This window comes from Phocoena phocoena, chromosome 8, assembly GCF_963924675.1.
Source record: "Phocoena phocoena chromosome 8, mPhoPho1.1, whole genome shotgun sequence".
NCBI classification, from domain to species: Eukaryota; Metazoa; Chordata; class Mammalia; order Artiodactyla; family Phocoenidae; genus Phocoena; species Phocoena phocoena.
The window spans coordinates 47,328,979-47,401,067 of record NC_089226.1 but is presented as its reverse complement, the minus strand read 5'-3'; the positions used below and the strand labels follow the sequence as shown (position 1 = coordinate 47,401,067).

Here is a 72,089-nt window from a genome sequence, read left to right as displayed (position 1 = left end):
CTACAGGGCTTTGTATTTTCAAAGCTCTTTCACTCTGATTATCTTGTTTGATCTTCACATCAACCCTATGATGTAGGAAGGGCAGCTATTAGTATCTGCATTTTACAGATGAAGACAGGAGGGACTTGAGAGGATCAGGTCCTAAGCTTAGGCCAAATGGCACACTAGTGACACAGCCAAGGTTGGAACCCAAGGATCTGTAAACCAGAGAGATTTCTGATATTCATGAACATTTTAATTATTTATGACATTTATGAGCAATGGTCTTATGCAGACGTCTTAATTTATATTCATGTGCATATATTTTCATAGAGTTCCTTTTAAAAAGTAAAGAAAAACCTTCATGGTGATCATCTCCCTCAGATATGTATGTGTAATAGTCATAATTTGTTACTTCTGTGCCTTTCATCTGCACATATCAACATGCATTCCAACGTCAATTATTCTTTAAAAACATTTCTTGGTTTACTCTATACGTAAGAACAAATTTTCTTACTTTAATGTTTAAAGAAATAACATGTTACTTCAAAAAATAAAGACCTCCAGGGACTTCACTGGTGGCACAGTGGTTAAGAATCCACCTACCAAGGCAGGAGACAGAAGTTTGATCCCTGGTCCAGGAGGATCCTACATGCTGTGAGCAACTAAGCCCACGCGCCACAACTACTAAGCCTGCACTCTAGAGCTCGCGAGCCACAACTACTGAGCCTGTGTGCCACAACTACTGAAGCCTGTGCGCCTAGAGCCTGTGCTCCACGATAAGAGAAGCCACCCAATGAGAAGCCCACGCACCACAACGAAGAGTAGCCCCCACTCGCCGCAACTAGAGAAAGCCCGTGTGCAGCAACAAAGGCCTAACGCAGCCAAAACTAAATCAATTTATTTTAAAAATAAAATAATAAAGATCTCCATTTATATGAAATAGCTAGAATAGTCAAACACAAAAAGACAGAAAGTAGGCTAGTGTTTACCAGGGACTGGGGAAGGGGGTAATAGGAAGTTATTGGATACAGAGTTTCATTGCAGGATGTTGAAAAAGTTCTGGAAATGAATGATGGTGATGGTTATAGAACAGTGTGAATGCACTTAATGCCATAGAACTGTACAGTTACAAATGGTTAAAATGGTAGATTTGTTACCGAACACAAGTTTGTGTGCCCAACACACAGTGAGGCCAAACAAACCGAAAAGTTGGAGTTTGGAGCAGAGAAGGGATTATTGCAGGGCTCGTGCCCAAAACCCCCCCGAACTCCCTGAAGCATTTCAGCAAAGCATTTTTAAAGGCCAGGTGAGAGAGAGTCATCCCAAAGGGTACGTGATCCACTCCTGCACAATTCTCTGGTTGATGGTGATCAATCCTTAGTCACCAGCAGGTCTGGGGGCTGCGTGCTCATGATCGTCAAGTAGTCAATTTCTTCCACATGGTGGTGGTTTTTGGCAAATGAAAAACTCAGGAAATATGCATGAGATACTATTATCTGGGTAGTCAGAGAGGAACTGTAGCAGAGGATATGGGGGAGGGGTCTGTCCTGGGAAGGCCCCATAGGGTCCTGCTCCGTTACAGATTTTATGTTATGTACATTTTACCACAACTTTAAAAAAGTAGAACACCATCTTATTTTATTAATATGATTCCCTCTAATAGAAGAAATCTAGTTATAATGCAACTCATGACCATTTTTGTTTCTTTACATTTTTTTTTTTTTTTCCAATTCACCTTACCTAAGAGCCCCTTTCCACTTGCTGCGGAAGAGACGATAGCAATCTGTAGGGAGCCCTACTAACCTTTTAATAAAGCTCTAAAATGAGGTTAAGGTTTCTGTGATAAGGTGGGATCCTAGTCTAAGATTTTTATAGCTACTACTAATCAAGTACTTCCTACCTGCCAGGTATTGACTAAATGCTTTTACCTATGTAATCATCTGAGCAGCTCCAAGTGACAACAGATGAGAAACTAAGTTATATAAAGGTTAAGGTACTTGCCCAGGGCTGAAGAGCCAAACATGAGGTAGTAGAATCTCCCTTCAAACAGCAGTGGTTTGGGTTACGCGATTGGACTAAAGCAGGGTAACAGCAGTGGTTTGGGTTACGTGATTGGATTAAAGCAGGGTAACTTCCTCAAGTGCTCCTTAGGAGACTACTTCCTCTGTGTTGTGATTACTGTCACCTTCCTTTTACAGAATCACCATGTCCTGTGTGGCTAGGCCTGTGCTGTCCAAAATGGTAGCCACTAGCCACATATGGCTACTAAGCACTAGAAATGTGGCTAGTCTGGAGTGAGATGTACCCCAAGTACATCTCAGAAAAACACAAAAAAAGTAAAATATCCCATCAATAATTGTTGTGTTGATTCGATGTTGAAAAGATAATATTTTGGACATATTGAATTAAATAAAACATGTTATCAAAATTAATTTCATCTGTTTTCTTTTATTTTACTGTAGCTACTAGAAAATTTTAAGTTAAATACGTTGGACTTCTCTGGTGGCACAGTAGTTAAGAATCCGTCTGCCAATGTAGGGAACATGGGTTCAGTCCCTGGTCTGGGAAGGTCCCACATGCCGCAAAGCAACTAACGCCGTGTGCCACAACTACTGAGCCCGCGCACTTAGAGCCCGTGCTCCACAGCAAAGAGAAGCCACTACAATGAGAAGCCCGCGCACAGCAACGAAGAGTAGCCCCCGCTTGCCGCAACTAGAGAAAGCCCGCGCGCAGCAACAGAGACCCAACGCAGCCAATAAATAAATAAATAATTAAATTTTATTTATTTATTTATTTATTAAATAAATAAATGATATGTTGCTCTCATTCTCCTTCTACTGGACAAGGCTGCTCAAGGCTGCCTGGGTCACTTCTGCTACCTTAGTTCTTCACTGGGAGAAGGGGAGTAACCTTCATTTCCCGATGGCTCAGTAGAAAGTTCTCCCTTCACCTCCTTCCCATCATTGTGCCATGCCCAGAGAGGGCCTCTTGAGTTATTATGTACAAAATAGGAGAGACATATTGAAAGAGCTTACCTTTGTGTCTAATACTCTGCTTTCGAATTCAAAGCACAATAATTACAAAATGTTGTCATTACTACTGACTGGGGGTTTTATCCCCTATTCCTTTTCAAGTACAGAGGGATCTTGAGTAATCATACATTTCAAGAACGGAATGTCTGGTTAAAATGAAACATAATCCTGGTCTATCCTTTGTTTACTCAGTTGTTCATTCATTCATTCATATATTCACTTCATATTACAAATATTTACTGAGTGAATGTCTGGTTAAAATGAAACATAATCCTGGTCTATCCTTTGTTTACTCAGTTGTTCATTCATTCATTCATATATTCATTTCATATTACAACTATTTACTGAGTGAATGTCTGGTTAAAATGAAACATAATCCTGGTCTATCCTTTGTTTATTCAGTTGTTCATTCATTCATTCATATATTCATTTCATATTACAACTATTTACTGAGTGAATGTCTGGTTAAAATGAAACATAATCCTGGTCTATCCTTTGTTTATTCGGTTGTTCATTCATTCATTCATATATTCATTTCATATTACAACTATTTACTGAGTGAACATTATGTACATGGTATATTGCTATGAGGAATTCAAAGATGAACCAGATTAGTGTCTGCTGCTGATTCTCTTTCAAAAATATATTCGTTTATTTCTTTGCTTATTACACTGGACATCACAGGCAGCCTGATATAATAAAAAAGCCCTGGACCAGGGGTCATAAGGCCCAGAATCTAGTCTTGGTTTTATGAGTTATGTGAAATGAGCAGGTCTCTTCAAATCCAAATCTCAGGTTTTTTCATTTATAAAATAGGGAAGTATAAATATACCAACTCTGCCTATTGTGAAAATAAGATCATGAAAGTGGTAATCTACAAATGACCATTTCTTACTTATAAAAAAAGACACTGCATTAGAAGCCAGGAGACTTGGCTTCCTTTCTGGGTCCTACTAACAACACACTGTGTGGTTTTAACCTCTCAAGCCTCAGTGTCCTTAAATTAAGAGGTTAGACTGCATAGATTCCAAGATGTCTTCCTGCTCAAAATCCCATGCTTTAAGAGTTTATGATTTAAAGTAATCATTCTCTGAAGATCAGCATTTAAGTTTACCAGAGTCATCATTTTCATATCAATTCTCTAGCCATAGATCTTATAGGATTTAAAAGTATGAAGCACTAGACACTTCCCTGGAAATTGTGCCTATTTGTTTACAGAAAAATCTCTGAATCAGCTTTTTTTTTTTTTTTGGTAACAGTGTTTTGTCCTCAACGCAGCCAAAAGTAAATAAATAAATAAATAAACTTAAAAAAATAAAAACAACTGTTTCAATCACCAATTGGTGTGTAGCAAACCACTCCAAAACATAGTGGTTAAAACAATGATTTACTACTTCTCATTACTCTGTAGGCTGGGCGGTACTGCTGCTGTTCCCTCACTACTACCTGGCATTTCTGAAATGGCTGCATTCAGCTGAGAGCTCAGCTGAGGCTGGAACATCCAAGATGGCCTCTCATCCTCTGGGGCCACTCTCCACATGGCCTTTCCTCATCCAGTCTTCTAAGTCCAAGCTTCTGAAATGGCAGCTGAAGCCCAAACATTACAAGAGACAAGCCCCCATGTGCAACTATTTGTGTCATGCTTGGTAATATCCTCTGGCCAAAGCAAGTTTTGTGGCCAAGTTCAGAGTCAATACAGGGGATCTGAATATGTGGAGGCATGTTTCATCAAGGACCACCAAGGTAATAGTCTACCACTACAACTTCCATTTGACCGAGTTCTAGATCTTATCCCCATCTCTCACACTTCTGCATAAATCATTCCATTCTTTACTTCTGTGCCTTGTTCCTACTTCTATTTCTGCATATGTCACACTCCACTTTAATCATGTTTATATTTCCCACCAAAATGGGAGGTACTTGTACAGAGAAGAGACAGTGTCTTATTCCTCTCTGAATGTCGATCATCTATCAAAGTGTCTCCACATAGGAGATACTTAATTAATAATATTGAACCACCAAACTGAATTGTTTGGAACTTCACCAAATGTCAAGAGTAGAGTGCCCCTTGGGCTTCCCTGGTGGCGCAGTGGTTGAGAGTCCGCCTGCCGATGCAGGGGACACGGGTTCGTGCCCCGGTTGGGGAAGATCCCACATGCCACGGAGCGGCTAGGCCCGTGAGTCATGGCCGCTGAGCCTGAGCGTCCAGAGCCTGTGCTCTGCAACGGGAGAGGCCACAACAGTGAGAGGCCTGCGTACCGCAAAACAAACAAACAAACAAAAAGAGTAGAGGGGCTTCCCTGGTGGCACAGTGGTTGAGAGTCCACCTGCCGATGCAGGGGACACGAGTTCGTGCCCCGGTCCGGGAGGATCCCACATGCCGCGCAGTGGCTGGGCCCGTGAGCCATGGCCGCTGAGCCTGCGCATCTGGAGCCTGTGCTCCGCAACACGGGAGAGGCCACAGCAGCGAGAGGCCTGCGTACCACCAAAAAAAAAAGAGTAGAGCACCCCATTTCAGATTGCACAAGGGTGAGTATTCCTAACCTAGGTTCTTTATTTTCACTACACTCTATCTGAAATTTACCATTTCTTTCAACTGGAAATGTATGCAACAAACCACAGTAGTACTATTGGTAGGCGTGGGAGATTTTCCACCAACAGAAACCTCAAATTTCTTAATATCACATCACAGCTGACTTGTCACAAATATTGTACATATTACAACTTTTTAAATAATTTGAACAATGCTTAATATAATTGGTTTTCTTTGTAGTCCCAAGTACTTTACTTTATTCCATTTAGAAATATTATTCTAGGGAGTACATGGGCTTCACCACATTGCCAGGGCTTTCAGAAAAGGTGAAGAACCCCTGATTAGAATGAGCATATGACTGGGAAGAATTTAATACCTTTGGAAAGACAACCCCCCTCCTCCATCCCACTAGAGCCACGTCAGCACTACCTTGTTAGAAAAGCAAATTTTCAGGCTTACCACAGACCTTCTAAATCAGAAACCTGGGGTTGGGGCCCAGCAATCTGTGTTTCTACAAGCCTTCCAGGTGATTCTCCAAATTCTTGCAAGTTTGAGAACCACTGAACTAGGGAAAACAGTAGTGAGTTGAAACTGAGCAATACAAGGGTAGCTGAAGACCATTTAATCAATCAATAAGTATAGACAGATTCCTCCTATTTCCTCAGCACTGGGAAAAGTACTGTAGGAAAATGTTCTATATCTTAATTTGAGTGATTATAATGCAGATGTACACATATATAAAAAGACTTTAGGCTCTACACTTAAGACTAGGGCACTTTACATGTGTTACATGTCAAGTTTAAAAATAAGTATACATAAGAGTGTAATACATAATTCTTGTCTTCAAGGAACTTTCTGTTCACTTTAGAAATCTACTCATGCAAGCATTTGTTGAGTACCAGAGGTGAGCTGGATAGTAAGTGAATGGTCAGGCATGAAATCTGTCCTCATGAAGTCCTCATTCTACTAGGGGAGTCAGAAAATAAACAGCGATTATGAAACAGTGATAATGTCCATTATAATAAGTACCACTAAATAATTACCATATTTCATTGATTCTAACATGTCCTTTTTTTATAGCTTAACATTTCTGAAATCAAAAGGTGTCTTACATTCTCTAGTTGCCAGTTTAATTAGAAGGGCTTTCCTAATGGCACATAAAATAATGGTGCATCTTTAGTTGATGGCATCTTAGATTTTGTGTAATTTGATAAATTCTAAACTATTAAGTATCACAGGTGTTCAAGGATATGTAGATCTATAAGCATTCCAGGATTCAAAAAGGGTTTCAAGAAAGAAATCAGATTTGTGGTTCCCAGAGGTAGGAGGTGGAGTGAGGGGAATTGGATGAAGGAGGTCAAAAGGTACAAACTTCTGGTTATAAGATAAACAAGTACTAGGGATGTAATGTACAACATGATTAGTATAATTAACACTGCTGAATGTTACATGTAAATGTTGTTAAGAGAGTAAATCCTAAGAGTTTTCACAAGGAAATAACATTTTCTTTCTCTTCTTTTGTATGTATATGAGATGTTGGATGTTCACTAAACTAATTGTGGTAATTGTTTCACAATGTATGTAAAGCAAATCATTATGCTGTACACCTTAAACTTATAATACAGTGTGGTATGTCAATTATATCTTAATAAAACTGGAAGAAGACAACAAGAACTAGAAAAAGGGCTTCAAGGGCAAGGAGACTTGAGCCTGGTTGAAGGAAGAGTAGGATTTTAGAGAGAGGAGGAACAGCAGGGGCAGCTGGAGGTGAAGCACCCAAGGGGGAAGGAGAAGCTGTGATGAGAGACAGCTCTGGGTGAGACAGAAAGGGGGAGCGTTAGGAAGCAGAGGGAGCTCAGTGGCTAAGAAACTGAAGTCAGATTCTAAAAGGCCTAGAAAATTGAACAGATGCGGTTAAAAATAAGGAGCAATCGGGCTTCCCTGGTGGCACAGTGGTTGAGAGTCCACCTGCTGATGCAGGGGACACGGGTTCGTGCCCTGGTCTGGGAAGATCCCACATGCCGCGGAGCGGCTGGGCCCGTGAGCCATGGCCGCTGAGCCTGCGCGTCTGGAGCCTGTGCTCCGCAACAGGAGAGGCCACAGCAGTGAGAGGCCCGCGTACCACAAAAAAAATTAAAAATAAGGAGCAACCGAAGATGTCTGAGCAGAACAAAACGTTAAGTCCAACACTGGTATACGGAACAGACTCAGCAATAGAAGCCATATGTATATGCCCATTTTCAGTGTTGGGTCAACGTTGAGTTTAAAAGAAGGAGACACACTGGCTCAGGGCTCAGGGAGGTTACGAGCTGATGGCAGAGCCATGGCAACTACAAGAGTACTGTACACATGACCATGTGGTAGAGACAGATGGGCCAACACTCAACCACTCCCCCAGACGCAGTGGGAGGGCACCCCACTGGGTGCTAGTCTCTCCGGCAGCCACAACTGAAGGACCACGCTAGACTACTGTTGAAACCAGAGCTGGCCGTGCCAGCGTTGTGCTGCTGACTGTTGTCCCCTCTCCACTTGCCCCAGATGCTCAGAGACTTGTTTATTGGCCTTCCTTTTTGAGGAGGCCTCACAGTCTTCCCCAATTCATTCATTTAATCCTCACCACATCCGTGTAAGGCAGGTGTTACCATCTCCATCTTACGGGTAAGTCGACTGAGGATCAGAGAGGTAAAGCAATTTGCCCAAGGTCACAGAGCTAGTAAATAGCAGAGTTGGGATTCACACCCTCTTCTGTCTCCTCTCAAAGTCTGTGCTTTGAACAAGTACTCTCTGTGAGTCTCAGCCCTAACCAGCCTGTCAGATCAATAGTTTCAGACCCCCAGGTATGGAAGCTGGAATTAGTACTAATACAGCCTGGGTTTGGTGTGCCCCCCTGTGCTCACCAAATTGCAGCCTTGTCCCTAGCCCCTGTTATGCTTGCCTGTCTATAAGACTGGATCTTACCGTAACTTTCTGCTTTGCACTTTAGTTACCCTGCCGGGCGGGGAGCCTAGCCTGAATCCCTGACCCCTTGACCCTCTCCTGCCAGTCTTGTCCTCCCAGTCATGATCCTGCTCCAAATTAGATAACCCCCTGCAACCCCAATCTTGTTTCTTGCCTGGATCTGACCACCACCACTGTCTGTAAACTGCTGCTGGGCCCCAATCCCTGACATCTGATTTCCCCCAGTTAGGTCAGGTCATGTCTAAGGCTCTAACCTAGAAACTAGAGCTGGGCTCAGACTGAGATAGAGCTGGCCAATAGCTGTGGAACACAGAGGTAAGAAGGGATCCAAGGAGAGTATCTAAGGATGGAGGCAAAGAGGGGAAGCAAGAGCTAGGCCAAAGAAGTATCAATTGCAAGGAGGCTGGCAGAGGGGGAACCAGCCAAGAGGGGGGAAGACTGTAACCAGAGCCAACATTACAGAGGAAACGGGTGCATAAGGAAGGACAGAGGTGAAGGCAGCAACAACTTCCCAAGCATTTAAATATGGAGACAGGGCTTCTGATAGGGGCTACCAGTGTATAAGGTCGCAAACTGGTTCAGACACCCAGAACTGACCTCCTTCTGGCTCTGTTTAAGCCCTCAGGCACTATCAAGGATTGTTGGTTGCTGTGACCACAATGCAGCCCAATCCCAGCCTCTTCCGTCTCTCCACTTTCATTCATTCATTCACTCATTCAGTTAAACATCTGACCCTCCACTAGAATATAAGCTCCATGCAGGCAGAAACACTGTCTATCTTTTTTCATCATTTTAAGGCCTAAAATCCAGAACAATGTCTGGCACGTAGTAAGCACTAGCTATCAATTAGTTGAACGAATGAATAATAAATGAATGTTTGGAAAATGTATTGAATTCTAGAGTATTTTCCGAGTTGTGACAGTAACCTTACTTAGAGTGCCAAGCATATGTTGCCTACTGATATTCACCAACAATAAAATGAGAGATTTGAATAGGCTAGCAGCCATCAGCGTGTGTAGTCTTCTGTCAGACACTTAATACACTGAGATCATTTAAAAATTTCTAAGAGACAAATAGCACATGGACTTGAGAAAAGGAAAAAATACACTTTAATTAGTCAGGTTTTAGAACATCTAAGACAAAATAATTTTTTTTCTTTTAAGTTTAGAACTAATTTGTGGTCAATATTATCAATGCTACTAAACACTTGCCAATGATTTCAAAAGAATTTGCAACAAAGAATGCCTGCAATTTGCCAAAAATTATACAGTCAACATTGTAGGCAAAAAAATTATGGAGTTTGACCACAAAATTTTCTAGACTTGAATGGAGTCCCAAGAGGAAAATATTGATGCAAAGCTTTGAAATTTTACTTTGTATTACTTCTTAGGGCACTAGATCAGATAAGACTCAAAAGTTTTCAAGATGCAGGTAAACTCCACATAAGCCCCCAATCATCTACGTACTGACTTCAGGATGCTGTTGTCAGTCAGGTTGAAGCTCTATGGGTCACCTTCACGTTCAGAGTAAACAAATAACGATCCTTGGACTTGTACAGAAACAATGGCAAACCCTGAGCGGGGCTTTAACTTTGAATTAAAGAAAACCACGAGCCACCAAACTGCTGACCATGAACATGTTTACATTTTATCTGATGGCGGATGAGTGCAAAAGAGTTTGAGTGACTTACAGAGCTGTTGCCCGTGGTGTGGCCAAGGGAAAGAGGACTGGGGGATATGCAATAAAAGGATCCAGCTACACACAGTTAGAGGCTCAGAAGGTCCAAGGCAAACTTGAGCTTGGGTTGGGCAGGTATGACTGTCTGTTGGGTATGTGAGTGGAGGGAAGGGACGCTTAAGTAAATAACAGGTGTCAATCAGAGTGACATAGGGTCTATAGAAGATTGCTGAAAGTCTGGTTTATGATCATCAAAAGTATCAGTCTGAATATGGGGAATGGTTGACAGAATTTTGTTAAAGATTTCTCACTAAATGTCATACTGAATGTCTTGGGGTCGAATGGATTGCGTTGAGTAATATACAGAGAAAATGTTACAACCATCAGTGAGAACTTGCAATGATACATTTCAATACCTAAATTGAAATTTAATTTCAATACCTACATTTCAATTTCAATTTAATTTCAACCTAAATGTTAAATTCTGCCATTCTAAGTAAGATAAAGCGATTGAGGCAACAGCAAATATTACCCCTCCCCCTGCACAGGGTAATTCAACGGGAATAAATGAGCCAATAGGAAGTAAGCTCCTTGCTCACCAAGGAAGCAGGCTAAGAGGGGCAGGGGGAGGACTACAAGAATTCAAAGCCGTGACCACAGACCAGGGCTCCCATGGTCTATGTAATGTCTGTCCTGTGCAGATGACTCCCTCAGAGTCTATTCCACTCTTTCTGCTCTCTCCAGAGACTTGACAGAGACGGGCAGAGCTGAGATGCGATCTGGGATGAGTCACATCATGAGCGCTACTGTCTGCTACATCCATTCATAGGGAAAGGATGCTGGGACCATTAGGTATACTGCCGTGGCTAAGAGGTCAAAGAATGAAGTTTGCATATATCAGTGCCACTTCCTTCTTTGTTTACTATTCCTATTACATAGCTTATTTACTTTTTGAAGTGTCTGATGCTGAGTGTGAAACTCAAAAGAACCATGAGGGTGAATTATAGATGAAAGGGAACATTCCTCTGGCTAGTTCCTAGAAGCTATTTTGCAACATGGAGCAATGCTTTTTATTTCCAGGCAAGTGGACTATCTATAGCAGAACCCTAACTGGGGGATGTGTGGATGGGGAGGAAAGAGTTGGGTGCATGATTTCTAGCCAAGTTGTCTGGGGTTTGGAGCAGGGCTCAGCCTAAGCCAGAAACTGAAATATTAGGCAAGGAAACTGAGGCAGAAGCCCAACTGTACAGATTTTGGCAACACAAGAAGATTAAGGAAATGATGCTCAGAGTCAGAGAGCTGAGAACTGAAATCCAGGCTGTCATTCCCCATGAGTGTAACCCTTGACAAGTGTCAACTGCTCTAAGCCTGTTTCCTTATGTGTAAAATGGGGATAATAATAATCTCATAGGTATATTGTGAGAACTAAGCTATATAAAGGATATAGGCTAAAAATAAATACTTCTTTTCTATTAGATTAAAAGCTCCCTGACAAAACCTGAAGTCAACAGAAGGAAGGAAAAAATAAAGATCACAGAGGAAATAAATAAAATAGAGATTTAAAAAAATAGAAAAAAAACCAATAAAACCAAGAGCTGGTTTTTGGAAAGGATAAACAAAATCAACAAACCTCTGGCCAGGCTCACCAAGAAAAAAAGAGAGAGGACCCAAATAAACAAACTAAGAAGTGAAAGAGGAGAAATAATAACTGTCACCACAGAAATAAAAAACCATAATAGAATACTATGAACAATCATATGCCAACAAATTGGACAACTGAGAGGAAATGGACAAGTTTCTAGAAACATACAGCCCACCAAAACTGAATCGAGAAGAAATAGATAATTTGAACAGACCAATTACTAGTAGTGAAATAGAATCTGTAATTAAAACAGCAACAACAACAACGACAGCAACAAACCTCCAGGCAAACAAAAGTCCAGGACCAGATGGCTTCACTGGGGAATTCTACCAAACATACAAAAAAGAGCTTATATGGATCCTTCTCAAACTCTTGCAAGAGACTGAAGAGGAGGTAACACTCCCAAAGCCATTCTATGAAGCCACCATCACCCTGATACCAAAAGCAGACAAAGACACTACCAAAAAAGAAAATTGCAGGCCAGTATCTTTGATGAATATAGATGCAAAAATTCTCAACAAAATCTTAGTAAACTGAATCTAACAACACATAAAAAAGATCACACACCACGATCAAGTTGGATTCATCCCAGGGTCACAAAGATGGTTCAATTTCAACATATACAAATCAATCAATGTGCTACATACACCACATCAACAAGTGAAAACAAAAAAAACTGTATGATCATTTCAGTAGACGCAGAAAAAGCACTTGATAAAATTCAACATCTATTCATGATAAGAACTCTTACCAAAGTGGGTATAGAGCAAACTTACCTCAACGTAATAAAAGCCATTTATGACAAACCCATAGCCAATATAATCTACTCAATGGTGAAAAGCTGAAAGCCTTCCCATTAAAATTTGGAACAAGACAAGGATGCCCACTCTCATCACTTCTGTTCAACATAGTACTGGAAGTCCTAGCCATAGCAATCAGACAAGAAACAAATAAAAATTATCCAGATTGGAAGAAAAGGGGTAAAACTGTCATTATATGCAGATGACATGATACTATATATAGCAAACCCTAAAGACTCCACACAAAAACTAGAACTGAAAACTAGAACTGATAAATTCAGCAAGGTATCAGGATACAAAGTTAAGACACAGAAATCAGTTGCATTTCTTTACTCTAACAATGAAATATCAGAAAAGGAAAGTAAAAGAACAATCCCTTTTAAAATCACATCAAAAAAATAAAATACTTAGGAATAAACCTGACCAAGGAGGTGAAAGACTTATATGCTAAGAACTATAAGATGTTGATAAAGGAAACTGAAGATGATTCAAAGAAATGGAAAGATTCCCTATGCTTTTGGATTGGAAGAATTAATATTGTTAAAATGGCCATATTACCCAAAGCAATCTACAGATTTAATGGGATCCCTATCATATTATCCATGACATTTTTAACAGAACTAGAGCAAATAATCCAAATTTATATGGAACCATAAAAGACCCAGAATTGCAAAAGCAATCCTGAGGAAAAAGAACAAAGCTAGAGGCATAACCCTCCCAGACTTCAGACAATACTACAAAGCTATAGTAATCAAAGGAGTGTGGTATTGGCACAAAAAGAGGCATATGGAGCAATGGAACAGAATAGAGAGCCCAGAAATAAACCCACACTCCTATGGTCAATTAATCTTTGACAAAGGAGGCAAGAATATACAATGGAAAAAAAGCCAGTCTCTTCAGGAAATGGTGTTGGGAAAACTGGACAGTCACATGTAAATCAATGAAGTTAGAACACTCCCTCATACCATACCCAAAAATAAACTCAAAATGGCTTAAAGACTTAAATATAAGCAAGACACCATAAAACTCCTAGAAGAGAATACAGGCAAAACATTCTCTGACATAAATCATAGCAATGTTTTCTTATGTCAGTCTCCCAAGGCAACAGAAATAAAAGCAAAATAAACAAATGGGACCTAATCAAACTTATAAGCTTTTGCACAGCAAGGGAAACCATAAACAAAATGAAAAGACTACCTATACACTGGGAGAAAATATTTGCAAACGATGTGACCAACAAGGGCTTTATTTCCAAAATATATAAACAGCTATACAACTCGATAACAAACAACCAAATCAAAAAATGGGCAGAAGACCTAAATAGACATTCTCCAAAGAAGACCTACAGATGTCCAATAGACACATGAAAAGATGCTCAATATCGCTAATTATTAGAGAAATGCAAATCAAAACTACGAATGAGGAATCACTTCACATCAGTCAGAATGGCCATATCATCAAAAAGTCTACAAATAATAAATGCTGGAGAGGGTTTAGAGAAAAGGGAACCCTCCTACACTGTTGACGGTAATGGAAATTGGTGAAGCCCCGATGGAGAACAGTATGGAGGTTCCTTAAAAAATTAAAAATGGAGTTACCATATGATCCAGAAATCCCACTCCTGAACATATACCCAGAAAAAACTCTTAATTCAAAAAGATACACAGGGCTTCCCTGGTGGCACAGTGGTTGAGAGTCCGCCTGCCTATGCAGGGGACACAGGTTTGTGCCCTGGTCCAGGAAGATCCCACATGCCGCAGAAAAGCTGGGCCCGTGAGCCATGGCCACTGAGCCTGAGCGTCTGGAGCCTGTGCTCCACAACAGGAGAGGCCACAACAGTGAGAGGTCCACGTACTGCAAAAAAAAAAAAAAAAAACTGGCATTATGCATATTTTTCAGGCATCACTATAAAAAGCAACCGTCAATCCTGAAATGGGGATGTTTCCTTTTGTACTGTCAAAGCAAGACGAACTTTCAGCAAATATTTACATTTAAGGAGTGCAGTTTCAGCAGTGATGTCATTGACATTTGTCAAACTGCAGTTCAAATCTCAATTAAAAAAAGAACTGTCTGAGAAACAATTAAATTGTCCTCAAATAGAAGCCAAATAATGGAGACAGATCCCTTTGGTTAAAAAAATAATTATATTAATCAAACTTCATCCTAAATAATAGAGCTATTTCATGTATTTAATTCCACTCGTTGGTGGCTTAATTTTTTAAAGAAAACAGCCTGATTGCAATATAACTGACATATAATAAACTGTACAAATTTTGACATGTGTATGCACCCATGAAACCACTGTGCTGGCTTATTTTTGAAAGCAATTCTACCTAGTTTTAAGTCTATATCATTTTAAAATCCACTTTCTGGAATAATCCATTAATTATCACACTTATGCAGTGATCCATTATGGGCTAAAGCTCTTTACATTACTCCCTATTTGAAATGGCTATATGAGTATATTCCAAAGTGCATACGTGTAAAATAATAAATACATTCTAATCCCCAGAAATTATGAGGCATGTCTTACAAATAGTAATAAAAGCTACCACTTATGTAGCATCTATCATTGCCAAGGTCTATTTTGTAACTTTTTACATACATCATTTGTAACCCTCACAACAATCCTATAAGATCAATATTATTAACTCTATTTCACCAGTGAGCAAATTGAGATTAGAGACATTCAGTGATTTAGAGACATTTACATAGTTAGAACATGACGGAACTGGGAACTAGATTCATCCCACTATGCTAATATTTCCCAAACTGTTAATTTATTCAACAAGTATACACCAGGCTCTAGGTTAGATGTTGGAGATATAGTAGTGAAGGTCATGGTTCCCAACATCATAAACTTTACAGGCAGGGGTAAAGAGATATGCCATTTCATTGAAATATGTTCTGACATATGTATACACCTTTGAAACTGACAGCACACTGAAGATTATGAACATACCCATTACTACCATAAGAGTCTTATGATCCTGTGTAATTCCTGCCTCCTGACCCTACCCTGCCCACGACAAAGCAACCATTGATCTGCATTCTCGCCCTATACATTAGCTTGCATTTTCTGGGGTTTAACGTAGATGGAATCATACATATGTATTATTTGCCTGGATTAATCTCTGGGTATATTTGAACTGTATTCAATATTTAAAAATCAGCTTTACTGAGGCATAACTTACACACTCACCAATTTTAAATGTAGAATTTGATGAGTTTTGACACATGAATATCAGCAAGTAATCACCACTACAATCAAGATACAGAGCATTTGACGAGGAATATTTTAAGTTTAGACAAAGTTTTACCCTTAAAAGCACAGAGTTTATTAGTTTCAGAGAAAGTCAAGTGCGGTACACATGGAACATTTGTGCATTATCCCAGGAACACACCAAAATCAATGCCATTTTGCCTCCTTTTTAAACCTACACAGCTATGGGAACTTGCATTCTTGATTGTTTACAGGGAACTTTTATGATTGCCTATCGCTCTTCTTACAAACACCCCTTTGGCGCTTTAGGAAATAACTTCAAAGAGAACATAACAGGAAGGGGTATACTTTGATTCATTCACCACAGTGATTTCTCTGTCCCCAATCAGCCTAGTGACCCACAGTGGAAAGTTTCACACAGCTCAAAAGTTTCTGTCAGCCACGCTGTCTCAGGCTTCTTTCCTCTCTTTTTGTTCCCCAGCCTCCAGTCTCTTCCCATTCCATCCCTGCCTAAATATCACTGTTCCATTCATTTTTCTAAAGTCTTGCTTTTGGCATGCTGGGAAACATTCCGCGGCTCTACAGTGCTCACAGGATTAAGTCCAAGCTCTGTAAGGCCACCTTTGTACGCTCCACCTGTTTGCACTCATGCTGCTGAGCAGCTGGGAGCCAGCTCCCGGGGCTGAGCCAAGCCGCTGCCCGGCCCCAGCAAAACGTGTGGAGCGTTTGCATCTTCCCTGGACCCAGCACAACGTGTGGAGCGGACCTGGGTCTAGAAAAAAGATATCGGGACTGTATTTGCTGCAAAGGGATAAAAATGAACATCCTAAGCTTTATTTAGAAAGCCTAGTAAGGCCCTTAATTGGCATTGTTAAGACATTTCAGTGATTTATGTGAATATAGGGATTCAGATGTAAAAATAACTTAGGGGTTTTTTTGCTGCATGTGTAATTTCTCTGTCAAATACAAAGCATGCCGTGACTGGGTTATTTTCTGAAAGGATCACCATATTTCATTTATCCACACATTCACTAAATATCTCTTGAGCACCTATTACATATCAGGCTCTGTGTTAAGCCCTGGTGGTATATTGGTGAAGCAGAGAGGTATCATCTGCACCCTTATAGAACTAACAGATTAGCTGAGGGGGCACTACAGGGTAAAGAGAACCACAAAGCAGAGACAAAATGCTTTCTGGGAGCTATGGTAGACACTATTGCCCTGCCCATATCCCTTAGCGCTCACCAGGCAAGCCAGAGGCTTCTTCCCACCAGGGACTCTCAGGCTGAGTGAGAACTTTTCTGGCTCAGGGGAACAGGAGCTCAGCCCTTGCATGGTGCAGGCCGTGACTGCTGGGGAATCAGTGCCTTCAGGTGCAGCCCTAAACCAATGGCAAATGAGGATTGAGAGTTAACTACCCGGTTTCCACCCACAGCACCCTGGCAACTCTGAGGTTGTTCCATGCTGTCTTAGCTTGAGCTGCCATTAACAAAATGCCATAGACTGAGTGGCTTAAACAACAGGAAATTTTTTTCTCACAGTTCTTAGAGGCTGGACGGCTGAGATTAGGGTGCCAGCATGCCTGGTTTCCGGTGAAGCGGCTCTTCCTGGTTTGTGGGCTCACGTGACCTCTTGTGTGGAGAGAGAGAGACAGAGAGAGAGACAGAGACAGACAGAGAGACAGAGAGATAGAGAGAGAACTCTCCGGTGCCTCTTTTTGAAGACATTCATTCTATTGCATCAAGGCCCCACCCTCACCATCTCACCGTAGGGCCTCCTTGATGTTTAATTACCTCCCTATAGGCCCTATCTCCAGACACAGTCACATTTGGGGTTAGAGCTTCAACATACACATTTTGGGGGAACACAGTTCAGTCCATAGCATACACTGTCTCCCAGAGTTCTCCACTGAGGCTGAGCCCCAGTTACCCATCTCCCAGTAACTTGTTCATCAATGCATGCTGAATTGGCTTCTTTTCCTTCCCTCCTCATTTCCCCATCCTCCTACCAGAGCTCCCTGAGACTACCTCCTAAATTAACAACTTGCACTCAAATCTCAGTCTCAGGGTGTGTTTCTGGGGGAACCCAACCAGTGACTGGAGCACATAGCAGGGAACCTGCCCTAGACCTGGGGGGCCTGGATTTTAGAAAGCCTTACCAGTTGTGTCAGCAATTCTTTCCTGAGGGCTCTGTGGGAAGCCAGTTAAGGTCTTAAGCAAAGGAATGAACCTCTGGAAGAACGTGGAGAAAGGATTAGAGGAAATAAAAAGTAGATTCAGGGCAACTAGTTGGGAACCTATTCCTTCAGTCAATAGGAGGAAACTGTGACCCGGATTAGGGAGAAGGCAGTGAAGACGGAACCTGACATGGTGCTTAGCTCAAAGCGAGCTGCTCAACAAATATTTTTGATTAAAATTAATGAATGGGTTCAATCTACCGAATTTCTAGGTAGACTGACAGAACTCGAAGGTTGATTAGGTCTAGGGTCTGGGGAAAGGAAAGAGTTGAGAATAATTCCCATCTTCAGGCTTGAACAGCTAAGTAGATGCTGGTGCTATTGACTGAATATGGACACAGCCTCGAGGAGAAGGGGCAGGTTAGAGGGGGTAGGAGATAATGAGTTTGGGGCATGATGTGCCTGTGATACATCTAACTGATGTTGAGTAGGCAGCTGGGTGTACAGGTTTGCAGCTGGGTCAGAGATGCATATTTGGGTCCCACCAGACCAGCCACGTGGGAAATATGACTCAGAAGAGCTCCACTTTTCCTACTTTCTGGCATTCCCTCTAAAATAATATTTTAGAAGGTGTATGATGGAGAATTAATATTTATTGAGAACCTACTACGTGTCAGGAATTGTACCAGGCATTTATTTAATCTTCCAAACGGCCCAGAGAGGTATGCAATATTATCTCCATTTACAGATGAGGAATTGCGGTGCAGAAAAGAGAAGTAACTTATCCAAGGTCACACAGCTGGTAAGCAGCTTCAGAAAAACTCTGGACTTACACCAAATTTCATGTTCTTAAAGAAAATAAGATCAACAAAGTGTGGTTCTGTATCCTATGTCTCTCAGTCTCTCTAGACACCACAATGAGCAATTCGCAAAGTCAAGTGCATTCACTAGAAGGATCTTTCGATTTCAGCACCCAAAGACTTCTCTCCGCAGCGCCCTATTGAGCTACACATCCCTCATTTGGACAGTTCTCTCTCCAAGTGGTCCCCCTGCTGGTGACCCTACTGTGTACAGCCCTAACTGAAGTCTCTCAATTTTTTTTTTTTTTGCGGTACGCAGCCCTCTCACTGTTGTGGCCTCTCCCGTTGCGAAGCACAGGCTCCGGACGCACAGGCTCAGTGGTCATGGCTCACGGGCCCAGCCGCTCTGCAGCATGTGGGATCTTCCCCGACCGGGGCACGAATCCGTGTCCCCTGCATCGGCAGGCGGACTCTCAACCACTGCGCCACCAGGGAAGCCCCCTCTCTCAATTTTTGTCTCTGGAAATTTTTGCTTTTTCTGGAAATATCTTCTAAAAGGAATCACATAATGTGGTCTTTTGCAATGGTTTTCTTAGCTAGTGTGCTGTATAAAAGGTAAAATATTTAGTATTTTTCAACACCATATGAAGTGTAGGGAGTAACCCAAAACCTCATTATTTCTTTTCATTTAAAAATACAGCACACTACCTTGGATGTGCTAATATTGATTTATAGTCCTGAAAATGTCCCAATTATTTTCCCTTCTGCAAACAAATACTTTTTTGTAGATCTGCATTTAACTTATACATTTCTTTGGAAAGAATTGACATTCTTCAATGTTATATATTTTCTCTTCAGGCACGCATTTCCTTTCCAATGCAATATGCTAAGTCAAAAGTTTTGAGAACTTTAAAAAATTATTATTTAGGTTTTGAACATATGCTAGCAGTATGTAGTTAAACCCTTTGTTCTTTTTGTGATATTTTTAAATGACACATTTTCCCATAGTCTATTCTAAATCAGTGTTTCTGATAGACAGGAAAGCTACTGGATTGTAAATTTAAAATTTGGAAAAAAACATATGGAGGTTCTTCAAAAAATTTAAAATAGAACTACCATAGGATCCAGCAATCCCATTTCTGGGTATTTATCCAAAAGAATTGAAATCAGGATCTCAAAGAGATATCTGCACTCCTGTGTTCACTGCAGTATTAGTCACAATAACCAAAATATGGAAACAACTTCAATGTCCATTGATAAATGAATGGATAAACAAAACATGGTACATTCATATAATGCAATATTACGTATCTTTAATGGAAGAAGAAAATACTAACATTTGCAACAACATGGATAAACATGGATAAAGCCAGTCACAGAAGGACAAATACTACATGATTCCACTTATACGGAATATCTAAAATAATCAAGCTCATAGGAGGGAGAAATGGGGAGCTGCTATTCAACAAAGTTTCATTTATGCCAGATGCATAAATTTTAGACATCTGCTATTAAATATAGTGCCTATAGCTAACAATATTGTATTATACACTTAAGATTTTGTTAAGAGGGCAGATCTCATGTGTTCTTACCACAATAATAAAAAAATCAAGGGGGAAAAAATTATATGAATACAGTCCTTAAAAGGTGGAAATTATTATCTATACTGCCCTATTCTCCAGATATGAGGTAGTGTTACTCCATGAGAGAGTGGCACGGACATCTATACACTACCAAGTGTAAAACAGATCGCGAGTGGGAAGTAGCCACTTAGGCGATTAGGCAAGCTGATAACTTGAACCAGGAAGATGAGGTCATTCTTTTTGCCAGTCGCTGCAGTCTGGCAAAAGGCAGATCCTGAGACATTTCTTGGACCAGAAACTAGACCTAAGGCAGAGGCTCTTAGGCAGGAAAAGATTGGAACTGTAGTCATTGGAGTTCATCCTGGAAATTGTCCCCATCCTGACTTCTCCCATCCTCCTCCACACTGGGGCCAGAGTGAACATTTGTTATCATAAAAGAGCGTGGTTCAGAGGACCCATCAGGATCTGCCCCTTCTTGCTTCTCCAGCCTCCCCTCTCGCTCCTTTCTTCTCTCTGGGACCCTATGATCTAACCATTAGTAAATTTCTTTCAGCTCCATGAGAAACTCGTCATGTTCATGTTCACCTCTAGGCCTTTGTACATGCCCAGGCCTCTGTCCCAGCCCCTCTCACACCCTCCAAACTGACTCATTCCTACCCACTGTCAAAACTCAGTTTAGACCTCACTTCCTCTAGGAATTCTTCCTTGACCCTCAAGGCTGGGCTCGGTTTTCCCTTAGCACTCTGCTTCTACCCCTGTTCCAGGGGTTATCCAGCTCTGTTGCAGTTGCCTATTAATTTGTCTGCCCCTTCCTTTTCCTAGACTGAAAGCTCCTTTAGGCAGAGACAGAATCTGTCCAACATCTGCCCTCATGAGATACCCCAAGTTAGAACTGCCCAGTCAACTTGCTCCGAAATTCCTGATGCATAGAAACCATGAGATAATAAGTGATTATTGTTGTCTTGAATCACTAAACGTTGGGGTAATTTGTCATATAGCGATGGACAACTAATGCACTATCAAAGCTCAGTGGCTTAAAACAACCGAATCTCAGATTCTGTAGGTTAGTAATTGGTGATCTCTTGCTCCTTGCGGCATCAACTGAGATCAACTCAGCAATACTCAGCTGATGCATGGGCTGGCTGGGAGGATCCAAGGTGGTTTCACTCACAGGCCTGGCACTTTGTGGGCTGGAAGGCAGGACTCAGCTGGTTAACCACAGAGCCTACACGTGCTCTCTCTAGCACGGTCGTCTCAAAGTAGACTTTTTACGTGGCAGCTGGCCTCCCTCAGAGCAAAAGAACCTGGAAGAAGCTGCATGAGTTTTTATGACCTAGCCTTGGAAGTAACATAGAGTCATTTCTGCCATATTCTCTTGGTTGAAGCAGTCATAAAGACCACCAGATTCAAGAAGAGGAAACAGAGACCCCATCTCTTGATGAGAGGAGTTGTCAAATAACTTTAGCTATTTTTAAAATTAACTTTTAAACATATAATTTATATACAATGCACCCATTTAAAGATAATTTGATGAGTTTTAATACATACACCACCACTGCAATCAAGTTATAGAACATTTCCTTCATCCTAAAAAGTTCCCTCCTGCCCTCTTGTAGTCAATCCCCTCATTCCCCCCATCAGCACTAGACAACCAGTGATCTGCTTTCAGGATTTTCTAGAAGTTCATGTGATGTAGTATATAATTTCTCACACTCGGCTTTTTCACTTAGCTAAGTTCTTTTGAGACTCATCATGCTGTTGATGATGGGTCAAAACATAATCTCTTCTATGAGTTTGTCACCATGCCTGCTTAAAGGTGATGTAAACTTTTCCCCTCAAGAGAATATTTTACTTTATGACTTTTTTTTTTTTTTGGCAAAACACCAATTTAACTGTTTCAAAGTTGTCAGGAACAAAGTTTTTGGATAAGAAGTTATAGCAGGGCTTTTATATTTCTCAAAAATAACTTTGGGGCTTCCCTGGTGGCGCAGTGGTTGAGAGTCCGCCTGCCGATGCAGGGGACGCGGGTTCGTGCCCCGGTCCGGGAGGATCCCACATGCCGCGGAGCGGCTGGGCCCGTGAGGCATGGCCGCTGGGCCTCCGCGTCCGGAGCCTGTGCTCCGCAGCGGGAGAGGCCACAACAGTGAAAGGCCCGCCTACCGCAAAAAAAAAAAGTAACTTTGTTGTCAGTAAAAGCTCTGATTTACTAGAAGTTTGAACTGGTTTACAAAGCCAATGGGTTAATCACTAGCTTGTGTTCCTAAAAATTATTGTGAGATTTAATATTAATACATGTAGTTGTCTTAAGGTCTATTTGCAGAGGTAATGAAAATAGATTTTAAAGTATAAAATGCTTAGCAACAGAACATACCAAACAAGTTCTTTGTGTTTTTGCCCAAATCAGACAACATATTTGGCTTCTTCTACTACAGAAACTCTCCTGCCTCTATTTCTGCCTCATTCAACATGGCAAGGCTAACAGAAAATCAAGGTCAAATGAGGAAACTCTGCAAATGGTTTTTATCTGGCTTCACTGTTTGACCACAAACTGGCGAACACCATAAGAAAAACTGCACAGGAGATAAATGATAGGGTAAAAGTACATTTTTGACCATGGGCCCAGGCTCTAGCAAAAGAAACTGTCCTAAGATTTATAGAAAGTGATTTAGGAATGAATTCAAAGTACTGAAGAATCACAAAATTGTTTTTCCATTGAACAGCAACAAAAAAATCCCCATGCTTTAAAAAATTTGTGTGGTGGCTTTTTTTTGTCCCTCTTGCATCGAACTCTATTCAATAATTTTACCCCATATCCCCACCTGTTGTTATTATTATAATTGGCCCTAAAGAAATATATAACACTAATAGAATAAAGAGCGGTTTGAATGAGATAGAAGACATAAATGATCTCAAACTGGCTAGGTTTTGGACGACTTTTTACTGATGAGAAAAACTACCTTAACCAAAGGTAATTAATATTTTTATTCACTGCTTCAGTTCCCTTCCTTAAGTTCTTAATATGTATTAATGTAACAGCATTAATCATAAAACATATGAAAATGTATCTTTTAAATCAAATTCAAGAATGCCAAACAGGAGACTTATGCAGAGAGTGGAGGCCCAAGAGAGCGCCTCATTTTTGTCTTCTGGGTACAAAAGGATGAATAATTGACTCTAACTAAGTGCTCTCAGGATGTAAGAAATTGCCTTGAGGCAGAGAATGAGAACGAATGCAGATGAGGAAAAGAGGAACGTTAGCGGTTGTAGGTGTGTGATATTTTTTCCCCCTGAATTAGGAGAGAGCTGCCAAAAGTGGAAAGAGAGGGAAAGACAAAATCTATACTGGTTTTCTTAAGGTTTAGAAGCAAAAAAGTAAAACGAGAAAGAAAACAAGCCGGATCAAGGACTTTTAAAGCTGTAAGTTACCTTATAAGCATTTAGTCCAGGGGTTTGCACTTCTGTTTGGAGTTAAAAGAACTCTTACACAAAACAAAAGTAGACAGGAGAAAAGCTGCCCAGGTGGAAGGGGCTGGTAGGGGTGGCGGGGGCGCGCTGAATCCCCGTCACGCGCACACATCCCAACATCGTAGGACGCTACGCGCTGCTTGAAAACCACAGACCAGCCCTGACGTCTCATTTTACAGGGGAAGAAACAAGTGAGCGGCTTACGGTCACAACACAGAGCCCGGACGTCAAGTCTCTACACTTCTCACCACTTCCCGGTTTGCCACTGGAGGGAGGCAAGCTGGGCGAGCGCGTCTTGTGGAGTAAGCTGGGTGGCTTGCGGCGGTGACAACCCCACGGGAAGAAGGTGGGAGGGCGCGGTACCCTCAGGGAGGCAGCGCGAGACCTCGGCCTGATTGTTCCCCTTGCTGCCACCAGGTGGCGCGCCTGGACCGCCGCTCGCGGCTGTTTGGTGGTGGGCGGGGGAGGCCCTAGCTCGCCGGTCGCCTTGGAAACGGAGGGCGCCGCGGCGACGGCTGTGGAGTGAGTGGGACTGGTCCGCCCGCCTGACGCGAGTACTACTTCCGGACCCATTACTGTGTATCCGCACCTGGAAGCCGTCGAGGGGAGGTCAGAAGGCTGCCTAGCCTCCTCGCTCGGCCCCGAGTCCTTCCAGTCTGACACTTAAGACTTTACGAGCATCTCCGACCCACCCCAACAGCCCTGCTGCTTACTCTGCCGCAAAATGGTCCTGGGGTCCCAACCTTCTGGGGTCCCGCGCCGGGCAAAATTCTGGGCGGTTAGGAGCCGCTGAGAAGGATTCTCATAGGCCGACCCTTCCTTTTCACCCAGGGGACACAGAGGGAGGAAGAACTTTTGATCTGATCGGAATATTAACCCATCTCTTTTTCCGCCTTGCAGTAGAACCCCTGGATACATTGCTTATTTGCCTTTCTAGATTTTCAGATCTGAATTTGATTCAGGTTTGCCCTCACAGTCTCTAGCACACAGTAGGTGCTCAGTAAACTAATGCCTTCCATTTGTATGGGGCTTTATCACTTGACAATTTTCCAAAGCATTAGAGCCTCGTTAATAACTCCGACAGGAAGTAGGAAAGATGGAAGAGAAACTGAGGGTTAGAGGGGGTTAGAGACCTGTCCGAGGTTATAAAACTCCCTGGTGGAGGAGCTAGGTCTAGACTCATCTTCTCACTGAATTCCCAGTCTGGTGAATGCCTTTAGAATGAGTACCCCGCAAACCCTGGAACCCTTCTCCGTACCAGCACAGAACCCCTCCCACTGCAGGTACCTTATAAGTGCTCCGTGTGGGCTTGATGGCGTTTCACCCTCATCCACCCAATCCATAGGCTGGTTTCAGCTTTTTGCCCTGGATGCTGGCAGCATCCTTCTAAACAGGACACTTGGTTTCTTTCTTTTATTAACTTGTTAGATTTGTATAGCGGCCTATTTGTTTCCTCATTCCCCTTCTTACCCCATAATGCTCTGCTGGGCGGAGAGACTTGATGAAACCGTTGGGAGGTGGGAGGAGATGTCCCATCTGAGAGGGAAGAAAGGGTTTCTGTGAAGGCAGAGAAGGAAGACAATAAGACTGGGTGTTTATCAGTGTGTGTAATAATTGCTCATGGATTTCCTTTCCACCAGCCCCAAGATCCAGCCCCAGTTGGTCATCTTTATTCACCGCTGCTCTTTGAAGGAGAGAAGGCTTTTTGTTCTCCTCCACCATCAGAGTGTAAAGGTACTGCATGTCTTTCCATTATCCTTACAATATTCTCTTCACAGTTATGTTTCTTTTGTTTTTTGACACTTCTAAAATTGAAGGACAGTAGGAGTTGAAAAAAGTGTAGTTCCGGTTGCTAGAAAAGTTAGTGTAATATACTGCGTTTCCAACTATTTGTTATTAGCAATTCTGGATCAAGACACCAATTTTTAAGCTAAGAATCCAATATAATTTGAGATCTGTAGTTCAAAAATGTGCCACTAACCAAAGGATTTGTATTGGTAAAGAAAATACATGCTAATGTAATGCACATTGTCAGTCATGCAAGTGAAAGTTGAAAATGTCATCCATCTAGATATTGTTAAATACCTTGATTTGAATGTATAGTTATTTATCATATCTCAAAACTGGCTCTATCTTACATTTTAAAGCTGTTTGGGGCTATATATACATAATCTATACAAAAAGAGATGGGTCTGAAATTTTGTAAAACTAACTGTTAGGTGATATCACTACTAAGAGGATTTAAATGCATTCAGGGTTTTTTTGTTTGTTTGTTTTAACACGTGCTGGAGAGCATTTCTAAAATATTTTCAATTGTATTGAAAATGTGTTCTAGCCGAATTGAGAATCTGAGTTTAAAAGTTATTTTACTTTTCAAATTCAGGGTATATACAACGTCATGAGCAGATAAATAGGGCCACTAGGAAAGAAAGTGAGCATGCATTATTTATTTGCCAGTCAGTCATTTACATCAGACATTTATTGAACATCTAGTTTGTGCCCATGGGAGATGCTGACCTATGTGCCAACATCTGTGTTTGAATTCCCAAAGATATGAGTTGCTGAAGTAGTTACTATTCAGTATTTAAGGAGTTATGTTTTGCTGAAGATGAGTGCCTTGATAGTTAGACGTGTGCCTTTTAAGTTTGCTCTTTAACAAAGGCTCTTGGAAGTACTTCGTTATTATTGTTGTTGTTGTTAGATTTACATAATGTTATAGCTTGTTAATGGTAAAGCCATGAATAAACTTTAAGACTTCCGGCACCCATATAGAGACCTTTTAACTAAATTGTGCTGTCAACCCCTGATGGAATCTTATTCAGAACTTTTGTCATTACTAATGCTATTAAGTAAACATCTTCCATTTTAATCTACATTTATATAAAACATTAGCTAAAAAACAGGATCCATTTCAAACGTCTGGAAAGGTATGAGGGCAGAATTGCCACCCCTCCCAGCCTCCACAAGATTTGAAAGGAGTCCTTAGGAGGCTTCTGGATATTCATGGCTCCACAAAGTCATGAGAAAAGTCATTAGGAGCTTTCTAGGTATTGAGCCAGGATCCTGAGACTGTGCAGGAAGGGACACACTCCTTGTTTTTTGGGTAATTTTGCAAAGTCAAGTAAAGCATTATGGGATAACAGCTCATTTGAAGAAGATGGCTACTATATGTCCCTTTTTACTAAATAGACTTCTTACTTTTCACTGAGAAGCATTTGGGGAATATTTTTTGAAACATTTTCCGACAGAAAATGATTATGAAATAGTCTCTGAAAAGGCTGGATACCTGAGTCCTTCAAACCCACCCTCCTCACCTGCCCTCACTATATATAGTGTGTGTTATTGATGCCCAAACAGAGTTGGGAGAGGAAAAACAGACACGCACAAAAGGTCATGCCCTGGGCGAAGATCTCTCTAGCATTCATTACTTGTATGGTTTTCTCAAGCCTTTTAAAGTTGCTCTTTTTTTTTTTTTAGGTTCTGCTGGAGTATGCTTCTTTCTTCCTATCAGTCTGAGTAGAGATCTCACGTCTTCTACATTTTGTAACCAAGGGCCAGGAAAATTGCCACACAGAGAACAGGCACTAAATAGATGTTTGAAATTACTGACAAAGCTGATTAGGTGTCTGTCAGGAATTATTTTAAGTGAAATCTTCCTGGAAGATAATTACGTTACTTTGTGACTATTTTTCTAGAATTCTCACCTTTTACTGAGATAGAAATCCGGGACTTCCCTGGAAATCCAGTGGTTAAGACTTCGCCTTCCAGTGCAGAGGGTGAGGGTTCAATCCCTGGTTGGGGAGCTAAGATCCCACATGCCTCAGGGCCAGAAAACCAAAACATAAAACAGAAGCAAGTAACAAATTCAATAAAGACTTTAAAAAAATGGTCCACATCAAAAAAAAAAAAAAAAAGACATGCTGAGATAGAAATCCTCTAGGTGGTCAGGAACTGTAAATCCTTGTAAATGTTTATTAAAATCCCCGTTGTTTGTAGTACATTAATGCAAAAGTACATTTTGAGGCAATGTCATTAGCTCATTGCAAAAAGGCAGCTATTAAGCAGGCAGTCCAGTTGGCTTACTAATTTTCTGTAAAGTGTGTGAAACAATGAATCTTAATATAGTTTATGCACAAATCATTTGTGCTTAATGGATCTACATTTTCAGTCATATTTTATTAAAATCCTCTGCCGTGAGCTGCAGTTAGGTAACTAATTGTACGTTGGTCAGAGAGCTGAAAACATTAGAGCCAGGTAACTGAAGTAATTGGGCAAGATGAGGTCATTTTTCCTCCAGCACCAGATGGGTACCATAGATGGGAACCATAACTCTTGATCTCTTCTATATGACTCAGAAAAAAAATTAGAAATTAATGTTGTTTTACCTTTTAAATAAAATATTTTACGGTAAAAGTTTTTGTTAAATACTGTTGTTATAAAATGAAACATTTGACAACATGCTATGTTTTTGTGCAACAGTCAATTTAAACATTCAAATTCTAAAATAGAAAAAAATATAAAAATTCAATTCTACATCTGAAACAAAAGAAAGCAAATTTTTTTCCTAGCTGATAAGTTTCTGTGACCTGTGATGGTATAATGAAACCTTTTGGTATGTAGCTTATAGAATTATTCTTAATACTTTCATATCTGAGAAGATATCCCTTAATATATTACCGTGTCTTAATGTATTAAATCTTTTTGATGTGTCACCTTTGTGATTTTCAGTTAAAAAGTATTGTAGTATGTTTGCATGCATGAATACTAGAATCTGTTAGGATGCAGAGATGAACATGCTTGGCTAGAAAAGAAAAGTCTCAGCCACAAAGACTGAGCCTTGCTGGAGGTCTGGTTATGTAAGCAGCATGTCTGCGGGGGAAAAGTATATTTTCATTTCAGAGAGTTTCTCCACTTTGGATCTGAATGACCTATGTAGATTGCCTATTCAGTGATCCAAATCAACGATGAAGGCTGACAGCAGCAAACCACATGGATTAGTCTTTACACCTCTCATCATACTTGGCAGCAGGCAGACATCCTCTGCCTTAGTTACCTGAAATTTAAAGAAGCATAATCTGGAGCCATAACTAAAGGGGCAGAATGCTTATTAAGCTCTTTCTATACGTCAGACACTATGCTAGGTGCTTTAAATATTAACTTATTTAATCCTTACTACAGCATTTAGAATAAGATTTTTTGTTTTTGTTTTTGTTTTTTTGCGGTACGCGGGCCTCTCACTGTTGTGGCCTTTCCCGTTGCGGAGCACAGGCTCCGGACGCACAGGCTCAGTGGCGATGGCTCACGGGCCCAGCCGCTCCGCAGCATGTGGGATCTTCCCGGACCGGGGCACGAACCCGTGTCCCCTGCATCGGCAGGCGGACTCTCAACCACTGCGCCACCAGGGAAGCCCTAGAATAAGATTTTTGTTCTCACTTTAGGAAATGATGGAACTGAAGCTCAAAAAGATTCAGTAACCTACTCAAGGTCATACAGGTAAAAGATGGTGGATCTAGGATTAAAATACGTCTGCCTGATTCATCCACCTGTCCATTCATTCATTTGACAAGGACTGCATCTACTGTGCTAGGTGGGGAAATACAGTAATGCACAAGAATTACATCATCCCCACTCTCATGGAGTTTCCAGCCATTTTAACAAATAATTACAAAGGTAATTCTTTCTACCACACCCAACTACTAACACACTGATTGAAGGTTAGGCACTTATTTTCTTGAGATTAATAAAAATCAAAAGATAAAAATCTGTCAAGGAAGACTATGATCTTAAAAGATGTGCATTAGTATCCATACCAAATCCACAAAGTTATTTCTGCTTCCCATAAAAATCTAAGAACCTTGGGCCTGATTTTCTTGTTTAAAAAATATTAGTTTTCATAGTTTTTATTATTAGTTACAAAAGCAATTAATAGCTGATGAACAGTTACTGTTAATGATAACAATTATTATTATCATTCTTCTTATTATTTTGCATTTGTAAACCTCTTCACCATTTAAAAAACACTTCAATGTGTCCTTTTATTTGTTCTTTATAACAATCCTGGCCAAACCTAATTCTTTTGGATCCCAGTTCTAATTCTTTTGGAGCCTAGTCTCTTGGTGCTCATAGAAAGTTGTGCTTTTGTTTTGTCTTACTTTTTAAAAACTAAAAGACATATATCGAGCTGCTGTTACATGTGGTGCACTCTACCAAACATTGTGGAGACATTAAATGATTGAAAAAGTTTAGCCCTTGCTCTTAAAGAAGCTTGACAGGGGCAACAGTTGTTGATGGATAATGTAAGAGAGTGAGTCTCAGACAGTTTTGGGTGGGGGAATGCTGTACCTGGGCTAAGCACGGAACTCACCAGACTCAAGAATCCAGTTGATTCATGAGGTCCCAGCATTGTGGTGGATGTTAGCTCTCGGGACGTGGAAGCAATCTGGATGGAAAAGCCAGTTTTAAATTAAGTCCCAGCAGTGCTTTATCTCGTAAACACAAGTCGAGGGACAAAGAATTTATTTATCCTTCCTATGCCTCTTTTTAAAACAGGTATTCTTCTTTCTAGCTAAGCAACACAATGGAAAACACGTTGAAAACAAATAAAAAGGATATTCAAGACGGACCGCCAAAAGAAGTCAAATTGCCTATCAGTGAAGCGCTTCTCGACTATCAGTAAGCTTAGATTATGAAATCCCAAAGTTCCCATACATAAGTGGCAATCATTGCTGCTAAGACTCATATGAGTCCAATGGAAAATGAAGTGCTCAAAAGCACTTCAGTAGTTGTGGCTCGCGGGCTCAGTAGTTGTGGCTCACAGGCTTAGTTGTAACTGAAGGACTCGAAGTAGACCAGGAAAAGCTTGTTTGAGGAAGCGATGTTGAGCTAACCTCTGAAAGAGGAACAGGTGTTAAGGAGACAGAGTGATGGACAGAAGGCTTATGGAAAAAAGGCTGGGGTGAGGAAGAGCTTATCACAGTCTAGGAAGTGAGAAATGGCAGAGTGAGGGAGAGAGGGCAGAGCAGACTCTGGGGGTTTAGGTAAGGGTCAGATAAGCAGACCCCTGTGGAATACTTGGGCTTTGGAAATGGGAAGCCATTTATTGGAGGGCAACAAGGTTGAAAGTCAGGAGTCTTTCTAGTCACCTAGTCTGGTGACTAGGCCTTTGTTTAAGAGAATTGTTTTTAACAACATTCAGGGAAAAATCCATCTCCCTGCAAGACTCCAAATCTATTCATATGTTCTTTTTAGAAGATAGTGAGCGAAAGGGTCAGAACACTGAGAGAGAAACATCCATGGGAAGGGACTTTTAACGAAGTTCCCTTTATTTTCTAGATAACAATTAAGTGATGACCAGATTGTACCTGCACTCATTTCTCAGCATAACTGAAAACTTCGCTCATCTTGCCTTAGCAGAGGTGGACAAGAAGTCCAGCTCTGTGATTACAATCTGGTCTCTAATCTGCTTCCACGGCTCACAGTGATGACATCCACTTACAGCTCCTTCTCTCTCTTCTGGGTCAACCAGAGGGCAGTCTTTCTCCTCTTTAACAGAGGTTTACAAAGAGGCACACGTTTAAAAGTTCTCATGATCTAGTGAGAGACGCAAGTTGAACATTCCCATGCTTTTGTTCTCTTTCCTTTGTTAAAACTAAATAAATAATCTCATGGACTGGAACAGCCTAGGCCTTACTGTGCTCTTCCGGTGACGCTTTACTCATTGCATGTGTTCCGAGGTGACAGGACTTTTGTCACATGACAAATAGCCAGGACACCTCCCTCCACCATCTGAGGAAGGATTATCCAAGGGTCCCCTGGCAGCATCTTATATTTCTCTTATACAATCTCAGCTCCTGACAAAGAGCCGAGGGCACACAGTAGGTAGTCAATTCCAAACAGTTAACTTAAAACAAAATCTATCTCAAGAAAATAAAGTCATGAACCTATATGGTTGTTTGTGAAAAGCTGAGACTGCCAGTGTTGAACCTATAAAGTGATCATCTCTTAGTCTCTCCCCCACCCCTTATCCTCAGGGATTACACACCTAGACTCCCAGTGGATACCTGAAATCACAGATAGTACTGAACCCTTTATATACTATGTTTTTTCCTATACATGTATACCTATGATAAAGTTTAATTTATTAATTAGGCACAGTAAGAGATTAACAATAATAAAATAGAACAATTATAACAATATACTGTATTAAAAGTTATGTGAATGTGGTCTTTCTCTCCCTCTCTCAAAATATCTTATTACATAATGCTAAATCTATAAAGTGATCATCTCCAGGTAATGGTGGTTTTTATTTTTTCCTTTATACGTATTCCCCCAAACCCAGTTTTCTACAATGAGTATGGACATAGAGATAGAAATAGGTATGGATATAGTTGTGGGTTTAAAAAGTAGATAAAATTATAGATTCTTTTTTGGAATCCAAATTTGTTTTCTTTCTCAGAATTTTCAGTGGAATTGCATGGAAGAAGGAAGTCGACACATTACTAGGTTGAGGCAAATACTCAATAAACAACCTGTAATAAAAATAGAAAAGCGTTTTATACAAGCCAAACTGAGGACTATAGCCCAGGAGACACAGATTCAAGAAGCACTTGAATTGTGTTCCACTGACTATGAAATGGGGAGGCTTATATAGGCAAAAAACCACAGTTACACGTTGTTTGTCAAGAATTAGGATTGGAGCTGGCAAGAAGTAAGGGTGCTTGTTAAGCAAGGATTGGTTGGGGTCCAAAATCATCACACAGTTATAAGGGGAAACCTTGAGACCATAAGGTTGCAGCTGGCAGCTACTGGCAGATATTATTCTGAAAACGTCTGGTGGTGTCTTTGAGTTTGATACAGTTCAGAAAATTCAGGTTGTCAGTGATGCAGGAATGTATATGAAACCACATCCACAAAGACAAGTTTTAAAAACTTGAAGTTATCTCTCTAATCCATATTTTAGTGAGTAAAAGATACTCAGAAACACAAACTCACTTAAGATTCTTATCCCTAAATGGGTCTTTATAATATGTTTAATACTTTATTTCAATTCAAATTAATTTAGATTAATTTTTAACTTTTATCTCATTAGTTTTTCCTAAGGCAAATAATCGTAAAATACATCTTGTCTTTGTTATCAGCTGTCAAATAAAGGAAAATGCAGTGGAACGATTCATGGCTCAAATAAAGAAAATGAGAGAAAAGAACCAAAAGTATCATGAAAGAGTAAGTATAAAATTTAAAGCCAATATCTAGTCATTAAACATTTACACAAATGCTTTAAAAAATTGTAAGTTATGATGCAATGAACTCTAGGAAATTATCTTCTTTAGCCCTTGGAGTTGATAAATTTACACTATATTTAAATACATTTTTGTACATGGGAGACAAGAGGGTACTGCTGTTCTTATTATATTAATTATAATGTCAAAGGAAGTCGGCTTGAATTGTGTTATTTAGATCATGCGGACACTGAATCTTATGTTGAAAAATTTAAAGCTCTGCAACCACATTTATCTTTTAAATTCTTATTTAACCACACTGTAAAACATTGGTTCTCTATTTTAAATTTCTGTATCTGTTTTCCTTTTCAGAGTGTGTGCATATGTAAATATTATCTGAAAAGTACAATCTCGGTTGTTAAAATGACTAATTTATTGTTTAAGTGATTTATTTTTATGAAATTAGAATAAAATGACTATCAAAGGGGTGCTGTATATGACTCTCAGGACCAACAGAAATAAAGTTAGGAAGCAGTAAATGATGCATACAACCTAGCCCTTAAGGGTTCTCATGAGTGAGGAAATACTGAGGGTGTCCACTATTAAAACATTTATTTTATATGTACCCTGAAATTTCCACACCTGTTTTATTTGGCTTTTGTCTAAAAAGACTATATCTACAAATTTTAACAGAATTTGGGTCAGAGACCTAAATTTTGCATCCTGACTGTACAACTTACTGCTGATGTCATTTTGGCCAAACTGGTGTAAGCCTCAATTTCCCCCTTGTAAAATGAGGATTCCTGTCTTCCTTATAGGGGGAATTTGTTCATTTGTTCAGCAAATATGTATTGGGCAAGACAAGCCCCTGGTGGTGATATAACTGTGACCCTGACATTGTCATGATTCTGAAGAATCAGTCACTTGCAATAGGACCTAAGAAACTGAAGTCTGTGGATGAGAGTGGAAAGGGGAAGTCTGGCTTAGGCACTTGGAGGCAGGTTCCGCATGATGTGATTCCAGAGCACATGAGAGTGAGCTGCCATCAAGGGGCCAATGCACATCCCCTAGTGGTCAGTGTGGGAACTCCCAGGCCAGCTTTGGGATTTCCATTTGGTTGTGGAAAGGACAACAGATCAGGACTGAGGAATCACTTTCCCATAACCCATCAATTGGAGCCAGAAACAAAGTTCTTGTTTCCACGAGGATTAGCTCAAGAATGCGATAGGTCTTGGAGTCATTAGTGGACCCAGCAGTGAGGAGCATGGTAATGCAGACTCTAGCTCAACCGTATATATCTATTTCTTTCCACTTATGCTGCTATTGCCACAGTTTAAGCCACCATCTTCTCTTACCCATCTTCCTCTAACCAGTACATTTTCCACAGTGCAACCAGAATTACCCTTGGAATACGGTAAACTTTTCAGTGCTTAAAACCCTGCAGTGGCTTCCTACTGCACAGAAAGTAAAATCCATAGTCCTTCCTAAAGTCTTCAAGGCCCTGCAAAAGCTGACCTCTGCTCACTTCTCCAATCTTGTCTCCAGCCGCCCCACCCTTTGCTTACCCCTTCTTTTAAATATTAGAAAACCTAATCTTTTTCTTACTATGGTACCTTTACAACAGAAAGGCTGTTTCCTCTTCCTGAAATGCTCTTCTCTTGGCTAGCCCCTGTTCATTCCCCCCATCTGAGCTAGGATGTTGTGTAAAAATATTTCTCCATTATTCAGTTGAAAGCCCTTTAGGCAGAAGCAATCAAATCTTATCTTCGTTTCTCCAGAAAGGCCCAGCATGAGTAGATGTTCAATAAATATATGCTGAGTTGATTCACACAAACACCAGTGGGAGGAAAAAAATTTGAGGTCACAGATATTTAAATTGCTAAGTTAAACATGACTCATTAGCAAGATATATTTTTCTCTTCAGTTATGTGGAAATCGGAAATGCCCCTCTTCCTTCCTACCCATCATCTCTTCCTATGTGTTTAGTTCTGTTTAGATGTTTATTATCTTTCTTTCTCTGTTTGCATTCATTGCTCCACTACATCATTAGATATTTCATAGTTCAGTGTGTTCACATCCTTACTTCCCGACACATACTTTCACTCCTGCTATTCTGCTACAGCCGCTCTAGCAAAAGTTGTTAATGACCAGTTAGCCAGGTTCAATGGACTCTTTGTAGTCCTTTCTTTACCCCTTACTCCTTCAGCAGTCACTCCTGTCATCTTGAAACTCTTTTTCCTTTGGGTTCCAGGATATCACTCTTAAATTTCCTTCTACTTCTCTGATCATTTTTTCTTGGTTTTCATTGTTTTTTTCCTAGAACCACCCTTTAATTAGGGTATTTATCAAGGTTCTGATCTCCATCCTTCTCTTTCACTCTAAACTCTCTCTGGATCATCTTATTTAACATCATGGCTTCAAATGCCATCTTCATGGTGATACTTCTCATATGTATACGTGACAGAATTCATAATCCTATTGAAAGGGTTCCCGACCCAGTTCCAACTTGTATGTGTGGAGGCTTCCTCTCACCAGCAAGAGAATCTCAGAGACAAACAGGGTGTCTGAGAGTTCAGCTCAACTCTGACACTACCTACCAGGAGATAGAATCAGATTCCACAGGTAAAGGGCTCAGCCCCACAAGACCACCCTCCACCTCAGACGCCACCTGCAAGCCCAGGTTGTTATTTGTGCTTCTGACCGACTGGCTATAAATCAGAGGCTCGCACAACCCCTTCCTCAGGTTCAATTAATTTGCTAGAATGGCTCCCAGAACTCAGGAAAACCCATTTACTCACTAGATTACTGATTTATCATAAAAAGGATATTAAAGGATATGAATCAAAATCAACAGCCAGATGAAGAGATACATAGAGCAAAGTCCTGAACAAAGGAGCTTCTGTCCTTATGAAGCTTGGGGCCCAGCACAGTGTCACATGGAAGCTCTCTCAAAAAGGACCAAAAGACGCTCCTTGTTCCGGTTTTAATGGCGGCTTCATTACATAATCATGACTGACTAAATCATTGGCCAATAGCGGCTGATTCAACCTCAAGTCCCTCTCCCTTCCCCGGAAATCAGGGGGAGGGAATGAAAGTTCCAACCCTCTAATAATTTGGTTGGATCTCCTGGCAACCAGGCCCCTTCCCTCTCTCCCCACCTGTGGGATTCAAAAGTCACTTTCATTAACATAAACCCAATTGTTGATGGCAGAAATTCCAAGGGTTTTGGGCACTGTGGACCAGGAACTATGGGTGAAAACCAAATATAGCTAAGAAATATGTTTTAGTCATCTGAATGACCAAATAAATATATTTTTATAGATTACAATATCACAACTATAACTAAAAAAAAAAAGTAAAAACTGGTGAAATCCAAATAAAGTCTCTAGTTCAGTTAATAACATTGTACCAATGTCAATTTCCTGGTTTTGATACTGTACTATCATTAGATAAGATGTTATCATTGGGGAAAGCTGGGTGAATAGTAGATGGGAACTGTGTGTCCTATTTTGGCAACTTCTATTCTTGTTCTTGTGAGTCTTAAAAAGTTAAAAAAAAGACCATGAGATGGCCTTATAACAAAACAAAATTAATCCTTTCTTTGTAACTTAATTACTAAATTTCCTTTCTTCTATTTTATAATGTGATAATTATTCTTACCTCAAATAATAAATGTACTTCGTAAGATAAATGTCATTTTTTAGCATATTGGTGGATATATTTAAATAAATTTTATTTTGGTATGCAGCTCAAAATAATTTTTCAGACATAGCGAATTTTATAACATTGTCAGACACATTTCCTTTCTATTTGAAATTCACACAGGATTTGGGAAGTTTAATATAGATGTTATTAAATTTATATATATGCCCTATACATGCATGTGGCCTTTTAGAATATGTCAGAGCTTTCAAAGCTCTCCATGGACATCTCATCTGCTGCTTTCTTTTAAAGTTTTTTGGTCAGCTTGTTGTTTACCTCAACTTTTATTACCGCCTCAGGGAGCTGTAATGTTCAACAATTGTTGATTGTTTTTGACAAACATCTGCCTCTGATTGTTTTTGACCAACATCAATCTGGGAAAAGGCTGGTCACACACTGGGTAAGCTCTGACTCAGGTCAAATAAAGACAAGGTTTCCCAGTGGGATTTTCCAGGGAATTACCAGATAGGTCAAATAATGACTGTTATTTGGGAATTGAGCTTTGGAAGAGTTCTGTTCCCCTCACTTCTCTCCATGACCCTCAACCCCAGGCTGCTAAGTTGCTGGTTTTTACCGTAACCTTGGGCTTTTGGTTTTTAGGGCACGTTAAAATGCCACAAAGCTCACTTGTCCTTACCAAGATTCAACCATTTTTCTTGAATAAACACTCCCTGGAAGTTACTGCAAAGCCTTTAATTTCAAGAGTTCTGAAAAGTTGATTTTGACAATTTTTGCCAACTTTTTCTCATTGCTCTTATGAAGGAGAGGATTTTCAGAAGTCTTATTCCACCATTCCTGCTTACATCATGCCCAATAAGATTTTACACAGAAGGAAAGAGATTCAGTTTTCAGATATATCATATTATGAACCCTTCGGTACTAAAAATTCTTCAGAGACAGAATTATGATACTTTAGAATATTACAAACAAAAGATCAGAGAAGTTAAACGACCAAATTTTGAATATCATATCTTTTTAACCTTTTGTTTTGTTTTGTTTTTGCGGTATGCGGGCCTCTCACTGTTGTGGCCTCTGCCGTTGCGGAGCACAGGCTCTGGACGCGCAGGCTCAGCGGCCATGGCTCACGGGCCCAGCCACCCCGCGGCACGTGGGATCCTCCCGGATCGGGGCACGAGCCCATGTCCCCTGCATCGGCAGGCGGACTCTCAACCACTGCGCCACCAGGGAAGCCCATATCTTTTTAATCTTTATTTCCATTTTTTTTTAATCACTCAAAGCCTGTCCAGTCCCAGTCTTTTTTTTTTTTGGCCTGTATTTCTCAATACTGAGCATCATCATAAAGTTAATTGTCTGTTGCTTTCTTTCAGCTTATCAAAGTTTTAAATTAAAATTCTAATGCACTGAAATGACAATAATGTCACGCAGCCTGTGGAATAACTTAAAGAGCAGTAAGGTTACATAATCCTGTCCAGGGAGTTTATTAAACTAGAAATCAAATGTTTCAGCCTTCAGCTTTAAAGTTTGTTGGATTAAGTGTTAAAGAATTGAGTTTTAGTAGGCAGTAGTACTATCAATAAATCACAGATATTTGGATTACCTGAAAGAAGTTTGCTACCCAAACTGTGGGTTGTGGGCCAGCAGGCTTGGCATCACCTGGAGCTTATCAGAAGTGCAGAATTGCAGGCTTCATACCAAACTTACTGAACCAGAATCTGCATTTTAAAAAGGTCCCCAAGTGTTGCGTATACACATTGAAGTCTGCGAATCACTGGCCCAGAGAATAAATTTTGGGAAAGAAAATACTCTTCCAGTAGAGTATCCATGTAGGTTAAGAGGATAAAAGATGTGAATATCAGAAATAAAATATAACGTTGAAAAAGCTATAGTAAAGAGAATGTTAAATTATAGGAAAATAATTTTTAAAAGAAGTATTAGAATATTTTAAGTATGTGCATTTTATTAGGTTTAAGAAATTGAAGGAGAGACACCAGGAAAGTGAGGATTAAAACTTAAAGGGAGGCTAAGAAGATTACAAGGAAAAGGTATTAAGTTCACACACAGTAAAATATCTCTACATATACATAATAAGCTAGCAAGGACAAGAATAACCTCTAAGTTGATTAAGTAAGAAACTTGGAAACATAGGTGGGATATTCACAAAAGGAACACAGTCCATACTTCAGGTGTGGAGTATTGAAATAGTAACCATCACCGCAGAACAAGAGAATTAGGGTCATTTGTGAGAAAAACAAAGAATAATGTAAATTCCACAAGAGCAGTACTTTTGTCTATTTTGTTCACTGATATATTCCTAGTGTCTAGAAGACTACCTGGCATATGGTAGATGCCCCATAAATATTGACTAAATGAACGATGTTTCCTAGAAAAGCAAGGTGTTTGTGGGAGTTGAAGAAACTGACCTCTGAAATCTAATTTTAATGTTCACCGATCCTATGATAGGGTGATAGACTGGCAGATTAATAACGCAGGTTTTAATATGTAACTTTCTCTTCAGTGATTACTGTATTGATGGGTTTAATTTTTGAGTCTTCCATATGTTCTTTAGACATGTTATTGAATAACTTATTTCATTAAATATCTCTCATTTTGCAAACCTCAATGTGTAACTCTATTTGAGGGAAATCAATGGAAGTACTTCAGCAGATGTAATTAACAACTGTTGATATTCATGACAGAATAAACGCTTAAAGGATGAACAGATTTGGCACATAAGGAACCTACTAAAGGAACTGAGTGAGGAGAAGTCAAAGGGATTAGCAGTTGTAACAAGAGAGGAAGTTGAAGAAGCAATGAAGGAAAAATGGAAGTTTGTAAGAGACCAGGAACAAAACTTGAAAGGTGATTTAGAAACTTAGAAAATTATCATAAAGCTGTATCAAGTTATTTCTTGAACGTATTAATGCTTTTGTCTCCTAATATGTTCAAAAGGCTGTGAACACATTTCAAATGACATCATCACCACAACCACAAACACATATAAGTAAGTGGACGAGACAGGGAAATAAAGTGGGCGGAGATACTGAAGCCAAGCGAGGCGGAGGAGTAAGGGCAGTGATCAAAAACAAAGACAGGGCTTCCCTGGTGGTGCAGTGGTTGAGAGCCCGCGGGCCGATGCAGGGGACACGGGTTCGTGCCCCGGTCCGGGAAGATCCCACATGCCGCGGCTGGGCCTGTGAGCCATGGCCACTGAGCCTGTGCGTCCGGAGCCTGTGCACCACAATGGAAGAGGCCACGGCAGTGAGAGGCCCGCGTACCGCAAAAAAAAAAAAAAAAAAATCCTATCCCTTCATCATAAACTTGCTGCTCAGATTTCTAAAACTTTTGCCAGAACCTCTATAAATACCATCTCAGCTAGGAAGCTGGAAAACAAGGGAGAGACTTGAGTGCTCTCAGGAAGCAGTATTAGAATCTGAGAGGCAAAAAAAGGGACTAGATTTTCTTGAGTTTCCCCAAGCATTTTAGAGAGCCTCCTTACCCAAGCGCTTGGCGCAGAGCAGGCATTCCCTTTGTAGGTATTTGTTATTCTGAAAGAAATAGTTACCAACGCCAAAGGTCAATCAGCAAATTTCATTTTTAGGGGGGTCTCTAAAACTTTCCCATAAGCCTCCTCCTGCCAAGTCCCTGCGTGAACAACAGTGATGTCATGAGGTGGTAGACGTATTTTCTGGTCGGGCTCCTGTCTAGGAGAGCTCTGCTTATGTTTGGAAGGAATGCTTTAAGAAGTCAAACCCTTGAGATGGGTGTGAGACCAAAGCAGAGACTTAGATGTGCTCCCTAAACTGCCTTCAAAGGGAATGGGCCCGGTTAGTTAAGGTGTGCCTGTCTGTGGTTTGGGCTGAGTGCTGGGGTATGTGTGTCATACAAGACTGGGGACGTGCTGGGTGACTAAGAACAGGAGGGCTGGGCGTGTGCAGTGGTCCAAGGAAGAAAGAAGCCCACAGACGCTGAGGAAGAGAAGGAAAGAGAGAACGGATGTGTCTACAAAGGATCCCTGAGGCAGTGACATTTTGTACCAGGTAGTCAGTCACTTTCGACTCAGTTTGGTCCGTGGAGCAGCAGCTGGAGCTTCACCTGGCAGCTTGTGATAGTACTGAACCTCAGACCCCCATCCGGACCTGCTGAATCAGAATCTGCATTTGGACGGGATCCTAGGGGAGTCCTGTGCACAGTAAAGTTTGAGAAGTGCTGACAGAACTCCCTTCTTCCAATGTTTAGTTAGGACTCTTTCGGTTGCAAGGATAAAAATCCAATCTAAACTAGTCCAAGCATAAAGAAGATGTTAATTTTTTCATGTAACCGAACAGAAAAGGCAGGGTGCTACTGACCTGGACCCAGAGCCTCACATGCTGTCAGATCTCAGCGTCTTTTTGTTAATTTCCCTCTCTTGCCCCCCTCTCTCCCCCTGCATCACCCTCCCTCTTTTATCCCACCTCCTCCCCCTCCACCCGCTGCTCCTCTTACACGTATTCTCTCTCTGCCTTCCCCCTGAAAGTTGGCTCCTTTTTCTGAGAATGTTCTCCCCATGAGGCTGGAATTCTGACCAGAGACACCTCTGAACTTACATCCTTATAACCTCAAAGTGGAGACAAAAGAGACATGTTTTCCACCAGTGAAAATATTTCTAGGGGAGGACTCCGAGCATTTGCCCAGCTTGGGGCACCTGCTCAGCCCTGGACCAATCCCTAAAGCCAGGAGAAGGGGCGACTGTAATCGGTCTACTTATATGACAAGGGACAGGAGACATGTGTTACTAGAAGGGAAGGGAGAGAGGGGTTCTGGGAAAGTAGAGCAACAGCCACTACACCCCCCTCTCTTTCAAAAGCTTCAGTGACATCAATCAACCCTCCCCACAAAGACTGAACATGGTGCAGGGCTGAGACAGCAACAGTCTGCCCACATCGGAGGACAGCTGATCACTGGGGAGCAGTGTTCTTAATTGTTTAATGATAATAACAAGTACCATTTGTTAAGGGAGTTTAAAATATATTATCTTATATTCTTAATATATTAAGTATATATTAAAATATATATATTATCATGTCTTGGAAAAAGACATGTCTAGAGAACTCCTGGACCTTTGGACTGAAGAACACCTCTCTGGCCTGAATGGGATGCTTCAGTCATAAACATCGATTGAGCACCAACTAATTGCCAGACTCTGTGCCAAGTGCTGGGTGGACAGAGATGAGTAAGACGTGGTCTTGCCCTCAGGGGCTCTCAAACAAGACGGTGCGTGGTAGTGCGCCAAACAGCCATTCACTTCATCGGACCTGGCTTTTTGTAATGCTGCCTTTTCCAGAATATTCAGCAGCTGAATTGATACTCAGCCTAAAGACTGAGTAGAATATCATGTGTAGGAAGTACACCAGGGCAAGCTGAAAGTTTATATGATTGAGAGGGCTCCATATTTGTACACACGTAACTGGGGAACTTATCTTTCACTCTGAAGTCTCACTGTGTGGGGTTAGGGGAAGGCAGGTTATTATGACTATTATGCTATCATTTCACACAAGGGAAGCTCAAACAATTGAACTTTAAATGATGGAATCAAACAACTTACCTACAAAAATGGTCGCCAAGTACTGTGTAAGGATGTTAAGTTGAAATCACTTTGCCCAGACACATAATGACCAGAAAAATGACAATTCACTAATAAAAAGTATATGCGACATAATATATTGTACAAAACAGGACACTTATCAAGCTATCACAGGCATAATTTAAGCTTGTGGGTCCCTAGGCATATAGGTTGATTGCATGTTAGAGCTCTCAATCACAGCCCCAAACCACACAACTACTTTATAATTGGAAGTTTAATTTTACTTAGATTTTGAATCATGAGGGATAGATAAACAATAGTTTGAATAGTTTAGATTTCCCTAAATTATAGATATAAAATAGTATTTAAGAGTTGATATTTTCACAGCAGACCTTAACTTCACAAAAACAGATTGCAACATATAATGGTTGCAAGGACAATAGAAATGACAGAAAGTCTCGATTTTCTTTCAACAGATATGCGCATCCAAATAAATAACGCTGAGAAACTATTTCTTGAGAAACTCAGTGAGAAAGAATATTGGGAGGAGTACAAGAATGTAGGGAGTGAACAACATGCTAAACTCATTACCTCCTTACAGAATGACATCAACAGAGTTAAAGAGAATGCTGAGAAAATGTCAGGTCAGTTGCAAGAAAGCTGGTTCAGATTCAATAAAAAAAATCTTTCAGGGGCAGACATTTGGTGGAAGAAAGAAACGGGTACCCCCTGAATCATCCGTTACTCTCAGCTGTCAGCTTAGGAGCCTAAGGATCAGGTGAAGGGAGGAAGTAAAGAAACCATCCCAGGACCACCTATGGAACTGAGCAGGGGAAGTAAAGGGATGGGAGTGTGTGCCTCTGTGTGTGTAGAAACCCTGCAACCGACTTTGAGAAAGAAGCTTCATTCAGTGGGTGGGTGTCTGCCTGCTCTCACACCTGGGTCTGGGCCAATTCCACCAAGGTGGGAGGGTCCTGGGAAGGGGTTATATTAGAGAAGGAATTCACCTGAGGCAAGCTGAGGCAACCCACCCAGGCTGGACAACCAGAATCGTTATAGAAAAATGGCCAAGTAAATGCTAAGTTGCAGACGGCGGGGGGGGGGGGGACTGGAGAACAAACATGAGACAGGAAGTGAAGAGGGTATGGAGCAGGGTGGTCTCGGGCATAATGAATCTTACCAGGATCAGAGCTGGGAACCATGAGGCTGGCCAGCTGTCTGTCACTGAGGCATAGTGGCTTAAAAGAACACCAGACAGAGACAAGAAAGTCCTAGGGTAGAACAAACAGGAGAAATCTGGCCTGAAAGAACACTGTGGGTGGATGGCAGTTCTGAGCCCAGCTGGTAATGGTACCCTGTTTTGTGGAAGGAGCGTTCATTCGGGGTTGTTCCCACTATCCCCTCTGAGGCTCTGTCCAGTCAGTCTGCTTCTAGACCAATTTTTATGTAAGTTTCTCAGCTCAGGGCCTCTGTACCACAGTGGTAGTGTAAATTTGGCCCCAAATCAGTTACAATTTTTCAAAAGGTTCTCCTTCCCTAAAGAAGAAAGTAAGAGTGACACCCTCCTACCCCTGTCAATCCCCCAGCCACTGAGATCCTTCCTCTAGATAAAAACACTATTACCAGTTCCTTATGTAACCTTTCAGAAAGAGTCCATGCATGTTTCAGTATGTACATATATGTCACAAGCAGCATGCCACAGATGCAATTTTTCACTTGCTCTTTCAGGTAACAATATGGACATCCTTATAGATGAGTACATATTAATACTTCCTCATCCTCCCAACGGCTACTTTGTTTTGTTGTACCATAATGTTTTAAAGTCCCCTACTCATAAGCATTTAGGTTGTTTCCCATCTTTTACTATTACAAATAATACTGCAGTGACTATCCTTACACAATCTCATTTTACTACGATGAATACCCTCGTATGTATGTAATTTCAGTTATGTGTATCTCTAAAGGGAAATGGCTGGCCCAAACAGCCTATTCATTTTTACACTGATAGGCATGGCCCTGCGTAGAGGTTGTACCAGGTGTACTCCGTCTGGTGGTGGTGAGGATGTGTGTTTTCCCACTTCTTCAACAACAGGGGTTGTGATCCACCTCTTCGTTCTTTGCCAGTCTTATAGGTAGAAAATGGTATCTCATTGTAGCTTTAATTTCCATTTCTCTTACTATAAGCAACAGTGAATATCTTTTTATAAGTTCAAGAACCATATGAATTTCCTTTCTGTTCACATCTTTGCCCATTTTTCTATCGTGCTGTGGAGCTCTTTACATTTCAAGGAAATTAGCTCTTTAACTGTGATATAAGATGCAAATATTTTTCCCATTTGTCATTAGTCTTTCGTTTATGCAGTGTTTGTATGCGGAAATTTTATAGTTTTATAGTGCCCAAGTTATCACTTTGATTTTATGATTTCTGATATTACAAATACATTCTCTAATATTTTTCTTCTAGAATTTTTTATGGCTTCATTTTTATATTTAATCTCTGATTTTTTTGTGTGAGATAGGAAACCAACCTTATTTTTTGCCAGATGGCTTTCCAGTTGTCCCAACATCACCTATTAAATAGGCCATTTTTACCCTATGATCCAAAATGCTAACTTTATCATACTTTCATTTCCCATGTGTATTTGGATCTCTTTCTGTCGTTTCTATTCTGTTCCATGGATCTATGTATTTGTGCAACAATACCACACTTTAAAAATTGTTACTGTCCTAGTATGCTTAAAATTTTTAAAATAATTTTTCCAGCATTCCTTTATTTTATGGTTTTTAAGTAGGAAGAGTGATCTTCTCATATAAACTTAACCCGTTATCCTGATTAGAAATTTGGATGATTTCTTTGAGCTGAAAATTTCATGCTATTGTATCCAACTTTGGGGTAGGGGTAATATTTATATGCTGCTGGTTGAGCCTTGGCGTATAGCCTGTTTTAAGTGTCATGGGATAATGGCTGTTATGGGCTTATCTTATTTGCCATTAGTTTTAGGCACTTCTCCTAACCATGCAGCAGCAATTCTGCCTGGGGATGATTAAAGCACCTTGGGGGCCACTAACTGGGCACAATGAATATGAGTAGAACTCCTAAATTAAATTTATCTGAAGTCTTATTACCACCATCTCTTCTTTTCCTCTCACCTCTCTCCTTCTTCCATGACTTTCCTAGAATTCTCCTCCCACACCCATGATCATGGAGTTTGTGTTAGCTAGACTGCTTTAATTGCAAGGAACAAGTACTTTAGTCGAAAGGGGCTTTATTGTAAGTGAAACATGATATTAAAATGAAACTTGTTTAGTCTCAGTTTAAACCTGGTTGTCTATATAATGGATACCACATTTCAAAGTAAAGTGAGATATCGCCAGGCAGACTGCCAATATGATGAGGCAGAAAACTGGTTTCACACCTTCAACCACTGAATTCCAGTCTATAAAAGAAGTTGAGGAAGCCATGAAAAGACTGTTGGAAATAAGGAGACAGTTTTTGGAAAGAGCTCTTGGTGTGCTGTAAGTTGTACACAGTCCCCCAAAGGGGCAGGTGAAGGGTAATTCCTCCTTCATCTCAAATCAAGTCGCAAGGTCTTTAAAGGAAATTCTTCAGATTCTTCAACATGTGTTCCCTGCAGTTTGGGGTGGGGGTGGGGGGACACTGAGATCTAGTTTATGACTCATCCCTGAAAAAAATCTATGGGATAAGTGGCTGACTAGGAAACTGTTCTAACATCAGAGCAAAGAAGAGGTCGGCAGCTGCTGCCCTGGGCTGGGCCTGTGTCTTAGTCCATTCAGGCCTCTATAACAAAGTACCATAGACTGGGTGTCTTACAAATGACAGAAATTTATTTCTCACAGTTCTGGAGGCTGGGAAGTCAAGATCAAGTCACTGACAGATTCGGTGCCCAGTGAGAGCTTGCTTCCTGGTTCATCGATGCCTTCTATTTGCTGTAACCTCACGTAGTGAAAGGGCGAGGCAACTCTCTGGGGTCTCTATCATAAGGGCACTAATTCCATGCATGAGGCTTCTACCCTCCTGACCTAACGACCACCCAAATACCAGTACATTGGGGATTAGGTTTCAACCTAAGAATCTGGGGCGGGCGCGGGTGGGGGGTCAGAGACTTTCAGCCTGTAGCAGCCTGCACTTCCAGAGCTTGTTGTGGCAAAGCAAGGAGTGTTTCCTGTGGACCGGTTGTGAAAGAGAGCTGGTAGGCAGTCCTGTTAAATCTTGCCTGAGGGCTGATGAGGGGGGCCATGGTGCCCCCAAAGAGAAACAGGAGCCTGTCTATGTGGGAGGGAGGAGGAAACTGAGACCCAGAGGCCAAAGGAAGAGTCATTAGCCAACCTCCAAGGGCAGTATTTCCCCTGTATCAAGGGCATGCAGGTAAAATATAACTAGCAATGGGGGAGGCGGTCCTCCGGAGAACCTACAAAAACCACCCCCAAGAGAGGAGAATCAATCTTAAATGCTAACTAGACCCAGAAAATGGGACATCAGCTTGAGCTAGTATCAGTCAAGTGAGTGCTTTCCTGTCCCTTTCCAGGCTCCCCTTCAGCCCTGAGGGAGAAGGCATAGAAGTTCAAGTCAGAGGAAATGGTAGTAGGTTTAAGCTAGGAAGGGAACAGCCATAACTTTAAATGAAGCTTAAAATTTCAATTATTATAAAGACTAGACATATTAATTTCTGATTGGAAGATATTTTGTTATCACAAAGGAACCAGAAAAGTCATAGGATTGCCATGTATCTTACTGAGAGAGAGCTTCTAGCCTCACAGTATGAATTTTAAAGGCAAGAGAGAAAAATAAGGTTTCTTGATGTCCCATGATCATGTTTGTTGGATGTAACACTTGTACTGAAGAATGGGAGGACTGAAGATGGAAACAGAAGGCCATCAGATCAGTGGTGGCTCTAGGGATGCTCCTCCCTACATTTGTCACTCATGGTCTGTGACTGTCCCTCTTCTGGCCCCTCTGCTTTGCTCTTTGTGCCTGTCCCCATTCTCTTCTTGCTTCCCACAGACCAATTCTTGCAGTATTCTCCAACCCAGATTCTGAAAAGAGCCAGTGTGATCACCTACCTAGTCAAAGGTGACCAAAGACCTTCGTCCATGCCTCCTCATGGGTCATCAGTTGGCCCCAGCACAAACCATTCTTTGGTCAGCTGTCCAACCTATCTTATTCAGTAGCCACCCTGAGCCCTAGGGGCATGGGGAGGAAGAACCTGGAGCTGCTTCCCTGAACTTCAGCTAGAAGGAGATGTCGGGATATAGGGTGTAGAAAACACAGTCACTGATAAAACCAGGACAAGGCTCTTTCTCTCAATAAAAGGAAAGGGAACCTTAGATTAGGCTCAGGAATGGAGAAAGTATGGGTTATTACAAATCATCAGATATTAGAGTCACAGAGAGTTTTTACTTTTGTCCTTGACCAGGTGCATGGGACAGGGATCCTGAAAAGTTTCTTTGTACACTAACAGTGAGTTAAAACACTTGGGTTCATGTCCACCTCTTTGAATGCTAGTTTCCTCACCTGTAAAGTGAGAGTACCTCAGAGATCTCCAACAGAACTCACAGTCCCAGCACCTGCTTTTCTATACCGTATCTCATCCAACTCGTACAAGTTCCTTTGAGTTGGATACCATTGTGCCCAGTTTAAAGATGAGGAAACAGAGGCCCGGAGAAGTTAATTGCCTTAACTAAACTCACAGATTTAGTAAGCAGTGGAAATGGGATTTGAACACAGGTGTGTGTCAGACCCAAACCCTTATGCTTCAAATAAGTCCTCCCAGCTCTGTGATGCAGCGAAGTAGGGAGGGCTCTCTAACATTCACTCTGCCTGAAGAAACTGCTACATGGCCAGTGTTGCCACCTGCCCTTGCTTGGTTTTCTCCAGAGGGGGCTCAAAGGAAGTCACTGGCACAGTGAAGCTGGGTGACACCCGGAAGTGTGTGAAGAGTGAACAGACTCCTAAAAAGCCGTGGAGCACAGCCAAAGCAGAGCCACACACAACAAGGAAAAGAGAACAATGCAAAGCAAGCTTCAGCCTCTGAGAAGTGTGGTCGGCTTCTGAGAAGTGACCATATTAGACCGGGCATCCGAGCAGCCAGGAGTCTAAAGGCACAAAGTCATAATCTCCCAAGCTCCCATTTGCAGTGTTCCAAACTTTTCTGGGAAGGAGACTTTTACATACTCCCAGTTTCTATGGCCGAATTCACAAATGTGTGGTTAATAGTTGCTACCTGAAGCATCATCTGAATTTCAAAGGATAACAGGGAGATTTTCACATCCTCCCTTGTGCTAGCTCCCCTGCTTTGGAGAAGAAAAACAGTCCATAGAGTTGTATATGGAATTTGGAACAGAGCTGGATGTTATTATCGCTTTTTCAGTATTAACATGAGGGAGAGCTACAACTTTACCCAGAGCATATTTGGTAATCCATTTTTTATGATTTATAGCAAATAATTAATATATAATGTTATCAAGCTCCAGTTTTTATGTTTTCTTTCAGATGCTAAGAATGTAAAATCCATTATAGCTCAACTCCTGATGCACTGCAACTTTTAGATTGATTGTCGTATTTTGTGTGGTAGAAATTTTAAATAAATATCTAGCATTAGTCTAGTGGACTAGATACTGAACTGAAAAAAACAATCCATCAGAAATGAGATTGGAATGATTAAAACATTCAAGCAATTACTTTGAATGGGATTAAGAAAAATACAGGTTTTATACAGATAGACTGATATACATACACACACATATCCATATATATATCCATATATATGTGTAGGTTGGAATAATGAAGATGTCCATTTTCTTATTCTCCAGATGTCAAGTTAGACTCGACCCAAAACCCAATGAACTCTTGTTTATAAACCTCAGCCACTCTTGTTCCAGCTCTGGAACTGGAGGTAGAAACTGATGGTTCCCAGCCTCCTTTCTGGCCACTCCACAGCCTGGGAGAGCTCGCCCCTTCCCTCCTTCGACTCTCCCTTTCCCTCACCAAAGTTGCCATTGTTTGCTGCTTCTATCCTGGCGCTGAAAGCTCAGATCACTGCCTTCCAAAGACGTGCAGCTGGCCAAAGTTCATTTTCTTCAAAATATTTTTCAGTATCTGTTGTGTTCCAGGGACTGCGGTAATAGAAAGATATGGAAGAGAAGTTTTTACACTCTGCTCAGAGTTTTCCTTGAATAGGGGAAGCAGTTATGCCAGTACAAAATACCAGGAGGGCTGAATAACTCCTGCCTAGCTCCCTGCCCCGCTTTCCAGAGCCTTAGATTGGCTCTAAACTATGGAAAGATCAGACCTGCAGATCTCCTTCCCTGGAGCCTAAGATCCTCAAGAGTTCTTAGAGTTGGCTTTGGTTGACTTGGTCTGTGAAGATATTTTTCCGTTTGAAACAATGTCCTAAATGGCAGCTATGTTCCACAACACTCTCAGTACAATACTATTGTTTCATTATAGAATAAGTTAAATGGGTCTCTGTGGACCAGTCCAAATATCTAGCAACCGTAATTGTCAACATCATTTGTATGGGAAGATACTTTCTGACTTCCAAGTAATTATGCTTCAAATGTTATACATAAAACACATCTAATGGGGACACATAACATAGATGTTATCATAAAGCACAACTAACTTTGGCGATTCTTAGATTTGGAGGGTACACTGCCCTCCTGTTGCACACTACTGACTACCTCACTGTATTCAGTCTTTGCTCAGATGTTACCTCCTCAAAAGAGCTTTCTCTGATCACCCTATCTAAACCAGAGAATTTTAGTTTTTCTTCATCACACACCTCACCACCTGAAATATTATTCATTTGCTTCCCCATTAGGATGTACATGTCATAAGGGCAGGAGTTTTGTCTCTTATTTGGCAATATTCCCAGTGCCTTAAATAGTGTCATGCACATCCAAAGAACTTGATGATGATTCGTTGAATAAATGAATGAACAAACTGGACTCATTTATCCAGCTTTATTTCTCTCCACTCTCTAAAGCAGCCTTCATGTCACTACATCTTGCTTTCCTTAAACAGAAGTGTTGATTATATGATCTCTCAGCATCTTTCAAGGCCCCCAATTTTACGATCCTTTGCTCTCTCAATTCTGACATTTATGATGTAAGAAAATCTGGAGAGGATAGAGAATCCTGCACTTCTTCATCTCTGTTCTCCCTTCTTGCTCTGAACCCAACTCAGAACGGGTCTACTGACTTTCACGGCCCCTCTCCTACTCTCTCTCCTTATTCTGTCTTTCCTGCCCCAGGAAACGCATGCCAAGAATATTGGAAAATTAGTTAGAAGGAGTTAGATGTACAGGATGCCACTCAAGTGTGTAATCAAATCTCTTCATATTTATGTGGTAGAATCAGAAGTTGTGTGATATGAAAAGTAGACGGCTGCATAGGTACTAAAGTGTTCGAAATTCTCCCTTTGGAGAGACAATCCTTTAAAACTATGACTATTCATGAGACAGATATCATCGTAAACGAATTCACATTAAGGTGTTAGTAAATTATTGGAGCATTTCTTCTAATTGGAGGTACCAGATGCTTCGGTAAGAATGTACCTTGAAAATTCAGAAAAGAAAAAGTACATAGAAAGGAGAGGTGGGGATCATGGAAAATAAAATTTATAACTTCATAGTTTTACCTAGGATCTTAAGGTTTCTAATTTTCTTTTTAAAGAACAGTATAAAATCACCCTGGAAGATGATAGAAAGAGAATAATCAGAGAAACTTTGTTGCAACTGAACCAAAAGAAGGAATGGGCCACAGAGGTATATCTCAATTTTCTTTCTTTCTTTTTTCTGATAGTAGATTTTTATTCTTCTCACACAGAATTTCAAAATTTTAACTGAAATGTAGTTGATGTATAATTCTTCTCACACAGAATTTCAAAATTTTAACTGCAATGTTAGTTTCAGGTGTACTACTGAGGGATTTGACATTTGCATACGTTATGAAATGATCACCATGATAAGTCTCGTAACCATCTGTCTCCATACAAAGTTATTAATGACCATATTCTTTATGCTGTACATTACATCCCATGGCTTATTTATTTTATAATTGGAGGTTTGTACCTCTTAATCCCCTTCACCTATTTCACCCTCTCCTGTCTGTATTTCAATTTCCTTAGAAAACAAACCTCCCCCCACCCATTTCTTTCTCATGGTGTATTATAACGGTCAGAAACTTGTGTTTTGCAATTAGGCAGTTTAGTTTAAATCACAGTTCTACCACTTACTGGGTGCATAAACTGAATTTATACTTGACTTTTCTGGGCTTCGGTTTCCTAATCTATAAAAAGGGGACAATAATAATATTTAACTTTAACGAATAGTATAAGGATTGATAGTGCCTCATAAGAGCAAGAGCTCAGTAAATTAATATTCAGTTATTTTTAAGTATAATAATAATGGCTACAACAAATTATTAAATTAGATTTTGGATGAATTATAGGATGAAATATAATTTGTCTAAAAAGTACTTTCTTACATATGCAAACCTAAGAGAGTACACTTTACATTGCTGGAGCTTTAAAAATTGGGGATATAAAAAAATGTTTGAGAAGTAATTTCCAATTCATGTTTTCTAATCTTTGTTTTGCCCCAAATGCCTGACTTTCTTTCCTTTTCACTGCCCTTGCCCTGTCTCCAGACTGTCTCCTAAATCAGTGAGGTCCCTGCTGGGATTGTCTCTTTATCTGGAACATTCTTTCTTCAGAGTCATAAACATCTGGTCTTTTCTTCACTGAATTTCAGTTGCTTTTGTTTGTTGCTTCCCTGTTGGTTCAATTGTTCTTTCAGTGTTACTATTCTACTGCATGATTTTACTGATTAACACAAATACAGAGGATGTGGAGAACTGACCAACGGTTTTGTCAGCCCATGCAATTCAGACCCTTTGTTACTGAATATGATTAAATGGTGAAATCAACAATTAAGTAATCTGATCATAGTTAAGATGATTAAAAATGCATATGTAGATCAAATATGCCCTCAGTATGTACATTCAATATATAATGAAGACTGTTCCCAATACTGTTCCTAACATTTTACATTAAAGTCTCTCAACAATCCTGTTCAGGGAAAGACTTGCTAATAAAAAGACAGAGGCACAGAGAAACTTTGTAACTTGCCCAGAGCATGTGGCAGAATAGAGAGTTAAGATAGCTTCTTCAGATCATTACTCTTAATCATTACATCGTACATTTTCTTTTCCCCACATACTGCCAAACACCCACACACGTGAACGAATTTTCCTCATTTTCTCTGGCCATCTTAAGTGTTAACTTCTAAAATCTACTACTTTTGTGCAACCTTGGCTGCCTATTGGGGTCACCTGAGAAATTTGTTTAACCCAGGTGGGTCCTGGGTCCCACCCACAGAGATGCTCATGTAATTGGCCTGGGATGTTGCCTGGGCTTTTGGATTTTTCAAAGTATCTGGGAGATTCTAATGTGTAGCCAAAGCTGAAAACACTACTCTATTGTTAGTGAATTAAGCCATTAGTCAACTAAATTCAATTATGAGTAACTTCCTACTTTTGTTCAAACAAAATTCTATGTTCAAATAAACTTTAGACTTATCAGTTGGAGCTGAAGTATAAAAATCCCTGGTTCCTAGGAAATGGAGGTTCACTCTTAGGTCAATTACCATGATTTAAAGAAAAGAAATGTATTGCACATCTTCCTACTTCAAAGACTTACACAAATTTACCCTTAACATAGTTTTAAATTATTTCAATCCATGTTTATGAACCAGAATATTTTTCTTCTTGTGGTTATGTCCTTCAGTTCCTGCGTTTGCAGCACGGTATCCATATAAAAGTACCTCACATATAACTAGAATCTGTCATCCATTATAAAGTTCCTTTGGGTGAAACTGTAAATATCCTAGTAACTGAATATGAATTTACATTTTAAGATCCTACTGATAAAATAAGGATTTTCCTGTTTGCTTTGTCTAAAATGCCTTTCTCCAGGAGACTATCTAGCTACAGCCTGCTATCCTGAAACTATTGGCTGTTAGGTTTGTAAGTATGTATATTGTTATTATTGACATGCAGAAATCTTTCAAATTAAAAAGGTACTTATATAATCTATTCATGCCTTTGCTATATATTGAATTGTGTCTGTGGCCATAAACTTGAAGGAAGTTTGATCACTGCAGTTTAACCATCTTAATTGTGGAGCAGATCAATTAATGACTGATTTCACCATGGCAGTCAGATTCAGTCACAATAGAGGCCAAATTGAATGGACAACCATTGTCCAGTTCTCTCAATCACCTGTGTTAGGCAATGTAAATCAGCAAAAACAATACAATAGGATAATAAAGAAAGAACAACTGCACCAAAAGTTCTTAGGTATATTTCCAAAGTAATTGCAAAACATAATTTTAAATGATCAGATAAGTTGATTGTGTATCCCCATTGCTAAAACTCTTAAATGTTATGTGGCAGCTCTTCTTTAATACAGAAAAGTTTTGTTTTTTTTTTTCTTTTAGAATGCTATAAGGTTCATTGACAAGGGCAGCTATCGAGAGATCTGGGAGAATGACTGGCTCAAAAAAGAGGTAAGTGGAATTTTTAGAAACAAAGCCAATTTCTTCTTTCTCATTTTTTTGAACTGGAAATGACTTTTATTTATGAGCTGAAGTCATGGGAAAAGCATGGAACCATGACTGACTGAGGTAAAATGAAATTCAAGTGGAGTCCTAATCTTATTACAAGTTGTTACTCAATGAACACCATAAATAATCTCAATAATAAACAGAAATCATTTTTGGTGTTACAATTCATACAACATACTCAAGTGTGCAAAGCTTCTTTATGTCCTAAAACTGATCTGGCCTTCCTCTGGACCCTGCTTCCTCATGGGTGATGGGAGCAAGGTTTAAGGATCATTTTAACCTCATTCTCTGCTATTTTAAATTGCCTCTTTAGGTATTCAAATTGGTAGGGAAGAGGTAAAGTTGTCATTATATGCAGATGACATGATACTATATATAGAAAACCCTAAAGACTCCACACAAAAACTACTAGAACTGACAAATGAATTCAGCAAGGTGGCAGGATACAAGATCAACATACAGAAACGGGTTATATTTCTTTACACTAACAATGAAATATCAGAAAGGGAATGCAAACAAACAATCCCTTTTAAAATTGCACCAAAAAAGAGAAATAAAATACTTAGGAATAAACCTCATCAGGGAGGTGAAAGACATATGCTGAGAACTACAAAACATTAATACAGGAAACTGAAGATGATTCAAAGAAATGGAAAGATACCTCATGCTCTTAGATTGGAAGAATTAATATTGTTAAAATGGCCATACCACCCAAAGCAATCTACAGACTTAATGCAATCCTTATTGAATTACCCATGACATTTTTCACAGAACCAGAACAAATAATCCTAAAATTTATATGGAAACATAAAAGACCCAGAATTGCCAAAGCAATCCTGAGGAAAAAGAACATAGCAGGAGGCATACCCCTCCCAGACTTCAGAAAATACTACAAATCTACAGTAATCAAAACAGTGTGGTATTGGCGCAAAAACAGACCTGTGGATCAATGCAACAGAAAAGAGAGTCCAGAAATAAACCTACACACCTATGGACAATTAATCTTCAGCAAAGGAGGCAAGAATGTACAATGGGGAAAAGACAGTCTCTTCAGCAAGTGGTGTTGGGAAAGCTGGACAGCTGCATGTAAATCAATGAAGTTAGAACACACCCTCACACCATACACACACACACACACAAAACTCGAAATGGAATATTAAGACAAGACACCATAAAACTAGAAGAGAACACAGGCAAAACATTCTCTGACATAAATCATAGAAATGTTTTCTTATGTCAGTTTCCCAAGGTACAAGAAATAAAAACAAAATGAACAAATGAGATCTAATCAAGTGTATAAGCTTTTGCACAGCAAGGGAAACCACAAACAAAAAGAAAAGACAACCTACAGACTGGGAGAAAATATTTGCAAAAGATGTGACCAACAAGGGCTTAATTTCCAAAATATACAAACAGCTCATACAATTCAATAACTGAATATTTCCACACAGATGTCGCAAAGGCATTTCAAACTCAACATACCTGAAGCATAATTTATTAAATTTCTTCTTAGATATTCTTTTCCTTCATTTCTTTTATTGCCATCTGCTCAGACACCTGAGGTAAAAATGTTGCCATCAGCTTCTTTTCCATTTTCCTTGCTCCCATTTGACTGAAAAGAGTTGGTTAGTCTAGGAAACAAAAGAATTTAAAAATCAATATGCTTTCTATGATATTGACAATTAATTATCTTGAAATTGCCTTTATAAAGTCATGGTGAGTAGGAATCCATACTATTTCCAAAACGAATCAAGATGAATCCTTAATTTTAAAAAATAAGTATTAACTTTAAAAACTCAAGGTGAGCTCAATAGTTAAAGAATATTAGGGAGAAACTTGGTTCTTATACTTTTATTAAATATAACAGTATGATCCTAGTGATAATAATTTAACAATTCAAACCTTAAATTTTTATAAGATATCATAGATGTTAAGTTCAGAGAAAATAACTACAAAAGTTTATATTCGACTGAAAAGAAAGGCCATTTTGTGCCTTGGTCCTTCCTACTAAAGCCACAAATTACATTTTGTTTTATTTTTTAATTCTCATAATTCAGTGGAAATAAAAGACAGAAAAAATGTCAAGTTTAACTGAATCATGAGCAAAAAGAGCTCACTAATAAAGAACAAATCATATAATTCAATATGTTTAATTTCTCTTTATTTCAACAAATATTCATTTTTGCTGTCATTAAATTTACTCACAAAATTAATTTAAACCAGTTCTGGTTATAAGTACTATCACAGTAATTGAAAATTGCCTGGAAATAGAACAATGTATGTCAATTAATTTCTTTGAGGAAGGCTTAGAATGAGTAACAAGGGATATTTAACAGTGGAACGCCCCCAAACATTTCTCCATTTAACTATCTTTCAACAATAATCAAAAACTGACATCTCTGGGAAGAATGAGATGTCCCATTGCATGACTTTTATTATCTGGTTTTATTTAGCATGCTTATTAGGAACATGAAGAAAATTCAAATTTCCAAATAACCTGGACTAACAACAAACGGAAAGCTGGAAAAACTAGGCAAAGGGATTCAAAGAGGTTAGCAATCAGAGTTTCAAACGTGAGGAGGCATAAAGCTAACTTGGATCTTGCAGGGGAAAATTTCAAGAGCATGCATTTTATTCAGGATCCTAGGTCCCTGGCTTATAATAGTTTTAACTAAATTATCTTGCCCAATTTCTTAAATACATTTCTTGGGTATCTGGGGAGAAGCAGGGGCGGGGAAGGAAAAGAGGTCTTCTACTTCCTTCTTTATACTTTCTTACCCCAGAAACTAAAGGTATTTATACGGCTATAAAAAGGAACTAGTTTTCATTTCCCTAACATTTCAAAAGACTGGGAGGGAGATAGCAATCGATGAGAACCTTACTTAGCACTCTACAGGGATAGATGATGTCACAGGATAGCCATAGCTTGAAAGATTGGACTTAACTCCCCAAATGGGCCCTCATACCCAGCTTTGGCAGGAGACCAAGAATTGTGTGTGCTGCCTCCCAAGTATGCCAAACCCTTAGTCACACATTCTATTAATTCCTTCTTTTACAACCTCTAACTATGATTTTTTTCTCATCCTTTGACATCTGAAAATTATAAACTTTTCCTTAAGGCATTCAGGCTTGTAATCAAGCTGATCATATCTTAAAAACATGAGATCCTAAAGCACCAACACCTAACTCTGTAATGTAGAATTATGGACTTAAATGGTTTTGTGAAATTGTTTAAGGCTGGTAAATAATATATGCTTTTCTTTCCATCTCTAAGCCAGCAACAATATTTGAGCCTTTTCTATGACACTGGTACTGTTTTATATTATAATTATTTGTATATTTGTTCACTGGTTTGTATACTTGTTCCCTCTTTTGAGGGAAGGAGCCACACTTTATTGGATTTTGTATCCGTCTACCTCTAGGACAGAGCCTTACCCATGGTAAGAATTCAAGCATTTAATAAATGACTTATGTGAAAGGGATATCCATCTGGTAATATACTGAGTGCTTCCAGATTCCAAAATACAATAATTTCAACTACAAATAAAAAATGTTAGTCATCTTTTTCTAAGTACTCATCTCAGTTATGCTCTTGGCAACTCCTAACAAGAGATACTGAATCAAAACCCCTACCCTGTGCCCTTATTTCATCATATTCCCTGGAGACACGTTACTTTTTCCAGTTTAGTCTCACCAGCCGATCACTTTCTATTTTATTGTCTTATTTCTAATTCTTCTATTGTCCTGACTTCTCCACACGAGCACCTCTCAATCCAGCTCATGCTGTTTTGGGGGGCAGAAAGGGAAGGTGGGGATTCTATCTAGTCACATTCTTCTATATATTCTTCCCACAATCAAGCCTTCTTTAGACAAAAGTTATCAAAATACATTTCTTAAAGATTGATGGGAACTCTATCAACAGAACCAGCAAATTTTGCTCCTGTTTGAGTTAGCCACATTTCTTCAGTAAACGTTAAGCCTGCTATGTCCACGAAGGACCTTCCATCACCTGTGAGACAGAAATAAGACTCTTTAGCATTACTTGGCTCCCCTACTTGTCCAGTTCTTCTCCTTCTCCCCATTCCCATTTTATTTCTATCCACACCAAAATGTGGATAGAAGGCACATGTGCCTTTATCCATGTGGCTCCTTCTGCCTAGAATATATCCTCTCTTGTCTGCTAGAGAATCTTTACTTGGCCTTCAAGATCCAGAAGAGAGGTCATCTCTTCCATTAACTCCCCTTTACCCCCTCACACCTGGCGGACATAGGGTGAACCTCTATCTCTCCCACAGTCCCTGGATGGCTTCCATTATGATTTTATCACACTATTTTCTGTTGCTATCACTCTTTCCCATTAAACTAAGAGATCCTTGAAGGTTATTGTATCTGATTGATCCTTTGTTCCCAAAGTGTACTATAGTTTTTGATGCATAGTAGGCATACAGTACAGTTACATGAGTGAATGAACATTTCATCTCTCTGATGTTTCTCGGAATGACTCCAGCACACTCAAGAGAGAATATAATTGTCCTATAGAGGCTGATAGAAAGGGCTCCTAGGCCTGTACTTCTCTTTTTTAATTGCCATAATAAAGACTTTTTCCCAGTGTTATTAGTTTTCATTATGTTGTTTATAATTAACCTTAGATAGAGCCTCATTTAGCTACTAACACCAGAGTGATAAATTAGTCTTATTTTCTTATTTATCTCTGCCTCCAGCTCAGATAAATCCAGTGATGTTTCTGAAGAGTAGGAAAGGACTGCTCCTGCCATTCAGTAATAACTGCCTAATCATGCAACCAAGTTCTGCAAATGACCAGGAAAAAAGTCCCACCTGTTCCTTCTTAGAGCAAACCCAGTAATAAATAATACAGGATAGATCTTCCCCTCAGGCAAATGCACTTTTAAAAAATTAATTAATTTATTCATTTTGGGCTGCTGTTGGGTCTTCGTTGTTGCACGGGCTTTCTCTAGTTGCGGCAAGTGGGGGCTACTCTTCATTGTGGTGCGTGGGCTTCTCATTGCGGTGGCTTCTCTTGTTGCAGAGCACGGGCTCTAGGCACGCAGGCTTCAGTAGTTGTGGCACGCGGGCTCAGTAGTTGTGGCGCACGGGCTTAGTTGCTCCACGGCATGTGGGATGATATTCCTGAACCAGGGCTCAAACCCGTGTCTCCTGCATTAGCAGGTGGATTCTTAACCACTGCACCACCAGGGAAGTACCACAAATGCACTTTTAGAAGTTGAGTTTTTTATAGAGGACTAGATAGAACTAAGTCCATAAGTACTAACACCCACTCTCTTTTCCTGAGAATAGATCGCAAATCACAGGAAGGAAGTGGAAGAACTGGAACATGCTATTCATGAGCTGGAAGGAGAAAATTTGGTGCTTATTGATCAGCTGTTCAACTGCAGACTTGTGGACCTCAAAATACCCAGGTGAGAGTCATTACATATCTAGAAAGTATTTTTTTTTAACATTTGTATCTGTAAAAAGTTATTTCTTTTAAGATGACAATTCTTTAATAGTTGAAAAGAAAGGAGCTCACAAAATGGCCATCGGGAAGGTATAAGATCATTACAACCGACCACTGGTCCAGTGCAGACTTCGACTTGCTTTTTCTAACAATGCACTGTGGTCATAGTAGCAAACACTTAACATGAATGTCACAACTGCTGTCCTTCAGAAGCCTCTGGGCCAGCAGGGGAATTGGGCATAAAAATAAATGCATAACAGTACAGCGGAAGAGGTACGGGGTTCGAAGCCAGCACACAGGAGGGAGTGGTCAACTTGATGGGAGCTCCTGGAGTGTTCTGAGCATCTGGTTACCTTGTGGATTATAGAATGGTTTCCTTTGACAGTTAATGAAAGAGGCAAACTACTTTCTAGGCAGAGAAAATAGCCTGGCCTTCCAAGTCACATTTATTCCTGCATGAGAGAAATCAAATATGTATATGGCTTTGTAGTTTAGGTTATCTCTTTTTCTTACCTGACAAAAAAAAGTCTTAATATACCAATCTTGATGAAAAATTAGAGCCCTGGAATGTGGTATTAAAACCCAAAGTGGCATTCATAATTTGGACAAGTAGAAACAAGAAATAACCTAAATAGTAACATGCTTAGGAAGATCGAGGAATTAAATCACACAAATGTAAGGTGTACATGTGCAAGATGGGAGAGAAGTTCAACATGGTGGAAGGGTCAGGAAAACACTTCCACCTGAGTAGGTCTTGCTTGTGTGGCGTGGAGAAAATACTATTAGAGACATAATAAAGTATTTATTGTTGGCAAACTTCCTAATGTGCTTCAAGAAGGGTAGATACAAGTTGTGGGGTTTTTATCTGCTAAGTGATGGGTGTCGGGATACAAGATTGGAAAAATGGGAGATGGTGCAATTACTTTATAGGCTGAACACTGGGTGGGGCAGGACAGAGAAAGAGGCCACCTGCCTCCCTTCCACAGTCTATGTGTGCTGCCCTGGAGCCACAGATACCAGTGTAAATGAGGTAGGCAGTCAGGCTGAATGAATTGGCTGATTACTGGACTCCTGTACTTCCAGTGTCCTGAGGGTCCCTAGGGGGTGGGGGGGCCTCACTGTCACCCCAGCAGGCAATGCTCTCTTTTGCCAGCCTCCCTCCCTATGCTCAGGTCTCCAGCTCCACACTCCCGTCCCGCCTCTACCCCAAAGCTCCTGCTGCTGCCACCCCTCTGTGATCACGCGGAATCTCTGCCAGCCTTGCCTTCTAACCACTGCTCCACCTGCTGTCCGCTGTGTTCTTTTTCTCTCTTCCGAACCAGCCAACCCTTAGGAAAGAGCTACCCTGTGAACTGCCAACCCCACTTCCTGCTTTGGTCAGCTCAGTCTAGTGCACCTGATTTGCTGCTGATGTAGATGTGAAGTGCTCATTATAATAAAGGGGAAATCTTTCATCGGCCAGAGAGAGCTTGGCAAGGACAGGAAGGGGAGATGAGAAACTTTCAATGGCGACTTTCATTAAGCTGTTTGCTGTATTGAATGCAATTTAAACCTATCTTCTAGCTTCCCCACAGACATCTTCAGTAAAATCCACACTGTTCATCAATGCTTTGTGGGTTGGTTTTCTTTAGTGAGAGACCTGAGCGCTTAGTTTTGCTTCAGAGTTGGGAGAGATGAATTCAAAATCTGTCCGAGGGAAAAGAAACAGCATGGGCGACGTTTATAAGAACCGGGTTTGGTGCCCGGTATTTGCCTCCATGGCACACTGAACTTTTCCTTTGTAACTAGCATTTATCACAGTAGGGACTACTTTTTAAACATCTGCTTCCTTGCGAGATTGTCCTTGAGACAAGTGTTTAGGACATCTTAGAAAGACCTGAATAAAGAAACAGAGAAATGTGTAAACCCTCAATTATCTGTTACAACGCTTATCTAGAAGGAAAAGTTCAGGAGCTTTTCCTGTATCCATTTTCAAGTCAAAGAAATGTTAACACATACTGTGTAATTTATGGTAACTGCCCTTTCCACCTCTTTGTTGAGAATTTAGTCCTGTATATTCTGTAGGGTGAGAAATAGACATGAACAGTACCCAGTAAACATATAAAAACTTCCCTATTTGGATGAAGAATGGGGTATTCTACCTAATAGAGTTACTGTATTTCCCATCCAGAGCTCCCCAAACTTCTTTCCTTCCTGACTCCCATAGAACATCATAGTATTTGTCTGATACATTAGATGAGCTGAATAAGCTAGAGGTGACTGCTCAGGGACTCCCATGCCGCAGAGCTGAGGCTAGGTGGACCAGTACCTCAAATCTAACGCTAGTTTCATATGATAACGTTCTGTAAAATATCTTCTATAACAAACGTTGCTGCCCTGTGGTGGTACAAAAGTGACAATAAACTAACGATTAAGAGAGAAGCCAGACTTAAGAAGGGTACGGCGTTTAGTAAGATCTTAGTTATTCAAGAGTAAAACCAGGAAAGAAGAGAACTCTGTGGCCTCAGACTTGTCCACCTGCAGATCAGAGCTTCACTAAGTTAACACTTAAGAAGGTTTTAAGATAGAAATATTGTATGTAGTTACATTATTTGCTGGAGCTCTAAACATCTCAGATAACACCTCCTTCGTGGTCTTTAAGTAATTGACAGCCTGTACTCCAGGGGATTCACTCTGGTTGCTAAGCATGAAGTGTGGCTGGCGCATCTGCCAGGGGCACTTGCTTCATGCTATAGCTTCAGGCAAACTTCATGGCAATGCTGTATGGAGCTTTCAAGGTATCATGTCTTCTGACTGAAAATTCCACTGGCCTCTGCAACGCAGAGAGTTGCAACAGCAGACGCAAACTCACCAGGCTTGTAGCTGGAACACGCCGCTCAGCGAGAGCCAGAACCTAGGTGTCACTTTGGATTCCTACTGCTGTCTTTCTCTTTTTCTCTTTATCTCAAATCCCATCCCATTCCTCATCTGGATTCCCTGCAACAGTGACCTAACTGGTGTCATGATCACTCTCATTTCTGGGACTTTAAGCCTGTTATTTCCTAATCATGGGATGCCCTCCCCTCACCCCAAGCTCTTCCCTGGCAAAGAGCTCCTGGTGTTTCAAGACTCAACGCAGGTTTCATCTTCTCCTGGAAACCTTTCCTTACCCCCTGAGGCTAAATCCGGTGCTGCTTCTCTTTGCCCCGTGGCACTCCTGACACTGTGCTCCTCACATAATTACCCACCATGGTACAAACCATCACCATCAAACACTGTAAGCCTGTCTGCCACCCCACTGGGCCTGATGCCCCTTTCTCATCTGTGTCTCCAGCACCCAGCAGAGATAAGACACTACTGAGCAGGTGGTACAATATTTGCTGACTGACATACTTTTCTTATTTGTTTTTAGGCGACTGTATCTTGCTCAAGCTGTTGGACAGGAAGTGCCACAGGAAGAAATGCCTTTGGAGTTGCCAAAAACATATATAGGTATTATTTTATTGTAATGGTGATTTTTAAAAAGTTGACAAACACTTAATTGCACTTCTTGTTATGGACAGAAACCTTATATCAGAGAGTTGTTCAGGGAATAGATGCCTGCCAGCTCCTCCATATTTCTCTGTGCTTGCAGAGCTTACCTAACCCATCTCCTTTCTCTAGTGACTTTTCAAATCAAAGTCACCATGTGTCACAGTGAATTAAATAGACACTGGTAGAGAGGGATGGAATGATGTCTACACTGGCATGGTTTGTGCTCCAATTTAGCCAACCAACCAAAATACCAACACACTCACAGGTCCCCATGTGATTATTATAACTTATTAGCTAACAGAAGGAAATACAACCTAGATGTGGTTTCGAATAATAGGACTCACTCTCACTTTAATACCTAGATTCTACATTTCTAATTCTCAAATTTTTCTCCTCCAGGAGATTCTCAAAGGTCTTTCAAATTTAAAATGTGACAAAGGAGCGTATATATATATATATATATATCTGAGTCACTACACCAGAAACTAACACAACATTGTAAAGCAACCATATTTCAATTAAAAAAGAACTAAAACTGAAAAAAAAATGTGACAAAGTATGTATTGTATTTTTAATCTGTTCAAAAATTGTACATAATTAATTTCTTTGCACTCATCCCAGAAAAGTCACAATTGCAACCTGCAGAAGTAAAAAGTAGAGACTTGTTGAGCTTATCACTTGGGAGCAGTGCTTTACATCTCAGTCATGAGGATAGCAGCAGATACAGCCAGCATCTGAAGATAGATGAAGAGAGTTCAAGTATAGAGTTTGGAGCCTCTGATATGAAATACTTACTGTATGAGGATGAGCGGGATTTCAAGGTAAGATTCATGAGAAAACATCTTGACTACTAGAGAAAATGTTGCTTTGTTAATTAGTGGAGAAAATTAACCTGAAGTATGGATGCTGAAAAATTCTATTTGCAATTATTAGTAAAATTTGCCAACCATTCATGTCTGTCACTAGATACTATTTTCATTCCTACCTTTGCCCAACTTACTACATATATTCATTTATAGACATCCATTACTAGTATACCATGTAAGTTATCTAGTGCTACATAACAAATTACCTCAAGAATTAGTGCTTATAACAATAAATCATTTATTCTCTTTCAGGGCTTCTGTTGGTTAGAAATTTGGGAAGGTCTCCAGTGGACAGTCCTCACTTGGGTTCTCTAGAAGGTGCAGTTATATTTAGCTGAAGGCTTGATTTGGGCAGGAAGATCCACTTCCAAGGTGGTTCACTCACATGGCTGGCAAGTTGATGCTGGCTAAGCTGGGGGCTTCAGTTCTTCTTCACATGGGCCTCCTTACAGGGCACCTTTATTGTCCCTTTGTTACAGTATCTGGCTTCTTCCAAAGCAATCAGTCCCAGAGACCAAATCTTTCATATGACTTAGCCTTGGAAATCGGACACCAACACTTCCATCATATTCTATTTGTCGATGTAGCTACAAAGTTCCACCCAAAGAGAAACAGTGTAGCTCCTGCATCTTGAAAGAGGAAGGTCAGCATCATATTGTAAGAAAAGCATGTGGGATAGGATGTATATTAGCATGACCATCTTTGGAAAGTACAAACAGTCACATATACCATTAGGTGAAACCTAGATTATCAAGCCTTTTAATTTTAAAACCTTTTGGTACATTCCAGTCACTTTCACATCCACCCCTTGCTGTTTTCCCTCTTGGTACTACCAATAACCTGGAAAGTTCTCCTAGAACTTAAAGTCTAGTAGGAGAAAGAGTGATTAAGAAGGCAAAAGAAACTGAATAAATCAACAAAAACCATTTTAACTAAATACAACTCAGTCCTGCTACCATCAAGTGATAATTTAAAGACTAAAGCTCTAGTCTCTATAACACTCAAACACCCCCATGAGTATATTGGAATCATGACGCCTTGTATGTTACAATAACCTCACGCTAGTGGACAACTGTCTATAAAATTCCAAACTTGCCTATCATTTGGTTGAATGAAAAACCTTCTTCTTATGTTTTTGTTTTTATCCGTTGAATTTATTTATTTAAATTTCTTTTCTATTTGACTTACAATGTTGTGTTAACTACTGCTGTACAGCAAAGTGACTCAGTTATACATGTATATGTATATATACATTCTTCTTCTTCATATTCTTTTCTATTATGGTTTACCACAGGACATTGAATATAGTTCCCTTTGCTATACAGTAGGACCTTGTTGTTTATCCATTCTATGTATACCAGCGTGCATCTGCTAACCCCAAACTCCCACTCCTCCCTCTCCCACCCCCCCTCCCCCTTGGCAAATCACCAGTCTATTCTCTATGTCCCTGATTTTCTGTTTCATAGATAGGTTCATTTGTGTGATATTTTAGATTCCACACGTGATATCATATGGTATTTGTCTTTCTCTGTCTGACTTACTTTACTTAGTACGATAATCTGTAGTTGCATCCATGTTGCTGCAAATGGCATTATTTCATTCTTTTTTTATGGCTGAGTAGTATTCCATTGTATATATGTACCACATCTTCTTCAACCATTCATCTGTTGATGGACATTTAGGCTTTTTCTATGTCTTGGCTATTGTGAGTAGTGCTGCTATGAACATAGGGATGCATGTATCTTTTTGAATTATAGTTTCGTCTGGATATATGCCCAGGAGTAGGATTGCTGGATCATATGGTAATTCTATTTTTAGTTTTCTGAGGAACCTCCATACTGTTTTCCATAGTGGCTGCACCAACTTACATTCCCACAGACCATGCAGGAGGTTTGCACCCTCCCCAGCATTTGATATTTGTAGACATTTTAATGATGGCCATTCTGACCAGCATGAGGTGGTAACCCACTGTAGTTTTGACTTGCGTTTCTCTAATAATTAGCGATGTTGAGCATCTTTTCACGTGCCTATTGGCCATCTGTATTTCTTCTTTGAAGAAATGTCTCTTTAGGCCCATTTTTTGATTGGGTTGTTTGTTTTTTTGTTGTTGACTTGTATGAGCTGTTTGTACATTTTGGAAATTAAGCCCTTGTTGGTTGTGTCATTTGCAAATATTTTCTCCCATTCTGTAGGTTATCCTTTCCTTTTGTTTATGGTTTCCTTTGCTGTGCAGAAGCTTGTTAAGTCCCATTTGTTTATTTTCACTTTGATTTCTATTGCCGTAGGAGACCGACCTAAGGAAACACTGGTATGATTTATGTCAGAGAATGTTTCGCCTACATTCTCTTCTAAGACCTTACTTTCCACGGAAGTTTTTGATGTGGTGGAAATGGTATTGTATGTGCTACAGACTGAATTTTGTCCCCACCCCTCCCCCAAATTCACATGTTGAAGCCCTAACACACAATATGACTGTATCTGGAGATACAGGCTTTAGGAATTAATTAAGGTTATATGAGGTCATGAAGATAGGCCCTCATCTGATAGGACTGTGGCCTTATAAGAGGAGGCTTTGCCTTGTGAGAACGCTGTGAGAAGGCAGCCATCTGCCAGCCAGGAAGAGGCCCTCACCAGAACCCAACCATGCTGGCATCCTAATGTTGGACTTCCCAGCCTCCAGAACTGTGAGAAATAAAGTTCTGTCGTTTCAGCCACTCAGCCTGTGGTATTTGCTATGGCAGTTCAAGCAGACTAAGAGAGTCTACTACTTCAGAATCCTGCTCCAGATGGTTCTGAAATATATGGTAGACTTCCATCAATTTACTTTTCTCCTATCTCGCATTTATTGTAGCTCTGCAATTATGTATTTTAAAAGCTACATACAGTTATATGAATTTTTGAGAAATATTAATAAAACATTGCCTTCCTTTTTCATTCTTTGACTCTCCTAAATTCTAATAAATGTTTATTGAGACCCTCACAACATGCCAGGTACTTGTTAGATGCTTGAGAATTTAAGGGGAAGAACAGGAAGAAATGAAGTCTCAAAGACACCTATGTGGCAGGCCCTACCCTAAATAGTGTACATGCTAGTAGAAAACTGATAAAAATCATTGATTACTGTACAGGAGGAATGTCCTACCTGTATCTGTCTCCCTGACCAGTCTTTTGCCCCAGCACTTGGTACACAGCCTGGCACATAGTGGGCACTCAGGAAAGGTTTGTTGAAGTGTTGAAGGAATCCAAAAGAAGGAGTTACAGCTTGGAGAGGCTTCCAAGAGGAAGGCCCATTGGGTAGGGCTGGAGCTGTTTCAAGTCAGTTTGGGGTTAGCTGTGGGATTTCATATAAATTAGACTTCTAATTCTGTTTGTTGATATCTGAAACTATATTCAGTTTGACAAAATGTGGTAAGTTTTATATCTACAGTAGATCCTGTGAAATGTGCAAAACCCATGTAGATTTGCTCAATATTAAGACATTTATCTTCAGGCTTCCCTGGTGGTGCAATGGTTGAGAATCTGCCTGCCAATGCAGGGGACACGGGTTCGAGCCCTGGTCTGGGAAGATCCCACATGCCGCGGAGCAACTGGGCCCGTGAGCCACAACTATTAAGCCTGCGCGTCTGGAGCCTGTGCTCCGCAACGAGAGGGGCCGCAACAGTGAGAGGCCCGCACACCGCAATGAAGAGTGGCCCCCGCTCGCTGCAACTAGAGAAAGCCCTTGCACAGAAACGAAGACCCAACACAGCCAAAAATATAAATAAATAAATAGATAAATTTATTTAAAAAAAAGATATTTATCGTCAAAGATGTTTGTAGATCACTCATTTTGTTCTTGAATAATATAGAAAACTCTGCTGTGGTTATATCCTGGCCAGCAGAGGGCTATATAAATGCAGCCAATACTTCCTACTTCCTTTTACCAATTAAAGAGCTTGCAGAGAATATATCTCCCTGCTGTAGTTGATGTTCCCTCCCTGGCTCAAGCCCCCAAAAGACAAGCCTGCAAGCCTTGCTGCCTGCTCTTTGGGAGATTTGCCTACCATGCCCCAACTGGGTATATAACTTTACTGAGTGGTTTTATTTACAGCAGCTCTCATATTTCACATGTCATACAGCATTCAGACAATTAGGAGGGCAATGAAATCTGTCATATAGAGGCCAACTATAGTAAATAAAACCTGATCTATGAAGGCTGGTAACTTGCTGAATAACCTCTCCTGTTCTCCTCTGTGTCTGTTCACCACAGGATTATGTAAACTTGGGCCCCCTGGAAGTGAAGCTCATGACTGTGGAGAGCAAGAAAATGCCCATCCATTTCCAAGAGGAGACTCCAGACAAATTCTATGACGATGTCAGGAGCCCGGAAAGCCACATCACATATAAAATGATGAAGTCTTTTCTCTAAGAATGAAATCTGCAAAGTAAAAACAGCTTCTTATACATTTCCTTTGGGAACTGAGGTATATCAGTCACCCAATTTATTTACTCTTTGGTCCATTTTTAAAGCAGTTATTTCTAAAGGTCATAATTACATTTAAAATCAAAGATCTGAGTATTCAGCTATTCATTTACTTGCATGGCCTGAGTGACAAAAATGAAAGTACACTTTATATTTCCACATTCAAGTACAGAGGAGCATGACAGTGGGCCAAGATGGTCTCTGAGGTTGCTTACCACTTAAAAATTTACTGATCAATCTAGGATGCCAATATGAAATAGTTCAATTAGGAATTTTCTGAGAAAATTTAGAGGTCTGCATAGCACTGACTACACATCTTTCCCTCTGAGGGTGCTGAATGATAGATAGCCAGTCCACAATTTAAATCTACTCTTCTTTAACCTAACACTATAATGAAAATCAAACATTTTAGAAACAAATTTGAGGGTGGTAATTTCTTTTACAAAAATATTCCATCAATAGGGAGGTCCATCTCCCATCAGCTATATCAAGTCTAAACTGCTGAGTCTCTATCCAAGGTCATTACTCCTTCCCTCTTATTGGTACCACAAGCCAAGGACACTCTGACTGTGCCTGAATTTGGCATCAGCTTTCCATTTTAAAGCTAGTTCTACTTATAAAGCTTTTTACAAGAAACGCCTTTTTTTCTTCTTTTTTTTGAAACACGTTTTAAATATAAGGCCACAGACAGACTGAAAGTAAATACACCATGCAAACATTAACCAGAAGGAAGCTGGTGTGACCAAACTATTCGACAAAGTAGACTTTAAGGTAAGAAGTGTTAAGAAAATGAAGAGAAAATGAAGAAATATATGTCACAATAATAAGCAGATTAATTCATCAGGATGATATAACAATTCTAAATAATAATATAATCTCAAAATATATAAAACAAAATTTACCAAACTAAAAAGCAATATGGTAAACCTTATGTATATTTTACCACAATAAAAAAAGAAAACAGGCAGAAACAAATTCACCATTAGACTTGAAGGTCTTACCACACCTCTCTCAATAACTGATTAAAAAACAAAACAAAACCCCAATCATTAAGGATATAAAAAGTTAAACAACTGTAGATTACACATACTTTCCAAGTGTACATAAAATATTTACAAAAATAGACTATATCCTGGGCCATAAAGTAAGTGACAACAAATATTCAAAAAGTTGAAATGCATGGAACGGTTCTCTGACCACAGTAGGAAATAACTAAAAACAACAACAACAAAAACAAAGCTGTAATTTTCAGGTAAGCAAGATACTTCGGAAAAGCCTATGTGTGAAAGGAGAAATCACAAGGAAAAAATACTCTGAATTATAATGAAAAATATGACATCAAAACTTGTGGGGACCAGTTAAAGTGATGTTTAAAGGGAAATTTATAACCTTTCATGTATTAAAAAGAAGAAAGTTTGAAAATTCAATCATCTAAGCTTTCATCTCAGGAATCTAAAAAAAGCAGCAAAAATAAACCCAAAGAAAGTAGAAGAAAGGAAATAAAGAGCAGAAATTAATTAAATAGAAAGTTGACATATAAAAGAGAAAATCAACAAAGTCAAAAGCTGGTTCCTTGAAGGGTTAATTAAAATTGATAACCCATAGTAAGACTAATCAAAAAAGAGAGGGAATAAATGAAAAAGAGACATCACTACAGAATTACAGACATTATTAAAAGGATAAAAGGAAATTAAGCAGAAAAAAACTTTCCCCATAAATTTGACAATTTAGATGAAATGGACACATTTCTTGAAAAATATTTCTACAAAACAGGAGGAAACAAAAATTCTGATTTAGGCCTAGATATGTTTTTAAAAATCCAATCTGCATTTAAAAAATTTAAGAAGCCAGCTGGCTTGCTTCACTGGTGAATTTTTCCAAACATTTCAAAAAGATACAATACCAAATATACACAAACTCTTTCAGAGAACAGAGAAAAAAGAAACACTTCCAAATTATTCTATGAGGTCAATATTATTCTAATACCAAAACCTGGCAACATCATTACAGGAAAAGAAAATTAAAGGCCAGTATTTCTCATGAAGATAGATGCAAAATCATTCACAAAATATTAGCTTATTGAATCTAGCAAAATTATAATATATAATATTTCATGAATAAAGAATGCAAGGTTGGTTTAATATTCAGTAATCAGAGTGGAAACATGAATGAGATCAATGGATTATATCAATATCAATACCCTGGTTGTGACACTGTACTATAATTTTGGAAAAAATGCTTATTTTTAGGGAAACTAGATAAAGAGTACATGTGATCTGTCTGTATTATTTTTGTACAACTGCATGTGATTCTCAAGTTATCTCAAAATAAAAAAATCAAGGGTAAAATGAACAGAACATAGGTGGTAGCTCATATGATCATCTCACTAGATACAGCATTTGATAAAGTTTAACAGTGTGATAAAAATTCATAATAATATGATAAAGCTCTCAGCAAAGAAGGAATATCTTTTTTTTTTTTTTTAAAAAAAGCCCTGTAGCTAAAATTGTATTTAATAGTGAAATATTAAATATTTTCCCATTGAGGTCAGGAACAAGACATATATTCACCATCACACTTCTATTCAACAGTGTTGACTAGAACTGGAGTGTTCTAACCAGGCAAGAAAAAGGAATTAAAAGCATAGAGATTAGAAGAAAGAAGCAAATTGTCTTAGAGATGTCAAGGTTTTGTATGTAGATAATCCAAAGTAATCTACAAACTACTAGAATTTACAAGTGAATTTAGCAAGGTCACAGAGTACAAGGTCAATAAAGATCCAATGTATTTCTTTATACTAGCAACAAACAATTGGGAAAAATAAAATATAATAGAATCAATGACATCAAATATCAAGGAATTCATGCAATGAAACATAAGCAAAATTTCTATGCTGAAGACTTCAAAACATTGTTGAGAGAAATTAAAGAAAACTTAAATAAATGGAATAAACAGAGAGATACACCATTATCATGAAGTAGAAGATTCAAAAGAGTTAAGATGTCTGTTCTTCCCAACTTGATCTATAGATTCAGTGCAATGCAAATCAAAATGCTAGCATTTTCTTGTAGACGTTAACAAGTTTTTTGTAACATTATTATGGAAATTTATAACCTAGGCAGAAGACCTAGGATAGCCAAAACAATCTTGAAGTAAAACAACAAACTGGAGACCTTAACACTACCAAACTGCAAGACTTAATATAACATTTCAGTAATTAAGACAGTGCACTACAGGCCCAAAGATGAAGAATCAGTCCGGTGGAACAGAATAAAGAGTCCAGAAACAAAGCCACACACTTACAGTCTCTTGACTTCTGCAAAGATGCCCCTATAATTCAGTGGGGGGGGGGGGGCATGGTCTTTTTTAATAATAAATGATGCTGAGGCAATTGTATATCTGGGAAAAAATGAACATTGACTCTTACCTCATACCATACACAAAAATCAACTCAAAGTGAATCTGAGACCTAAATATGGAACGTAAAACAATAAAGCTTTTAGTAGAAAATACAAGAATATTCTCATGCTCCCCTGTGCACATCCAATAGATCCTCAAAGCCTATGCCTGAAATTTTAAACTACATCTGGTACGTGGGTAAATGTGGATTTGCTAGTGTTCCACGTGGCTCCATCAAGCCTACTGCTCCCTGTATCAACCACCTCCCTGGGAAAAATAAAAGTCATAAAAAGAACCAATCATAAAAAGACTGATAAACTGCATTTTATTAAAATTAATATCTCTTTTCATTAAAAGACACCATTAAGAGAGTCAAAAGGCAAGCCACATACTGGGAGAATTTATTTACTATACCT

The 72,089-nt window shown here is 39.8% G+C and overlaps 1 protein-coding gene across 1 annotated transcript; it reads left to right on the top strand.

Moving 5' to 3' along the window:
- The first annotated feature begins 30,448 nt into the window (after positions 1 to 30,448).
- CCDC83 (coiled-coil domain containing 83) lies at positions 30,449 to 68,220 on the top strand. The gene is made up of 10 exons (XM_065883009.1): positions 30,449 to 30,543; positions 33,009 to 33,093; positions 39,449 to 39,611; positions 42,789 to 42,956; positions 51,007 to 51,098; positions 53,832 to 53,900; positions 59,274 to 59,395; positions 62,825 to 62,904; positions 63,568 to 63,767; positions 68,062 to 68,220. Exons 1-10 carry the CDS (start codon positions 30,449 to 30,451, stop codon positions 68,218 to 68,220), a joined length of 1,233 nt encoding a protein of 410 aa, XP_065739081.1.
- The last annotated feature ends 3,869 nt before the right edge of the window (positions 68,221 to 72,089 follow it).

What these genes read in the sequence shown, in the direction of transcription:
- CCDC83 (XM_065883009.1), top strand. Translation starts at nt 30,449, where the DNA reads ATGGAAAACACGTTGAAAACAAATAAAAAGGATATTCAAGACGGACCG. An exon ending in GAATGCTGAGAAAATGTCAG is followed by an intron (nt 42,957 to 51,006) that starts GTCAGTTGCAAG and finishes TTCTTTTTAAAG; the next exon opens with AACAGTATAAAATCACCCTG. An exon ending in ATGACTGGCTCAAAAAAGAG is followed by an intron (nt 53,901 to 59,273) that starts GTAAGTGGAATT and finishes TCCTGAGAATAG; the next exon opens with ATCGCAAATCACAGGAAGGA.